General features: G+C 44.5%; 1 long non-coding RNA gene across 4 annotated transcripts; it reads left to right on the top strand.

The window, feature by feature from the left end:
- Positions 1-1416: 1416 nt before the first annotated feature.
- LOC131401723 (uncharacterized) lies at positions 1417-26152 on the top strand. Of its 4 annotated transcripts, XR_009217891.1 has the most exons (7): positions 3540-3624; positions 3916-3951; positions 5473-5762; positions 5921-6183; positions 6532-6599; positions 9829-10152; positions 26026-26152. It is a non-coding gene; the product is annotated as an uncharacterized LOC131401723 (long non-coding RNA). The 4 variants fall into 4 exon arrangements; XR_009217892.1 differs by lacking the exons at positions 3540-3624; positions 3916-3951 and adding an exon at positions 1417-1438; XR_009217890.1 differs by lacking the exons at positions 3540-3624; positions 3916-3951 and adding an exon at positions 4331-4539.
- The last annotated feature ends 45937 nt before the right edge of the window (positions 26153-72089 follow it).

The raw sequence follows: 72089 nt of genomic DNA on the forward strand, positions 1-72089 counted from the left end.
AATGAAGAACAGCTGTTCAACATCCAGCTACCTGTACAGTCTAGGGGTCCACGGAAAGCCTCGCCTCCAGCCAAGACCCTGGAGCTGATTTCCTCCCCCTGTAAAGTCTGCCTGAATTATTCCAGACACACCCCCGCCTCTTCCCGCCCCTGGAACTGGTCTCAGCCCACAACATTCTGGCCTGCCTCCGCCCACAGCCTGGTCCCGGCTCATTGCCCTGCCTGCACCCTTGTTCCCGCCCATAGAACTACCTCCCCGGCCTGCTGTCACTCACAGCCTTGGCCCCGCCCACAGCCTGCCCCTAGAACTCGTTCCCGCACACTGCCCCCCCCTAGATTTTGTCCCTGTCCCTGATGCTGACCCAGCCCGCTTTCTCATTCACTCTAGAAACTAGACACCTCCCCCGAGGCTGGGGTGCACGGCCTCGCCCCGCCCGCCACCTCAACCCGCAGCCCCCAAACTTTCGTCCTCCCCGAACGCCCGCCCGAGAATGGAACCAGAAGCGCGGGCGGCGCCGTGGATGGAGCGGGCGTTCTGTGCGGTGTGTTGCGTCTTCTCGGCGCGGACCGAATTCCCGTGGACGTTCGCCCTCAGAGGCTTGGCTAGGTGAGCGGCGAGCAGTCCTGGCTCCAGTTGCGGTCCAGGGAGGGGCCTGGACCGTGGGCATCCCCGTCAGGGCTCGGCGTCTCTCTGTCCCCCCGCAGCCCCGTTTCCCCCGGGCTGTTCACTCAGGGCCCCCGAAGCTGCTGTTCCTCCTGGCTCCGGGCGCCTCTGTCCCCTCTTCTGAGTCCCCGTCACCGTTCTCCGTGTGATTTTGTCCCCAGGGGGCTTTAGCCGCTTCTGGAGGTGATGTTTGGGTCGTTACAAATGGGGCGCTCCTGGCATCTAGGGGGGGAGGCAGGGATGCTGCTCAGCATCCTCCAGGGATCAGGACGGCCCAACAGAGAATTATCCAGCCCCAAATGTCAGTTGTGCCAAGGTTGGGAAACCTGCTCCAGGGCCTGAAAATCTCCCGAGCCCTGAATGAAGTGTGGAAATTGTTGACAAGTCAGCGAGTCACTTACAGGGTCCCTAAATGACAAACTTGTTTAAAGGGTCCAGAGTCACCAAAAAGTCTCTGTCCAGCCAAGTGAGTTGAGTCACTCAAGTGCACACAGCACGAAGCTGCTTTCTCCCATCTCAGGGTGCAGCAGGTGGCTGGATGGGAATCGGGAAAATCCAGCCACAGCCAATAGTTACAGTTAAATCAGTATATATAAAATAGAAAAGTGAAAGGGGTTGGCCTTTCCATCCAACACCCTATAAAAGGCCTCAAATGCTTGTTTGCGCTTTTTTTCCCACCTCAGACACAAAAAGCATCAGTGGAGCTCAAGTTTGAGGTGAAACCAGGCTCAGGGTCCACCTGTCCTCGCTGATCCATGGATTTCTGTGTGACCAGGTGAGTACCCTGTGGACATGGTACCAACAGGTTCCTGCAGCCTCCGCTGTGCAGAAGACCTGCCACTGGGCTTTCCTGGGCTCGGGTTGTCACCACCTGGAGTCACTGAGAGTGAAGGTATCTTGAGAAAAATTATTGATATTTGATGGATGGAAAGATGGTAAGCTGTGTGTGGTTCTGTGTGGTAAATATTTCAGTAAGTACAGTTATATGCAAATAAAAACACATGAAACAAACGTAAATAACTGCAAATGTGTATTATAGTAGAAAATATAGATTTACTTGCATTGCATAATACTCAAAAGTCAGGATTTATATATAATATAAATACAGAAATGTTTTGCGTGTGTATGTAGTATTAGAAGACATCCCATGAAATATTAGCAGGGATACTCAACAACATTCCTTAGACCCATTCAGTTTGATTTCTAAAGTCCTATAAATGCTCCACATAAATTTGAAATAAAGGAACATTCAGGGAAAAAGATGATTTGAACTTCTTTGTATTAATAACAAAACTAAAATTGAATTTGCCAGTAGCCAGATTTATTTTGAGCATTTTTTTCTTTATGACATTTCAAATCATTTGGAGGAGTACTAAGCAACACTGTAGATTGAAGGGAAGGGCGCTAGTCTCCAAAAAGACTGTCTTCTCCACCTTGCCTTCTAAAGGGAATTAACTTTGTTTCTTGAAACTTTTCTGAAATAACGGTCTGGTGATTCACGTTGCAGAATATCTTGTTAAGTAATTTTGTATTTAGTAGTTGGCCTCTACTAATTGTGTGTGTATGTGTGTGTGCCTTTTTCATTCTAGCTTTCCTGTGATGTTCTTGAGGGGAATGTGTGCTTGTCATGCAATAGATAGTCTCTGAGTGTATAATTAATGGTGACCAACCATCCTCGTTTATTCAAGACAGTGGGGTTTTCCAGGACACAGGACGTTTAGTGTTCAAACCAGGGCAATCCTAGACAAACCGGGATGGTTCCTCATCTCATGAGCCAGGCCCTGGGACACATGCATGGGGACCTGGAGAACCAGAGAGACCTTGTCCCACCTCTATGGAATTTACATTGTATTTGTGAATTTGGATTTTGAAAAGTTAATGATGAGAATGATGTGGGAGTTTGGCACAAGGGGAATCAACATGAGGTGGCAGAGAAGCCCTCTTGAGAAGGACTGATATTTAGCTTGAGAGCTAGAGTTGGGACTGGATTTAGCTAGTTAGAGGGTTAGACTGGAGTGAGGGTGTGGGAGCGTGTTCAAGAGAGCGTTTCAGGCAGAGAGACCCGCATGAGGACACCCCTGAAGCAGAGAGCCTGGTGTGTCCATGAACTGAGAAGAAGTATGGCTGAGCCGAATCAACACAGGGAGAGGGGTGTGAGCCACACTGGCGAGGGGGGACAGGCAGGCCCAGATCTGGGGTGACTTGGGACTCTGTTCTAAGACCAGTGGTGACACTCTGGAGAGATGCGAGTAGAAGGATGACGTGATTAGCGTTTGGTCTAAGCATGTGGGTTAAAATGGACTTCATGGTTAAGAATGAAGACTTAATAGGCAAGATAGGAGGTGCTGGGAATAAGATTAGGAATAAGATGATTGTTCCCTAGGCCTGAGTGATGGCTTTGGAGTAGGAAAGAAGTAGGAAGAAAAAGACCATGGAGTGTAGAACCGAGAAAACATAACGGTACTTTCTTGCCTGCATGTGTCAGATGGCACAGGGCACTGACTGTTCTCGCTGCTGTCTGTGCAGACCTGCAGGTTCCCCCTGACCCAGGTCTGTGTGTTCACCCCTCTTTGCCACTCACAGGCAACCCCCTCCATATCCTAAAAGAAGTCAGGCCTTACTTGTGAGGGGGTTGTCTCACACGGGAGACACCTAGGAGAGCCCCTGCAGGCATCAGAGCAGCCCCTTCAGCATCTCCATCACCTTCCTCCCTTCCCCTCTCTTGCTTTCCACAACCAGAATGAACCCTGCTCAGTATTCCACATCCCCATGATCTTCCTCCCCCAGGCTTTAGAAGGGTGGGGTAGCCACTGGCGTGGACATCATCTGCACCTTCCATTCTGACCCTCGCAGGTCCCGGGCTGGACAGAGAGTGACTCTATTGGGAGCTGAGCTGTGAGACTCAGTGCATCACCCACCTCTGCTCCTTCATCCTGGACTGGGACAGCCTCTACCTCAGTGGTGAGGGGCTGTGCTACAGCCATGCTGTCTGTTCTGTGTTCCCTCCATTGCTCTAAAGTGAGCTATGATCCATTTCTCTATCCTCCTGCTCTGGGTTCAGTCTTCTCATCACTGCATGATCACTGGGTCCAGCCACATTCCATCTTATTGCCTTCCCCCTGAACACCCCTCCACTCGTCCCCTCTGCTTTCCCCTCTGCTTTTCCCACAAAGATCCTTACATCTTTTCTCTCCCTTAATTCTTTATGTTCACCCCAACTCTTGCTCAGCTCCTCTCGCCTTCTCTCCACAGGTTACACCTATGGAGACGTGGTCCCGACTACCAGCAGTGAGTATTCCTGGCCCTGATCTCCTGTGTCCCGTCTGCATTTGGAGTTTGGGAGCACTTGTTCTCCTTCATCTGCTGTCCTTGGTGAGGGAAGGACCTGGAAGGGCCCTAATTCATCCCTTCTCTCCCTCCCGGGTTCTGGTGGAGAGTCCCAGCCCAGTGTGAGAAAGCCTTAGACACAAACATGTTCTCCACCACATTCTGACCCCACATGGTTTTCACTTTAATTCTCCTAGAGCCCCGCCCTTGGTCCTCCTTTTCCAGGTATCCCATCCATCTGCCCATTTTTCTGCCTATCTGTCTCTCCTCCGAGTTCAGTTACTCTTGTTCACCTATCTCTCTCTCTTGGGCTCCTCTCATCCACAGGCTTGTTCATCCCTCTACTCACACAGTCACCGGTCCCCTCACTCTCATTTATGCTTCACCTGTGAATGGTGGTCCTGAGACAGCCAGTGCTGGAGCCCGTGTGAGCCTCGGGTCTCCTCCCACTCTGTCCCTCCCTGATGACAGCCTTATGCACATCTCCCGAGCCGGCCACCACGTCCTTGCATACTTGATAATCACCTGTGCCACCAGAAGCCACCACAGGTATCTGGGGGCACCTTTTCCTTCCCAAGAGAAGCTCTCTGGCCCCACTCCCCATGAGCCAGGTGTGATCCAGGAGCTGGGAAGCCAGGGTATGAAATTCTGGTTTTAGGACAATCATGCTGATCACAAAGATTATACCAAAGATTCAGTCTAAGGCCAGCTCTCAGAGAGCCCCTAGACTTGTGAAATTAACACACAATTATAATACAATGTGGGATATTTCGGGGAGAGGCACCTGGCATAATTTGAAGGGAAGGAGCTTGCTAGAGAAAGTTACACCAAAATGAAGTCTTTAAGAATGTGTAGGAGGGACCCTGGCAAATAGAGGATGAAGGGTTTTCCTGGCAGAGAGGATTGCGTGAGCAAAGGCTCCGGCCAGAAACAACATGCCATATGGGGAGAATAGAAACGAATTTGGGTTGCATGAAGCATAATGTTTAACCAGCAATAGATGGATAAAATGAGACTGAAAGGTCAGCAGGAGCCAGATTGAGTAGAGCCTTGAGTGTCAGGTCAAGAAGGTTGAACTAAACACTGAAGGCCATAGGGAGCCATGGGTGGTACTAGAGCAGTGGTGGCCCTAGTGAGGTATTCATTTCAGAAAGATCCTTCTAGTAGTCCATGTAGAACATCCTTTAGACAAAGCATCCAGTGAGCCTGCTGGGGTGTTGGTCCGGGTGGAGGAAGTTAAGACCTGAGCTAAGACAGGGATGGAGAGAGGGAGTGTATGTGAGGACTAGTGTGCAAGGTGAATGGGTGTTACTGGGAGGGAGGAGGAGCTGAGTAGATATGCTGGTTCTGACTTGGGTGACCACACGGGTGGGTGGTGGTGCCACTGTGAGAGAAGACGACAGATTATAATGAGTGCAGAACTCTGGTCTGGTCTCAGGCCAGCTTTCAGAGATGGCCATCGCTCTCCCTCTCTTCTTGCAGCTTTGGGGCACAACCTGAAGACCCTCACAGTCAACGTCACCATCTCCACCCTCCGGTATTCATCAGACATGAACAATGGCTAGGCCACGTTCAACTTCACTGAGAGGGTCCTGCAGAGCCTGGTGAAACCCTGGTTCCAGCAGCTCCTGGTGGGTTAAATCCCACCAAGCCCCTCCTCCAACCCCTGTCCCTCCTGCTCCTCCTCCTCCTCCTTCCTCCCCAGCTGGATCATTGTTCAAGAAGAGCAGCCTGGGCCCCTTCTACTCAAGTTGCAGACTGGTCTCCCTCAGGTGAGACCCTCCCCTCAGCATTTGCCCCTAATGACCACTTTTGTGACCACCCCTCTCTGTCTCCCCACTGTCCTCCCATTTCCTCCTTCCTGTTCTGTGCCCCACCCCCAGAGGTTTCAGGACCTCTCTCTAGAGTCCCCACATCCCTCTCTCCCCAGGCCTGAGAAGGATGGGGCAGCCACCTGTATGGACGTTGTCTGCACCCACCAACCTATCCCCGTGGGCCTCTATGCCTCTGTGCTGGGAGCTGAGTGTCGCCACCTGTCTGCTCTTCCTCTCGGTGGCTCCTGGCTCTGCAGCCCAGAGTTTATCCATCAAGAGAGAGCACCAGCTACATTTCCGCATCATCAGCTGGAACCTCAGCATCTCGGAGCCCACATCCTAGGAGTACTCCGCCTTGCTGAGAGACACCCAGTACCAGGTGGCGTCTCCCACTCCCGTCTCTCCTTGCCCTGAGGGCACCGTCATTCCTCCATCTGACTTACATCTGTTACGTGATTGTTTCAACCCTTCACTTTCCCTGCATGTCTGGGTTCTCTCAGTGTCCAGGGGTGATGTCCTAGCTGCCTTGCCCATTTCTCACATGGGTAAACTGAAGCTCAGAAAGGGGAGTATTGTGCCTAAGGTCACACAGTGAGTTAGGGGCAGAGCCAGGATTAGAAGTCAGGTCTCCCTTGTCCCAAGGTCTGTGATCTTTCACTGGCTCCAGTGGCCCCCTGCATCCCCAGGAAACCTCCATCTCACCCACTCTCCCTTGCTTTTGTTCTAGGTCACCAAGCTCTACAGCGGCAGTCAGCTTTGAGACATATTCCACTCCTGCCTGGTCACCAACTTAATGTAGGTTGAGGAGATTGGAAGCATTGACTGAGCTGGTGGCAGATGACTCTGAGCTCCCATGACACATCATTGATCTGGAAGTCACTTACATCGTGCCCATTCTGCCCCACATCCCTGTCAGCTAATCCTAACATCTCCTTCCATAGGCTTTTGGGGGATGAGAAAAGCATTAACATTTGGTGCCACCAACCTCGAGCATCCTGCTCCTCCTCCTCTTCTGGAGACTTTCAACAAATATCAGCAGTCTAACTGTGCTCTCCAATAGTGGAGCTGCTAACCACATGGGGCAATTTAAATTTTTTATACACCTATTAGGATACGATTCACATATTGTGTGTGGAGAGGAGTGTATTTTTTAGGTTTTTCTATATACAATATCTTCTCATCTGCAAAACAAATAGTTTTACCTCTTCCCTTCCAATCTGGGTTTCTTTTATTCCTTTTTCTTGCCTAATTGCCCTCATTAGAACCTTTAGTACCTGTGATTAACATACGAGATACGGGAAGACATCATTGTCATGTCCCTCTTCTTAGGGGGGAATTTTCAGTCTTTCACCATTGAATATGGTGTTAGCCGTGGGTTTTTCATCGATGCTGTTTATAGGTTCAGAAAGCTTCTTTTATTCCTAAATTGTTGAGTGTTTTCTTTTTTAGACATGAAGGGCGTTGTATTTTGTGAAATTCTTTTCTGTATACGGAGTCGAGATTGCGTGGTATTGGCCCTTATTCTATTAATATTGTGTAATACATAGTCAAGTTTTCAGATATTAAGCCAACCCTTCAACTAGAGGTGAGAGGTTAAGATGTTCTCAAGTCTTTCCTGGGCGTGCCACAGCCCTGAGCACTTGTGGCCTTCTAGATGCCCGCAAATACACTGGAGCTTTTCAAAGCCCCCTGTGGACATCTCATTCCCCCAATTGTTCTTCTAAGTTTTTGGCTCACCTCTTACCTGCCTCAGCTGGTATCACTCCCTCAGGCAACTACAATAGAAAACAATTAGCCCTGAATATTTTTAGCAAGTGCCCTGGGGACAGACTTTCCTCCCTGGGCAAGCTCTGACTCAAGTAACGTCAAGCTCTGAACATCGGGCTTTTTCAGGGAGCTGCCAGGAAGGTCAGCTAGTGACAGTTCGATGGGGATGGGTCTTTTCAGAGCTCCAAACCCATTATGGCTGCTTGGCTACTGGTTGTCTCAGCTACCATGGTTCTGAGACTGATGGTTTTCAAAGTTATGGAGGATATTGTGAGAGCAGGATGGGAATAGTGCAAGTTATAATGCCACAAAGTTTGCTCCCGTTATCAAGATTCCACCATGTTTCTTCACTAAACCCTCCTCAGATTCTTACAAGCCGTTGATTAATTTCTAGACTTCTGAAAAGTTGATTTTGACCATTTTTACCAGTGTTCTCATTGTTTTTATGCATTTTCAGAAGACTTTTCTCAAATGTTTCAAAAATGTTCTCCCTGTGGTTATTTATTTATAAATTAATTACTTAAAATGAAATTACTTGAGAAATCCAGTTCCTCACTCACATACACTAGCCACGTTTTAAGTGCATGATAACAACATGGGGCTAATAATGAGTGTATTTGGTAGTACAGTCAAATGTTTACATTATTGCAGAAAGTTATCTTGGACAGGATACAGAAACAGGGAATCTAGAATCAGGGTAGAATTCTAGACACCCTTGTTCATCCCTTGTGCCCTTCCATGTCTGTCCCCCACAGTATCCACACTGGAGTGGACTCCCTGTGTACCTTGCCGCCTTGCCACTAATATTGGACAGAGTTGCCATCTATGAGGAATTCCTGCGGCTGACCCAGAATGGACCCAGCTGCAGAACTTGACCCTGGACAGGAAGAGTGTCCTTCGGGATGTTAAGGCTCCCTGGTCATTGGGAAATGAAGTGAGGCCTTTCTGTGGACTCTGGATGCCTGGGGCTGAGAGAGCATTGAACTTTCTCAGGCTGGCAGGAGGTGGCATAGTCCCCCAGCCTTTTCCCAACATGGAGAGAGAGACAAGGACACCAGTGTAATATTGGAGGCCGTCACCTTCTCCTAGACAGCTCTGTGACCTCAAGCTAGTCACCTCCCCTCTCTGGACTTTTGTTTCCTTATCTCTCCACTGAAAGCCACTGGGCCAGATGGTCAGTGAGGGCCTCCAGCTCTGTGTGAAGCAGTCTTACAGGTTTAGGGGTCATGTGGTTTCCGATCCACAGGCTATAGTTTGCCAAGTCCCACTCTAGATGAGCACCAATGCACTAGAACTTTCTGCAGTGGTGGAATGTTCTATATCTGTGCTCTGCAGTGCATAGTCGCATGTGGCTGTTGAGTACTCGAAGGATGGTATTGTGACTGGTCTTTATAGTTACTGATTTTTAATGTTACTGAGGTACTAGATTTTATATTTTATTTAACTAAAATTAATTTTAATACAAAAAGAGACTTGTTGCTGCTCCATATCAGACAGCACACCTCTAAGAGTTTGTCTGGATAGAGGTACAAGTAGGGGGGCCTGCACCCCTCCCCCCATGCCCACTGAGTGCTGTGTGTCCTCCCCTCCTGGAGTTTATGTTGTAGCTGGCAATAACAAGAATAGAGAATTGAAACTTATCAATTATTTGATGTGAACAAACTCATACTTGGAGGTGGTATTCAGAGAAGAGTTCCTGCAAGATATTACATTGTAGGTTAATCCTAGAAAATGAATATTAAGGAAATAGATAAAGTAGAAGGGGATGATGTGTTTCCAGGCATGGAAGAACGCTTTTGAGTGGGATTTTACAAATTTAGAGAGATCCCATAGGCTTGCCAACTGTGATGACCCATTCTCCCCCCGACCGTCCTAAGAAAGTCCAGCCCAAATTCAGTCCTCTGTGCCCAGAGGTATGAATTTGGTTTAATTTATTACACTTTTGTTCTGTGATAATGGTATTGGATTTTGTAGCAAAGTATGCTCACTTTTTAGAAATGGAAACTAAAATTGGGTGAAACATCATGATGTCTACTTGACTTTAATATTTAATTGAAAACATGGGATGAATCAAGGGTGGCAAGTGTTAATAATTTATACATTGATGAAATATTGTTTTAATTGGATGGAATATACAGTGTTAAATCTAGATGATGGATGTTTATGAGACTGTTCCCTTTATTTTTCTGTGTCTAAAAAGTTTTATTAACAAGAGTGAAACACACTCACATGCATTCTCCATTTCATTCACTTCCAGAATATTCTCCCAATAGAGATGATACCTTGACTGAGAAGCCTGGTAAACCTGCAGGAAGCCCCAGCCCATGGTAGGGGACGAGTATGTTGATGCTGTGTCTCATCGAAGAGAACCGTGCACACAGTGTCTTGGATGATGAAGAATGTTGGCCAACCCTTGTCAAGGAGGGTTGAGGCACAGTGGGGTCACCAGGAGCCCTTGGGCGATGACAGGACGTGGCTTACCTCACCACTTGTCTCCCCAGACCTCCCCTTCTGGGCCCTTATCCTCATCTGCATGGCGGGACTCCTGGTGCTCATCACAGGCCTGATCTGCTGTCTCCTGGTAAGCCATGAGATGTTGCTTGTCTTCTTCTTATTGCGTTGTAAGAGCTCTTTATATATTATAAATACACATCCTTTTCTAGGGATATGTTTTGCAGATGTTTTCTCCCAATCTGTGCGTGACTTGCCTTCTCCTTCACAACATGAGTCATTGGGGAAATGTAAGTGACAGTCATCATGAGATTCCACCACACTTGAGAATGGCTAAAATTAAAAAGACTGACTATAGCAAGTGTTGTTGAAGATGTCAAGTCACTGAAACTCTCATCGAGTGCTGGTGAAAAATAGCTTGGATGCGTCTTTAATAATTACATACGTCTACCCAGCCATTCCTCTCCTAGGAATCCATCCAAGGGAAATAAACACTTATGTCTATACACAGACTTGTACACACATGTTGATAACAACCTATTTATAGTAGACAAAAACGGAAAACAACCCAAATGTCCATCTACTGGTGAACGGATACACAAAGTGTGGTATATCCCCACAGTGGAATACTATTCAATCATAAAAAGGAATGAATTTTTTTTTTAATTATTCTATTGAAATTATAAAGGGTTTTAACATTGTGTAATTTCGGGTGTTCATTATTATTTGTGAATTTCTGTATAGACTGCATCGTGCTTACCAGCGGTAGTCTAACTTTTTTCCATCACCATCCATATGTGCCCCTTTAACTCTTTCACTCAACACTCAGCCCCCTTCCCCTCTGGTAAGCACTAATCTGTTCTCTTTATCCCTGTGTATGTTTATCTTCTACATATGAGTGAAATCATGCATATTTCTTTGTCTGGCTTATTTCATTTAACATCATACCCTCAAGGTCCATCCAAGTTGTTGCAAACAGGATGATCTTGTCTTTTTTTTCTGGCTGAGTAGTATTCCATTGTATATAATACATACCACATCTTCTTTATCAATTCATCTGTAGCAGGGCACTTGAGGTACTTCCATGTCTTGGCTATTGTGAATAATGCTGCAGTGAACACGAAGGTGAGTAAATCTCTTTGAATTGTTGATTTCAATTTCTTTGAATAAATACCCAGTAGTGGGATAGCTGGAAGGTATGGTATTTCTACTTTTAATTTTTTGAGAAATCTCCATACTGTTTTCCCTGGTGGCTGCACCAATTTGCATTCCCACCAGCAGTGTGTGAGGGTGCTCTTTTCTCCTTATCCTCTCCAACATTTGTTATTTTTTTTCTTGGGTGTTATAGCCATTCTGACAGGTGTAAGGTGATCGCTCATTGTAGTTTTGATTTGAATATCCCTAATAATTAGTGATGTTATACATCTTTTCATGTACCTGTTGGGCCTCTGTATATCTTCTTTGGAAAAATGTCTGTACATATCCTCTGCCCATTTTTAGGTTGCATTATCTTTCTTATTGTTGTTGGGTGTGTGAGTTTTTTATATATTTTGGAGATTAACCCCTTGTCAGATATATGATTTGCAAATATTTTCTCCCAGTTCCTGGGTTGTCTTTTCTTTTTTTTTTGAGGAAGATCAGACCTGAGCTAACATCCGTGATAATCCTCTTCTTTTTTTCTGAGGAAGACCGGCTCTGAGCTAACATCTATTGCTAATCCTCCTCCTTTTTTTTTTCCCCCAAAGTCCCAGTTGATAATTGTACGTCATACTTGCACATCCTTCTAGTTGCTGTATGTGGGATGCGGCCTCAGCTTGGCCGGACAAGCGGTGCGTCTGTGCGCATCTGGGATGCGAACCTGGGCCGCCAGTAGCAGAGCTCGCGAACTTAACCACTAAGCCACGGGGCTGGCCCTGTCTTTTCGTTTTGTTCATCGTTTGCTTTGCCTTGCAGAAGTCTTTTAGTCTCATGAAGTCCCATTTGTATATTTTTTCTTTTCTTTCCCTTGCCTGAGTAGACATGGTATTGGGAAGGGTGCAGCTAATACTGATGTCAATGACTGTACTGCGTATATTTTCTTCTAGGAGTTTTATGGTTTTAAGTGTTAGATTCAAGTCTTCTATCCATTTCGAGTTAATTTTCGTGTATGGTGGAAGATAATGATCTACTTTCATTCATTTGCATGTGGGTGTCCAGTTTTCCCAACAGCATTTATTGAAGAGACTTTCTTTTCTCCATTGTATAATCTTGGCTCCTTTGTCAGAGATTAACTGACCACAGATGTGTGTTTTTTTTCCTGGGCTTTCAGTTCTGCTGCATTGATCTATGAGTCTGTTTTTGTGCCAGTACCATGCCATTTTGATTACTATAGCTGTGTAATATATTTTCAAGTTAGGATTGTGATGCCTCCAGCTTTGTTCTTTCTTCTCAGGATTGATTCGGCTATGTGAGGTCTTTTGTTATTCCATATATATTTCAGGATTCTGTGTTCTGTTTCTATGAAGAATGTCATTGGGATTCTGATTGGGATTGCTTTGAATCTGTAGATTACTTTAGGTAATATGGACATTTTAACTATGTTTATTCTTCCAATCCATGTGCATGGAATATCTTCCCATTACTTCAGGTCATCATTGATTTCTTTCAATAAAGTCTTATAGTTTTCATTGTATAGTTCTTTAACCTCTTTGGTTAAATTTATCCCTAGACACTTTTTTTTTTATGTTGCAATTGTAAATGAGATTGTATTCTTGAGTTCTCTTTCTGTTAGTTCTTTATTAGAGTATAGAAATGCAACTACTTTTTGTAAGTTGATTTTGTACGCTGTAACTTTGCTGTAGTTGTTGATTATTTCTAATAGTTTTCTGATGGATTCTTTAGGGTTTTCTATATTTACAATCATGTCATCTGCAAACAGCAAGAGTTTCATTTCTTCCTTTCCAATTTGGATTCCTTTTATTTCTTTTTCCAGCCTAATTGCTCTGGCCAAAACCTTCAGTACTATGTTGAATGGGAGTGGCGAGTGTGGGCACCTTTGTCTTCTTCCTGTTCTCAGAGGAATGGCTTTAAGTTTTTCACCATTAAGTATGATGTTGGCTGTGGGTTTGTGATATATGGCCTTTATTGTGTTGGGGTACTTTCCTTCTATACCCATTTTATTGAGAGTTTTTATCCTAAATGGATGTTGGATCTTGTCAAATCCTTTCTCTGCATCTGTGGAGAGGATCATGTGATTTTTATTCCTCATTTTATTAATGTGGTGTATCACATTGATTGATTTGTGGATGTTGAACCATCCCTGCATCCCTGGTATAAATTCCACTTGATCATGGTATATGATCCTTTTAATATATTGCTGTGTTCCATTTGCTGATATTTAGTTGAGGATTTTTGCATCTGTGTTCATCAGTGATATTGGCCTGTAATAGTCCTTCTTTGTGCTATCCTTGCATGCTTTTGCTGTCATGGTGATGTTGGCCTCATAGAATGAATTAGGAAGTGTTCCATCTTCTTCAACTGTTTGGAGTAGCTTGAGAAGCATAGGTATTAATTCTTGTTTGAATATTTGTTAGAATTCTCCATAGAAGCCAACTGGTCCTGGACTTTTGTTATTTGGGAGGTTTTTGATGACCATTTCGTTCTCTTTACTTGTGATTGGTCTGTTCATTTTCTCTCTTTCTTCTTGATTCAGTTTTGGGAGGTTGTGTGAATCTAAGAATTTATCTATTTCTGTTAGGTTATCCAATTTGGTGGTATGTAAGTTGTTCAGTGTATTCTCTTATTGTCCTTTGGTTTCCTTGGTATCTGTTGCAATTTCTCCTCTTTCATTTCTAATTTTATGTCTTTGAGCCTTCTCTCTTTTTTTCTTAGTGAGTCTGGCTAAGGGTCTGTCAATTTTGTTTCAGTTTTCTCAAAGAACCAGCTCTTTGATTCATTGATCCTTTCCACAGTTTTTTAAGTCTCTATGTCATTTATTTCTGCTCTAATTTTTATTATTTCCTTCATTATGCTGACTTGGGGCTTCATTTATTCTTCATTTTCTGGTTCTATAAGGTGTAGTTTAAGGTTACTTATTTGGTATTTTTCTTGTTTGTTGAGCTGTGCTTGTATTGCTATGAATTTCCATTTTGAACTGCTTTTGCTACATCCCATAAGAGTTGTTTTGTTGTCTTTTCATTTTCATTTGTCTTCAGGTATTTTTTGATTTCTCCTTTGATTTGTTCATTGATCCAATGGTTCTTCAGTCATGTGTTCTTTAGTCTCCACATATTTGTGACTTCCCCATCTTTTTTCTTGTAGTTGATTTCTAGTGTCATAGCATTGTGGTCAGAAAAGAATCTTGATATGATTTCAATCTTAAATTTATTCAGGCTTGCCTTGTTTCACAACATATGGTCTATCTTTGAGAATGTTCCATGTACACTTAAGAAGAATGTGTATTCTGCTGTTTTGGGAGGGTATGCTCTATGTATATCGATTAAGTTCATCTGCTCATATGTTTCATTTAATTCCACTATTGACTTGTTGCCTTTCTCTGCATGATCTATCCATGGATGTATGTGGGGTGTTCACTTCCCCTGCTATTATTGTGTTGCTGTTAATTTCTCCCTGTGGGTCTATTAATAGTTGCTTTATATTCTTTTGTGCTGCTGTGTTAGGTGCATACATCTTTATAAGTGTTATGTCCTCTTGGTGGAAAGTCCCCTTTATCATTATATACCGACCCTCTTTGTCTCTCATAGTCTTTTTTATCTTGAAGTCTGCTTTGTCTGATATAAGTATGGCAACTCCTACTTTCTTTTATTTGCCATTTGCTTGGAGTATTGTCTCCCATCCCTTCATTCTGAGCCTGTTTGTTTTTAGAGCTGAGATGTGTTTCCTGGAGGCAGCATATTGTTGGGTCTTGTTTTCTAATCCACCTCACCACTCTGTGTCTGTTGATTGGAGAATTCAATCGATTTACATTTAGAGTGATTATTGATACTTGAGGGCTTAATCCCACTTAATCTATATTTCCATTGTTTCTCTTCCTTTGTGTTTCTGACTACCATTTCACTTTTCGGGTTTTCTGTGGAGGTTTTCTCTTTTTTCATGATCTATGGCTGTGTTCTGATTTTTTCTTTGCTGGTTACTGTGAGGTTTGTATGAAGATCTCATAGATGAGATAGTCCATCTTCTGATAGCCTCTTATCTCCATTAGTCTAAGCAGGTTCCATCACTTTCCTCTTCTCCTTCTGAGTTATTGTTGTCACAAGTTATTCATTTTTGTGTTGTGCGTTTGTGACTAAGTTGAAGTGTTTATAGTTACTTTTGATGCTTTCCTTCCCTTCTTCTTTTAAGTTATAATTAAGTATTTGCTACCCTGTTGTGAATCAAAGCTGTAGCCCTCTGATTTTGTCTGTCTATTTATCTCTTTGCTCAAAGCTTTATAGACATTTGCCATCTTTTTATTTCTGGTATGAGGACGTTCTTGATCATTGCTTGTATGGGAGATTTAGTGGCGATGAACTCCCTCAGCCTTTGTTTATCTGGGAAAACTTTTATTTCTCCATTGTATCATAAGCATCATTTCATTGGATAGCGTATTCTTGGCTGAAAGTTTTTACCTTTCTGTATTTGTAATATATCATTCCATTCTTTCCTTGCCTGTAAATTTTCTGCCAAGAAATATGCTGAAAGCCTGATAGAGATTCCTTTGTAGGTTATTTTCTTCTGTCTTGCTTCCCTTAATATTTTTTCTTTGTCATTGGCTTTTACCAATTTTACTATTATATGCCTTGGAGAAGCTCTTTTAGCATTGATGTTATTAGGCATTCTCTTGGCTTCATGTACTTATAAGTCCGGTTCTTCCCCAGGTTTGGGAAGTTCTCAGCTATTATTTCTTTGAACAAGCTCTCTGCTCCTTTCTCCCTCTTTTCTCCCTCTGAAATACGTATAATTCTTATGTTGCTTTTATAATTGAGTCGTATATTTCTACAAGAGTTCCTTCCTTTTTTAAAAATCAGAGTTGTCTCTCCTCGTCCACTTGAAGAATTTCTATTTTTCGATCCTCTAAATCACTAATTCTTTCATCCATAATATCAGCTCTATTTTTTAAGGATTCTAGATTCCTTTTTATCTTTTTAATTATGTTATTCATATCCAGAATTTCTGCTTGTTTTTTTTTAATAGTTTCAGTCTCTTTGATGAAGTATTCCTTTTCCTCATTAATTTTATTCTTGAGTTCATGGAACTGTCTGAACACTCTTGTAATTTGGTGAGTTTCTTTATGACAGTTATTTTCAACTCTGTCATTTAGATTGTAAATTTCTGTGACTTCAAGTTTCGTTTCTGGAGATTTGTCATTTCCTTCTGCTCTGAATTTTTACTGTAGTTTCTTATGCTGTTAGATGAAATAACTCTTGCCTGTGTATTTGTGGTAGTATCAGGTCACAGATTCCACCTGCTACCGCTGTGGGGAAAGCATGAGCTGTGTTTCTGATCCCACCCCATATGCTGGAAGTTGTGTGGGTACAGTGGGTGTTCCACTCGCTGGGAAAGCATTCCCACTGGGCTCAGAGATGCCACCACATGGAAGCACGTACACAGTTGTGAGACCGCAGCACTACTATGGGTATTTGTGCCACCTGTGAAAGCAGATATGTGCTCATATATCTGCTGCTGCCTTTTCTTATGCTCATTCCAGCCTCTGTACTTGGTGGTTGGGGCTTCTTCATGGGTTCTGAGCATTGGCCAATCCTTGGGACTGCAGTGGCATGGTGTGCTTTCCAACCATCCAAGAAAGTGTTCATGTGCAGGTCCAGGGCTGCCACCAACCCCTCCCAGAGTTGCACCAAGGCGCATTCCTAATTTTGGGCATGCACCTTTACTATTGGCTCTCACACCAACATGGGAAGTGCTCGGGCGTGTGCACAGTGCTGCCTGGGAAGGATTGGGGATAGGAATGAATTCATAGTACATACAATGACAAGCATAAATGTCAAAATAATTATGCTGAGTGAAAGAAGTCAGTGAAAAATGAGTACATAGTATATCATCTCCTTTATAAACATTTTTATAAAATACAGGAAAATCTATAGGGACATATACCAGATCACTCGTCTCTGGGAATGAGAATGTGTTTGCAAACGGCAGGGAAGGAGGAATTAAAATGAGCATGAGGAAATTTGGGGAAGATAGCATTCCTTTTCTTCATTGTGGTGATGGTTCAATAAGTTATAATCAAAATGTATCAAATTTTTCACTTTAAATATATGCAGTTTTCTGTATGTCGTGAATACCTCAATTAAGCTAGAACATGTAGGGGAAAGAGAGAGAGAGAGAGCCGAACGAGGGAAAAGGGAAGGAAAAGAAGGACTGAGGGTGAAAATTAAGTGGAAAAAAGGAAGAGGGAGACACAGGAGTCTTCCAGTCTCTGTGGCTTTGGCATCTCCTTCCCCTGGAGTCTCACATACTGGGCAGCTGACTGGACCATTCTGATGCGCTCTCCTCACCTCAGAAGTCACTGTCTGTTGGCGTAAGAAGGAGAGCAACTGTGAGGTCCAGTGACGACGCCTGGGCTATTACCTGCCTCATGGTGACCTACAGAAGCTGTGATGACTAGATCTGACTAGATCTGAGGTCCCTTTTGCCCAGCTGGGGTTCATAGGAGCTTGACTGGAATAGAATGAAACCACATTTGACAGACGCAGGTTCTGAGCCTTTCTAGACTTGGCCCCTGACTGGCTCACAGGGGACTAAGCTGAAAGGGTTCACCTTCCTTAAGTCCTGAAAGTGACTGCAACTTCTGTCCTGTGGTGTCACACCAGTTCATCCCTCAGGGACACCAGAATTGGTGAAACCATCACACATGTTGCCATCATGTAAAATCGAATCCCCACTTCAGAGCAAGGTTATCCTTCTTAGGAAAATTTGGAACATCCCTCCCCTTCACTCTGTGCAGCCATCACACCCCTCTCGGTTCCTCCATATTCCTCCCCCACTGAAGGCCTGGCAGTCTCAGATTCCCCTTTTCTGCTTCATTCTCTGAAGCTCAGATTCACCAGGACTTCCAGGTCAATATCCCTTGATGGCTCCTGTCCCCACTCATGGGTCCTCCGTGACGGGAAACAGTCCAAGATGGGAGGGTGGGTGACACATGATTCTGCAGTCCCCTTAGGCCTTGGGAGCTGAAATAACTAGGTGTCTGGGAAGCCTGAATCCCAGAGAAACACCCAGGCTCTGGGAAGAGAGTGTCTGCTTTGGATGTAAAAGTGAATAATACTCGGTGGGAGAAATCTGAGGGAAAAGAAAGAGTCTTTTTTCATCTTTCTCTGTACAGAGTCCAATTAGCCTCACAGCAGAGGCTCCCCAACAAACAGCCCAGAGCATCCTAGGCATGAGGCAGGCTGCACTGTTCTGCCGTGGGTCTGTTGGAACAGATTACATTATCTGTACACTCTGTGCAGAAGACCACAGCTGAAGATACCCAAGGGCTGAGAATTAAAGTCACAGTTATGGCACTCTCTCAGACTTTTTGTGTGTGAGCTTCACATTCTCAATCTGAAGCAGTGATTCTCCGAGAATGCACACTATGAAGATTCTAATGATTAATAATATTAATATATTATTATTATACACTGCATATATTATACATTATATAGTGTACATTATAATTATAAATGTATAATCATTATTATACATTAATATATTATTATATATTAATTTTTATAATATCATTATAAGTAGTGATAATAGTTATCATTATTGACAAATTTCTTCTAAACAACATGACTGGAAAGCTCTGCGTGTATTATCTCAGTTACCATCACAATTTTAGGAATTTATTCCCATTTTAAGCTAAAGATGTGGAGGCTCAGAAATATTAAATAACTTGACAAAGAAGGAAACAAATTACTACAAAGCTAAATTAAACACCTATTCAAACTATGTGTCAAAGAAAGAAAGACGTTATCTGACCTACAAACAGACTCAAATTTGACCTCACACAGGCCCACAGTGAAAGAAGCGGTAAAGAATGTACATCAAGAAGAAGAAATGTGAACCCAGGAAAACATAACAGGAGTCACAAGGAAAGGAAAAAACGTCTGTCTAATTTAGTATTAGTTTTAAAGCAAGACATTAAAAACACATTCGAACCAAAATTCCAGAGGATTACCACATGGAAGAATAGAGGAGAGAAGATTTAGCTAAAATATAACTCATTTCTTAGGGAAGATATAAATACTAAGATACTCTATTATTGTTTAACAAATTGCTCTCAGAAACTGATAAATCTGTGGGACAAAAGTAAGTAATGATAAAGAGGATTTGAAGAGTGCAACATACTCGATCAGGCAAATAGACAAATCCCAACACACTGGCTTATTGTGAGACTTGTGATACTGAAAACAGTCGTTCTCCTGACAACATGATACCACAATGGCATATCAATTTTCATGAATCAAATTTCCAACACATATAAATCTAAAAAAAGGGACAATCCAGTAGTTCATGATATGCAACTGTGATTCAACGTGCAACAAATACCAGAAAAATAGAGACCCAGAAGTAGGTGTCTTTTTTGAGAAGACAGATATAACAGCTCTTTAGTGATATATTATGTTGGTATCTATTGCAATATTACACAAAAAGGACAATCCATTTGGACTAGGTATGTTTTCTCTGTGACAATGAGGGCAAAACTCTAAAGAATCCCCTGACTGTGATAACTCTTGGTCTTAAAATACAAATAGATAACACTCAGTAAAGGAAAATGAGAGAACAAAATGAGAAAGAAATATCTTCTTTCTCTCCTCACCTGAAACCCAATCTCTCACGTCAGAAGGATCACTGTCTGTATATTCTCTGTCATGCAAAGGAGTCCAAGAAAAGAAAATTATTGGTATATATTAAAGTTTCAAGAGCTCAAAGAAAGAAATCGTCGGGACCCCTGCAGAGACATTAATGTAATGTGAGCTCCATGTCATCTGCGCCGTCTTCTGTTTTCTTCAACTTGTTTCTCGGGATGTCCTTCTTGGCCCCTCACTTTCCCTGTCTCGCTAGCAAGTCTGTCTGCATCAGTGATACCGCCAGTCTGTCTCTTGCCGTCTTCATTTTCCCTTCTTGTTTCCTGATATCTTCCTCAGTCACCAGAAGACGTTTGCAAAGGAGCTGTGGGATGTACAGACCAGCTCCTGGGATCATCTCTGCCGAATCTGAAGACCAGGCAGGTGTGGGCATGCGACTGGTGTTCAGAACACGTGCGAGCTGACCTGGCAGGGATACACCTGTGCAACTAGGTGCAGGATTCAGCAGGGCTTTTGCAAGGTCCAAAGCACTTAACAGTTCTCCTTCACTCTGCAGGCCTGGAGACCTTGCAGTCTCTTCTGCCAGCAGAGTTGTTGAGGCTGCTCCAAGGTTTCTTCACTTTGATGGCATCTGACCTCATTGCCAGGATAGGATGTGATTTTAGTAACTGGCCTCTTCAATATGTAACTGGAGATCCTCAAAGGGATAGAGATTCTCAAACCAGGCTTTGGTTTAGATTGCTTTCCACAATCATTTCACTTCCTCTGTGATGATTTGACCATCATACGTCTTCTCCTCTTACCCTATAAAAATAAATTTTGAAAGTGGACCAGAGTTATAAATGAAGCCTGCCTTCCCAGGACAATTATGTCTGATGCCTTGTACTTCTACCCTCCCTCTCTCCCTGTGGGGATTAATCTGACCTGTGTCCTGGGACATCATCAAAGAGATTTGGGTCAAGAAAAGAAACCACGAGGTCAAAACTCAGGACTACGGCAGGTCATTTCTTCTCCCCCATGTTGTTAGACACTTATGTGTATGACTTTATTCTTTTTTTGTCCTTCTCTCTCTCAACAACAAAATCCTTGGTGCTCCCTGTCAGGACACACAGTCCCCAGTCTTTTTCTAATTCCCAAATCATACCATTCTTCTATACTATGTGACTATTCATTTGATTAACCCATTGACAAGTTGGTGTTCATAGCTCCATTAGAGCTTAAATCAGTAGTGAAATTATCATCCACCCCACTCCTAGTGACTCTTATTTGACAATTGTGAACATTAAATCTCAGTGCAGAGAATGTATGTCTGAAAAAACTCGTCTTACAAATGCAAATTGTACTGTAAGTGGGAAGTAAACACTGGATTTATGAAACACAGAAAAAAATGTAAACTCTCTCATTATTAAGTTTTGTATAGACTGCACCCACATTGATAATAACTTGGTTATTGTGGGTTAAAATATACTATTAAAGTTACTTTCTCCTGTTTGTTTTCATTTTTTAAAATGTGGCTACTAAAAAATATTTAAATTCCATAATATAGATTGCTTAATGTTACTATTGGACAGTGCTGGCGAAGCCATCAGTGAAAAGAAAGTCCAGAGAAAGTGATTAGGGAAATTTTTTCCCTAGAAAATGAGTCTACACTGGCCCACACTGCCAGATGCAGCAAAAAGTCTCATACACCCCACACACACACATGCGCACACACACACACTGACAGAATGAAGCAAATCTCTTCATAGAGTCCCACCACTTTTCACATGGTATGAGGCTGCACTCTTACTTAATCCTAAATGGACTAATCTCAAGAAAGAAAGCAGAAGTGTAAGTAAATTACCAGTTAGGAAGATCTAAAACCAGAGGCTAAAGCTCAAGATATGTGGCGAATTTCCTGTCCTGGCTTCTGTTATTAATTCAATATGTTAGGGAGACTTTTCCAAGGAGGGTTGTTTTAAAACTCACATTTTCTTTACTATGTCAAAATAGACAGGCTATGTAAAGAATAATTACTCTAGCCAATCAATGAAAAGGAGATGATAGAACACGAATACCCTTATTATAAGTCACTACTGGATTACAGCGTCAGGGAACCGCTGACATTGGGTTAATTTGGCCTTAATTAGGCTGATTCTGATTTCATGATCCTCATATTGATTGTATTATGCTAGAACCTACTAAACTTCCCAGCCCCCTTACTATTTAACCACCAAGCCTCACCAACCAGACCAGTCCTTGCTGACACATCCCCTGCATCCATCCCTTCTGACAACACCTGGAGGATTTTCCCCGAATCCCACTCTGTTCCTGTGCTCTTCTACCTGCCCAGGGCCAAGGAATCATTTTCTCCAAGGCTCAGGCTCTGTGTGTGCCCAGCTCTGTGGATGGCACTTCTCCCTCTAGTGAAGACAAAGATCACAGCGCAGACCGTGTGAGCCACAACAATTGGACAAAGACTGGGGTTTGCTGACAGAAAAGAACCTTTAGTGGGCACGGTTACCAGGGTTCAAGAAGCCCCAGTGATTCCTCCAGGGAATATGATGCAGGACAGAGCAGGAATGTCTGTGTGTAGTTCGGCTTGGGAATGACTGTAGGGTGATATAGGTGACATTGGTAATGCGTTCGCCAATGTTGTTCACTCATTTATTCATTGTATGTCATGGAGTGCTTTCTACATACGTCCAGGCAACAGTCTCACCCTCTGGGGCTCACAAGCAGTGTCAGAAGAATTTCTAAATTTTATTTATAATATATAGGTATAGCACTGGTAATACACTAGGTGTTCCAAGTATTTTTCAAACATTAACTCCTTTAATACTCTTCATAAACCTACAAAATATGTATGCTGATCATTATTGCCAACTGAGAGATGAAGAAACTGAGGCACCAATCAGGTAAATAACTCAGTCAATACACATATCTAATAAGGGATTGAGCTGCAATTTGGACGTGAGGAGTTAGCTCCATACTCTGTGTTCTTAACCATGACATTTACTCTCTAAAGACTTCACATCATGCAAAAATTGGTCAGTTATCCATTTTCTTGGTGCATTGAGTAGCCACACTATTTTATATGTTTGAAAAATAGAATACATGCATAGAAACTACTGCACATACATGCTCAAATTACATCTAACTATGTCCCCAGGCCCTGAAAATTAATACAGAGAACATTTCAGAATGTTTCTTGCGCAGGTTGGGAGGACTCTGAGGAAATCTCAGTGTTGCTATAAGAAGCTGAGGACAGGCTGGGAGTGGGTCTCAGGGGAAAGTTGTCCTCAGGAGTCACCATTGAATGACAACATTGATGGTTGTGTATCAGCAGTGACTGAATTCAGGATCTGGTGGTGTTTTAACCTGGTGCTTATCTTCTGGCTGTGGATTTATGGTGATGCAGCACAGGGAGAGTGGATGGTTCACTGTGTTCTTGGGGAAACCAGACCCATGAAAGAGAGGGAATGAAGGTTTCCTTAAACAATGGACTAGTGGTGGGAAAAATTTGGCCTGGAAGAGACAGTCGTGTCCCTGGTATAACCAGAAGGATTTGCCTCTGCTTCAGCAAAAGCAGACAGCCCTTCCTCATGCACTCGTTTTATCTCAATGGGAGGAAGGAGGAGGAAATCATGTAATGCTCTTCTGGATGTGAGATCTGTGATGGTAGAGACTGTGCTAGGAGCTTCTGAAAGGCTGCCCTGAGGCATTTCAGACCTTTGCTGTGACCAGAATGACAAGTGTAAGCACCCCTGCGTATGTCTGGGAACAGTTATTGTGTCAAGGAGAAGGCTCCCTGGTGCAGAGACTCACAGGAAGAAGCGAGTTTGACCAGGGAAGGTCAGATATGTGGCCAGTGTGGCTGGAGGGAGCCTGAGAAGAGAGAGGAGTGGAGTGAGGAGGGTGATCAGGCTGGATCCTGGGACATGGTAGACTGTTACATTCTGTTCCTCTGTGACAACTTTACTCCAAAACCTGCCACAAATAAAGTACAAATATTTAACATCTCACAATTTCTGTTAGCCAAGCATCAGGCATGGCTTAGCTGGGTGCCTCTGCCTCAAAGTCTCTGTGAAGAAGGGGCTGTGGTCTCAACAGGGCTCACATAGGTGAGGATTCCCACCCAAGATCACTCCCATGGGTTTTGTAAGGATCCATTTGGACTGAGAGTCTGAGATCCTGTCTGTCTGTTGGCTAGACACTCCCTCAGTTCTCTCCTATGGAGCCTCTACATAGTGCAACTGAAAACAACAGCACTTGCTCTCCCAGTTCTGGTGGTTTGATAGAGAGCAAGAGCGAGAGTAAGAGCGAGCGAGAGAGAGAGAGAGAGAGAGAGAGAGAGTAATGGAAACAGAAGGAGAGAGTTAAGTAGGGAACCTAAGTAAACCAGTAATTGGGAAGTGACAGACGTTTTATAATTAAAACTTGGAAATGACGTCCCATCACCTTGGCTGTGTTCTGTTGTTCAGAAGCCAGATACTGACCACTTAGTGCTGACATAAGGATGTGCACTCAAGGAGGCAGGGAGCAATGGGAACATTGTGGTGGATCCCACCACATAGGCTAAGATGAGCCTCTTGGGACTGATTCTGAGTAAAACAGGGGGCCGTGGAAGGCTTAATGCCAGTGGATCACAATGTCTGAATTTCCTCTAATTTCAACCCCTTCAGGATGCAGACCTGAAAATGATGCTCAGAGGGGCAGTGACTTACCAACACACATCTGGGACCTAGAGAAGTTCTGACTGGTATTCTATGTGATGTCCTACTCTTTGTACTTCCTCCATCTCTAAGTGTGTTCATTAGACACATGTGACACCAGCTCACAGGTGTTGTACGTATTATTACATATACACCTGAAGAGGTCTCTAGGAAGCTGCTTTTAGCCCAACCTTCATTGTGCAGCTTGGGAGACTGGGGTGATCTTGAGAGGCACAACAGCTTTTCTAAGACACAGAACTGGTAGGAAAAAAGAGGTCTGACCTCAGCTCTGTCTCCTCAAAGCTGGGGCCTGGATCCACTCCCAAGGAGCTGTGGGGAGGGTGGTGATGGGTATTTGTGTACAGTGATGGAGATGACACGGGTAAGGAGGGAGAGCAGCCAACAGCCTAGCGGGGGTTTTGGGTGGATCTCATTGAAGGAAAGGGCTAAGTAATAGAACCTTGAAGAAGTGACCTCACTTCCTTGGTCACAGCGCCCAACAGAAATTAGAACTCTGGTTACCAGGCACCCACATTGTAATCACAGACTCTTGTCCAGTTCATTTGAGTGGAGACACTCGACACAGCAGGATGTTCTCATGTTGTCCCGTGACTTTCCGAGGCTCTGACCCCCGGAAAGCCCAGAATGAGAGCGTGTTAAGTCGCTTTAGACTTAGGCTCAGCCCTCACCTCGAATGTGTGTGGCCTTTTGGCAGGAGGAACCATGAGGTAACAGTGTAGGCCAGGGCAGGCCACTCTAGGTCAGGCCAGAACTGTGATCCCAAAAGGACAGCCCCACACCCCTTGACCCTCATGTGTGTGTGTGTGGGAGGTGGAGTTAGGCAAGCTGGGGATGAGGAGGATCCAGCCTGAGCAGGAGCAGGAAGCCAGATGGTGGGAGTCGGGCAGTGTGTCATGTTCATGCTCAAGATCTTGGCTGCAGGAGAGGAAGGTGAGTGCTGGATACCAAGCTCCTCTATCCGCATGTGAATGCTGGGCCCTCAAGTTGTCCTCGCATTCCTTCCCTGGTGGAGTGTATGCAGATTCACCTCTGTGCCTGATCTGTGGTGGGGTTTCCCACTGTAGCAAAGTCCAGGCAGACCCCTGATCCCTCCTGGTCTGACTGCTGGGCACTGTCACTGCAGAGCTGCACCCAGGAGATGGTCGAGGAGCTGGTGGATGGTTTCCAGTTTGCCATCTCCCTGGAGTGGACACAGGTGCACCAGTCCATCAATGACCAGGGCTGCTCTGAGGTGAGTGTGGGTGCAGACGGGTCTTCACACCCAGGACCCTGAGATGATCAAGGCAGTACTAGAATCCAGACTAAAATATGAGATTCCCTTGGGACCCTCTGTCCCAGAATTTTCTCAGTACAGTGCCCCGAAGTCCCACTCCCAAAGGAATCTGGACCTCCACTCCTCCCCACAAGCTACACAGGAGGGTAGAAAGTCACCTCAGTCCTCCTGGTGGCTCACCATGATGTCACTGACTGTATGTTCCTCCTCCTCTCCCCCCATGTCAGGATGAGTCCACTGTGAATTTAAATGAAGACTGCAGGATGAGTGGCGTCCAGGCAGGCATGATGGAGAAGCTGACAGAGTCCATTGTACCAGCTTTCCTGAGTAGGAACATCTAGAATTTCACCACCTTCATGATCAACTACTCTGCCTCAGACACATCCCACCAGGTCCTGGACCAGCTGTTTACTAGATGACTCTGTCCTCTGCCAGCTGTGTACCTTGGGCAAATCGCTGCATCTCTCTGAGCCTCAGTTTGCTCTTCTGAAAAGTGTGGGGCTGTAAATTTCATGGTGATCTTGTAGGGAATAATGGGATGAGCCACGGCAGGTGCTCACCTGGTGCCTGGATCTGCAGAGAGGGCTGTGGACATGCTGTGGTTGGTCCCCAGCAGCCCCGAGCTTGGTTGGTCCCTCAGACCTGGCCAGGGGCAGCTCATCCCCTGGCACCCTCTCCCGGAGCATCCAAGGGCAGGATCAGCGCCAGCCCCACTCCACTATCCACTGCTATGACCATCATCCTCCCTCGGGAGGCCTGGGCAGGACAGGGACCCGGGTGTGGGAGGCCGCCATATCTCAGGTCTGACACACCGTTTGCCAGGCTGCTTCCTCCTCTGACGGGGGCCCAGCACACACCCCAGGAGACTTGGCAGCCATCCCCAGGGCTATGTCCTCCAGAGGTCGTCCCCTTGGAAGGGGCCTGGCCCAGGGGCCAGGTTCGGCTGATTGGCCAGCCTCCTTTGGAGAAAGCAGGCAAGCCAAGCCAGGCTTGCAGTGGCCAAGGGCGTGACACCAGCGACCTCAGGCAGAGGGCCTCACGTGTGCCCTCCTTGGCGGATTTCTCCCTGGAGCCGTGGTCTGGGCACCAGGAAAGCCAGGCCTTCCCGATTCCAGGGAGGGTGCTGGGACCTGTCGCCTGAAGGGATTGCCCAGTTTTGCCCTGGCTACATAGCCTTGTGGTGCCATCTGCCTGTCTCGGCCCTTCTGACTCCACAGAGCCTTTCCTACAGCTGGTCTGGCTGCAGTCGCAAAGTGCAGGCGTGGAGTGAGGCCATGGCTTTGTCTTTCCATGAAGAAATCAGCCCCTGGACAAAGCAGCTGGTCCAAGCAGAGCCTTGAGGTTGAAGCCCAGTACGCCTGTGGCCATCAGGGCCAGAGCAATGCTTCCAAGGAAGGGAAGTGGCCTTCAAGCTGAGTGGGAGTGGGGGAGGGGAGGGAGCCAGTAAGAGTTTGGCGGGAGGGCGGGGTCTTCATTGAGGACCCACGAGGCCAGCCCTAGGCCCAGGAGTCGCCCATGCAAATTTGGCCTGTGCGGGGGTGTGGGGAGTTGAACCCAAGCCCACAGGGCTACCGGAGTGGCCAGAGAAAGAAGGCTCTATGGGTGAGGTAGGGCGAGGTGGTCATGGCGCGCCACCTTCCTCCTCTCAGGTCCCAGAGGGAGAGAGAGAGAGAGAGGGAGAGAGAGAGAGATCCATGACCTCTGAGTTGCTGCCTCCATTGCTGGCTGGTGCCAACTCACATGCCATCCCACTTGCACCCACCACCCCCACGCCCGCCCCAGGTCCAGCCCCACAACAGAGAGTTCGGTTCCTGGTCACCTCCATGACTTTTCTTCTGGGCCTGACCCCAGTACATGGGAAACGGGCCAGACAAGCCTTTACATGTCTCTCTGTATGACAATCGTCTTGATCTTCTCTCCCATCCCACAGGCCCACCCACGACATCCACCTTTGTCATTAGCTCAGGAGAGGATGCAAGATGAGAATATCTGCCATTGTGGCGAGAGACTCAGTTTCCCAGTTTTCTCCCATGGACACATGTTCTTCACCTGGGTCTGATTTTCTCCAGCCAAGATGTCTTGTTAAGGATTTCACCAGCCCTAAGAACCTGGAGGGAAAGGGTGTAGGGGGATTCTCTCTCTGCCCCCGGCAGCCCCGGGCTGGGTCGGTCCCTCAGACCTGGCCAGGGGCAGCCCATCCCCCAGCGCCCTCTCCTGGAGCATCCAAGGGCATGCTCGGCACCAGCCCCACCCCTCTCGCCACTGCCACGACCATCATCCTCCCTCGGGAGGCCTAGGCAGGACAGGGTCCCAGGTGTGGGAGGCTGACAGATCTCAGGTCAGGCACACCGTTTGCCAGGCTGCTTCTTCCTCTGTCTGGGGCCCAGCACACGCCCCAGGAGTCTTGGCAGCTGTAGCCAGGGATATGTCCTCCAGAACTCATCACCTTGGAAGGGGTCTGGCCCAGCTGCCAGGTTCGGCTGGTTGGCCAGCCTCCTTGGGAGAAAACAGGCAAGCCGAGCCAGGCTTGGAGTGGCCTTGGACGTGACACCTGCGACTTCAGGCAGAGGACCTCACGTGTGCCCACAATTGCAGATTTCTCCCCGGAGCTGTGGCCTGGACACCAGGAAGGCCAAGCCATCCCGACTCCAGGGAGGAGGCTGGGACTTGTCGCCAGAAGGGCTCGCCCAGTTTGGCCCTGGGTCCCTAGCCCTGCAGTGCCATCTGCCTGTCTCAGCCCTTCTGACTCCACAGAGCCTTTCCTACACCTGACCTGGCTGCAGTCGCAAAATGCAGGCGTGGGATGAGGCCATGGCTTTGTCTTTCCAGGAAGCAATGAGCCCCTGGACGAAGCAGCTGGCCCAGGCAGAGCCTTGAGCTTAAAGCCCAGTATGCCTGTGGCCATCAGGCCCAGAGCAATGCTTCCAAGGAAGGGAAGCGGTCTTCCAGGTGAGTGGGAGTGGGGGAGGGGAGGGAGACAACAGCTGAAGCCAAGTACAGAAGAGCGGCGATGGAACAGCTGCAGCGGGGTGGCACCAGAGGTCCGCCCCCGCCGGTCAGAGCCTGGCAGCAGGGCGGTGCCTTCACTGAGGACCCACGAGGCAAGCCCTAGGCCCCAGCAGTCGCGCATGCGCCCTTGGCCTGTGCGAGGGTGTGGGGGCCTGAACCCAAGCTCTCAGGGGTCCCGGAGCTGCCAGAGAAAGAAGGGCCCATGGGGGAGGTAGGTGAGGTGGGCAGAGCACGCGACCTTCCTTTCCTCAGGTCCCCGAAGGGAAGAGAGAGAGGGAGAGAGTGAGAGATCCATGACATCTGAGTCACTGCCTCCACCACTGGCTGGTGCGTACTCACAAGCCATCCCATTGCACTCACCACCCCCACTCCTGCCCAGGGGGCATCCCCACCACAGAGAGGCCGGTTGCTGGACACCTCCATGCCTTCCCTTCCGTTCCTGACCTCAGTGCAGGGGAAACTGTTCAGACAAGCCTTTACATGTCCCTCTCCATGACAATCGTCTCCCTCCTCTCTCCCATCCCACAGGCCCACCCACGACATCCACCTTTGTCATTAGCTCAGGAGAGGATGTAAGATGAGAATCTCTGCCATTTTGTGGAGAGACTCAGTTTCTTGTGTTTCTCCCATGGACACATGTTCTTCAGCTAGGTCTGATTTGCGCCAGCGAACCTGTCTTGTTAATGATTTGGCCAGCCATGAGAACCTGAAGGGAAATGGCGTAGGGGGATTCTCTCTCTGCCCCCAACAGCCCCTATCTGGGTCAGTCCCTCAGACCTGGCCAGGGGCAGCCCATCCCCCGGCGCCCTGTCCCGGGGCATCCAAGTGCAGGCTCAGCGCCCGCCCCTCCCTTCTCGCCACTGCCAAGACCATCGTCCTCTCTTTGGATTCCTGGGCAGGACAGGGACCTGGTTGTGGGAGGCCACCTGATTGCTGGTCTGGCACACTGCTTCCCAGGCTGCTTCCTCCTCTGACGGGGCCCAGCACATGCCCCAGGAAACTTGGCAGACGTCCCCAGGGCTATATCCTCCAGAACTTCTCCCCTCGGAAGGGGCCTGACCCAGGTGCCAGGTTCGGCTGTTTGGCCAGACTGCTTTGGAGAAAGCAGGCAAGCCGAGCCAGGCATGCAGTGGCCCTGGGCATGACACCTGAGACCTCAGGCAGAGGGCCTCATGGGTGTCCTCCATCTCGGATTTCTCCCCGGAACCATGGCCTGGGCACTAGGAAGGCCAGGCCTTCCCAACGCCAGAGATGAGGCTGGGAACTATCCCCGGAAGAGCTTGCCCAGTGTGGCATAGGCTCCCAAAGGCCTATGGGCTGCTGGCGCCGCACTTCCTGCTTTGCCATATGCCTGTCTCATCTCTTTTGTCTCCACAGAGCCTTTCCTCAACCTGGCTGCAGTCGCCAAGTCTAGGCGTGGGGTAAGGCCATGGCTTTGTCTTTCCAGAACAAAGTGAGCCCCGGGACAAAGCAACTGGCCTAGGAAGAGCCTTGAGCTCGTAGCCCAGTCTGACTGTGGCCACCCTGGGCAGAACCTTCCTTCCAAGGAAGTGATGCGGCATGCGATCTCTCAGGAATTGGGGGAGGTGAGGGAGACAGCAGCTGCAGCCAAGTCAAGAAGGGCAGGGTTCCTTCAGCTGCAACTGGTAGTCACCGAGGGACGCCCCAGCCGGTCAGATCCTGGCTGGAGGATGGGGCCTTCACTGAGGACCCCCGAGGGCAGCCCTAGTCCCGGGTGGCCAAACATGCACCCTTGGCCTGAGGGTCTTGAATCCAAGCCCGCATGGTTCCGAGAGCTGCCAGAGAAAGAACGGACCATGGGATATGTAGGCGAGGTGGGTAGGGCGCCCCACCTTACTCTCCTCTGGTCTCCGAGGGAGAGAAGAGAGAGAGAGACACAGAGAGATTGAGAGAGAGAGAAAGAGAGATCCCTGACCTCTGAATCACTGCCTCCACCGCTGGTACCAACTCACACGCCATCCCACTTCCACCTACCACCCCCACGCCCACCCTGGGGCCAGTGCCACCACAGAGAGGAGGGTTGCTGGTCACCTCTGTGCTGTCCCCTCTGGACCTGACCCCGGTGCAGGGGAAACGGTTCCAACAAGACATTACATGTCCCTCTGCATGACAATTGTCTTCTTCCAGTCTTGACTTCCACATGCCCACCCCCAACATCCTCCTTTCTCATAAGCTCAGGAGAGGATGCAAGATGAGAATCTCTGCCTTTGTGAGGAGAGACTCATTTTCCCGGGTTTCTGCCATGCACTCGTATTCTTCAGTTCGGTATGATTTTCTCTTGCGAACCTGTCTTGTTAACGGTTTGGCAAGGCATAAGAAACTTAAGGGAAAGGGCGGAGTGGGATTCTCTCTCTGGCCCCGACTGCCTCGAGCTGGGTGGGTCCCTCAGACCTCTCCAGGGGCAGCCCATCCCCAGGCGCCCTCTCCTGGGACATCCTGGGGCAGGCTAGCCAGCAACCCCACCCCACTCACCCCTGCCATGACCCTCGTCCTACCTCGTGAGGCCTGGGCAGGACAGGGACCCGGGTGTGAGAGGCCTTCTGATCTCACCTCTGGCACACCCATGGCCAGGCTGCTTTCTCTTCTGACGGGGCCCAGCACACGTCCCAGGAGACTTGGCGGCCATCCCCAGGGTTATGTCCTCTTGACCTTGTCCCCTCTGGAAGTGGCCCAGGTAGGATGTTTGGCTAGTTGTCCCGCCTCCTCTGGAGAAAGCAGCTGAGCCGATCCAGGCATCCTTTCGCCCTCTGCCTGGCACGTCTGCACTCAAAGAGAAGGCGTCACACGTGTCCTTCATCATGCTTTTCTCCCCAGAGCCATTTCCTGGGGTACTCTTAGTGTTGCATTACTGTTATGTTTGGTTTCCGGTTACTGTCAGTTTTAGGGTTTGGTTTAGTTTTCGCGTTAGTGTTAGGTTTATATTTAGGTATATGTTTCTGGTTAGGGTTAGGTTTATGGTTCTGGTTAGGGATAGGGTCATGATTCGCGTTAATGGTATGTTTGAGTTTAGGTTAGTGTTAGGGTTAGGGTTGAGGTTAGTGTTATGTTTGATTGCTAGGTTTGGGTTAGATTTCAGGTTAGGGTTAGGGTTCAGTTAGCATAGGGTTATCATCTGGTTAGTGTAAGTGTTAGGGTTTCTGTTACTATTGGGGTTAGGGTTATGGTTAGCATTAGGGTTATGGTTCTGGTTAGTGTTAGGGTTTGGGTTTGGTACAGATTTGTTTGTGTAGGGTTAGTTTTAGAGTTTAGGGTTAGGCTTATGGTTAGGGTCAGTGGTCAGGTTCAGTTTAGTGTTGGGGTTAGTGTTAGGGTTCGAGTTAGATTTAGGGCTCGAGTTAAGTGTAGTGTTAGTGTTAGTTTTCGGGTTAATGTCAGGGTCAGGGCTTGGTTTTGATATCAGTTTAGGCTTAGGGTTGTAGTTGGGTTAGGGTTCGGGTCCGGGTTCGGGTTCTTGTTAGGGTTAGGATTCAGGTTAGCGTTCTGGTTAGTGTTAGGATTTGGGTTAGACTGAGGTTAGGGTTAATAGTTGGATTAGGGTTATTATTAGGTCTCAGGTTCGAAAAATGCTGAGCTTTAGCTTTAAGTTTCTTGTTAGGGTTAGGGTTAGGGTTAGGGCTAGGGTTAGGGTTAGGGTTGGGTTTGGGTTAGGGTTAGGGTTAGGTTTACATTTTGGTTTCCGATTAGGGTTATGGTTAGCGTTAGAGTTCGATTTAAGTCTAGGGTTAGGGTTAGTGTTGGATTTGGATTAGGGTTAGGGTTAGAATTAGGGTTAGAAATATGTTTAGTGTTCAGGTTATGGTTAGGCTTAGCAATAGGGTTCGGGTTAGGGTAATGTTTAGTTTTAGTGTTAGGGCTAGTGTTCAAGTCAAGGTTAGGCTTAGGGTTCAGGTTCGTGTTCTGGTTAGGGTTAGGGTTATAGTCGGGCTAAGATTAGGTTTAGGGTTATAGGGTTACAGTTCAGGTTAGGATTGCTGATATGGTTACGGTTAATTTTCATGTTAAGTTCAGTGTTAGGTTTAAGATCAGGGTTGTTTTTGGGTTAGAGTTATGGCTAGGGTTCGAGTTCATTTTCTGGTTAGAGTTAGGGTTATGTTTTGCTTTGTTGGGACGGTTAGGATTAGGGTTACTGTTAAGGTTATGTTAAGGTTTAGGGTGAGGTTAGTGTTTGGATTAGGATTAGAGTTAAGGTTTGGGTTCTTGATGGTGTTAGTGTTAGGGTCGGTTTCGGCTTTGTGTTTGTGTTAGTTTTAGGGTTAGGATTAAGGTTTGGGTTAGAGTCTGGGTTAAGTTTGGGGTTCAGGTTATTGTTAGAGTTCGGGTTAGCTTTAGGCTTAGGGTTAGGGCTGGGGTTGGGGTTAGTTTTGGGTAAGGGATAGGGCTGTGTTCAGGTTGGGTTTGGGTTCGAGTTAGGGTTAGGTTTAGGATTCAGATTCGGGTTACGGTTAGGGATATTTTTCATGTTAGACTTAGCGTTATGGTTACGGTTAGTGTTTGGGTTAGTGTTATTGTTAGGGTTAGGGTTAGGTTATGGCTTAGAGTTCAAGTTAGAGTTATGTTTTGGTTCGGGTTAGGGTTAGGGTTATCGTTAGATTTAGTTTAGGGTTAGTGTTTGCTTTAGGGTTATAGTTAGTGTTTGGTGTCAGTATCACGTTAGGTTTATTGTTAGGGTTCGGGTTAGCATTTGAGTTAGTGTTAGTGTTTGGATTCGGGTTCGGGTTATGGTTAGTGTTCACCTTAGGGTTAGGGTTAGTTTTATGGGTAGGGTTGGGTTTGGTTCGGTTTAGGTCTAGGGTTCTCTTTAGGGTTAGGGTTCCGTTTCGTGTTCATGTTAGGGTTAAGATTAAGGTTATTGTGAGGTTTAGGCTTAGCTTTATTTTGAGGTTTGCCTTCTGATTAGCGTAAGGTTTAGGTTTCGGGTCAGGATAAGATTAAGTTTATGTTTAGCGTCGGATTAGGCTTCTGGTTAGGGTTAAATTTGGGGCCCGGTTTAGGGTTTTGGTTAGTGTTTGGCTTATGCTTAGGGTAGCTTTAAGTTTAGCATTTGGTTGGGTTATGTTTACTGTTAGTGTTCATGTTAAGGTTAGGGTTATGTTTAGTCTTAGAGTTCGTGTTCAGATTAGGGTTAGGGTTAGAGGTAGGGGTAGGGTTAGGGTTAGGGTTAGGTCTAGTGCTGGGTTATGTTTAGGGCTGGGGCTAGGATTAATGTTATGGTTATTCTTAGAGTTAGATGAGGTGGTTTGTGTTCAGTTAAGGTTAGGTTTAGCGATAAGGATATGATTAGGAATAGGGCTAGTGTTTGTGTTAGGACTGGTTTAGGGCTACAGCAAGGGCTACGGATAGTGTTAGTGTTGGATTACATGTAGGGTTATGGTGAGAGTTAGGAGTAAGTGTAGTGATAGTGTTAGTGTTATGGCAAGAATTATCGTTAGGGCTGGGCTTAGGGCTAAGTTTAGCTATTACATTTAGAGTTAGGATTCTCTTTAGGTTTATAACTAGATTCATTTTTATGGTTTGGGACGGGGCAGGTTTTGATGTTAGGGCTAGGGGTATGATTAGGGTTAGGTCTGACGTTAGTGTCATGTGTGCCTTAGGGTGGGGACAATGGAAAGTGTAGGAACAGGCATAGGGTTTTGGTTTTCTGTTAACACTAGGTTTAGAGTTAAGGTTATGCTACTGTTAGGGTTACTGTTAGGGCTAGGGCTAGGACTAGGTTTTAAGTTAGTGTTAGAGTTGGCTTAGGGTTACAGTTACAGTGGGTGTGCATATGATTAGGGTTAGGGCTAGGGGGAGTTTTAGGGCTTGGGGTAGGTTTAGGGTTAGAACTAAAGTTGGGTTAGGGTTCATGATACAAACCCCAACCCTAGCCCTAAAACTAATGTTAGCATTAATCCGAACGTGGAGCCTAATTCTCACCATAGCCCTAACCCTAACCCTAACCATAACCATAGCCTTAGACATAACCTTATCCCTAACCCTAACCTTAAATCTAAACCTACAATTACCCCTACACTAAACTTACGGTTACCACTAACTCTATACCTGAACCTTACTGCAACACAACTCCAACCCAAACACTAACATTAACAATGACAATAATTCAAGAATTAGCACTAAACCTAAGCCTAGCCTTATCCCTAACACTAACCCTAGTCCTAGACTTAACCCTAACCCTAGCACTAGCCCTAGCCCTAAACCTAACCCTAACTGTAACCCTAAACCTAACACTTGCCCTAGATCTAGCCCTAACCCAACCACAGCTGAAACAAATCCTAGCCCTAGCCCTAAAACCCAGACCTTACACTACTCATAACCCTAACTCTATGTGTAAACCTAGCCCTTGCCCAAATCTTAACCCTAAACCTAACACTATGCTAACTCTAGTACACTAACTGTAAACATTAAGGCTAACACTAAACTTAAATTTAATCCTAACAGTAATCCTAACACTGATACCACCCTAGCCCTAACCCTAACCCTAACCCTCACCGTAACTCTAACCCAAAACTTATCCTTATCCCTAATCATAAATCCAAGCTTAACGCAACACTAACCCCAACCCTACCCCTCCTTCTCTCTATAAAACTAACTCTAACCGTAACCAAAACCTAACCATAACCCTATCATTAAACCTGGGAACAGGTCTGTATAGGACAGGGAATCCAGATTAGAGCTGAGCCAAATCATGTCTAGCACCCATTCCTGGAAATAAATTCATACCCCATCTCCCTTCTTTCCAGCTAGTAAGGATCACATAATACCTAAAAAACATTTGGCACAGATTGCTGTTTGGAATCCTAAACCAAAACAGTACACAAACCCTAATATGAACCTTAAGCCTAACCTTAAACCTAACCCTAACCAGAACTTGAACCCTAATCTTAACCCTAAACTGAACGCAGGCTTAACCCCAATCATACCCCTCCTTCTCTCCATAAACTAACTCTAACCCTACCCAAACCCTAACCCTAACCCTAATCTAATCCGAAACCTGAGCCTAACCCTACCCCTAACACTAATCATATGCAGAACCCTAACGCTAACACAAACACTAATATTAACCATAACACTAAGACTAGACATCACCCACCCCTAACATTACCCCTAACTTTAACCCTAAACCTAACCCTAACTGTGACCTTATCCCTACCCCTACTTTTAACCCAAACACTTAGCCTACCCCTACCCATAGCCCTAACCCTAATCCTACTCTAATGTTACCCATAGCCTTAAAATAACACTTAACCTAGACCTAATGCTAGCCCTAACCCTAAACGTGGCTCTAGCCCAAGCCCTATCCCTAATCTTAACCCTAAACCTAACACAAACCCTAGCCTTACCCTAACTCAAACCCTAACCCTATCCCTAAGCCAACACTTACCACTACCCCAGACCCTAGTCATAGACCTAAACCTAACCCTAACACTAACACATAGTCTAACCCAACCGTAACTCTAACCGTAATCCTGGACAAACTCCTAACACAAACTCTTGCCCTAACCCTAAGCCTATTCCTAACCCTAAGCCAAACCTAAACACTAAACATAATGGTAACCTGAACACTAAACCTAATCTTAAACCTAACCCTAACCGTAATATCAGCCCTAAGCCTTACCCAATTGCTAAGTCTAGCACTAGGTTTAACCAAAATGCTAGCACTACACATAACACTAACCCTAAAGCTAGCACTAACCATAAACCTAACCCTAGCACTAGACTTAACCCTACACCTAACCGTAGCACTCCACACAATCCCTGACCCTAACACAAATCCAAGCCCCAGACCTGACCATATCCCTAACCCTAACCCTAGCTCTAGGCCAAATTCTAAACCTAACCATAACTATAGACCTAGGCTTAACCCTAATGATAAGCCTAGCCCTTTCCATAGCCCTGGCCCTAACGATAACTCTAACACTGGCACTAACCCTGAACTTAGTACTAACACTAAGGCTAACCTTAACCATAGCCCTAAACCCAACACTAGCCCTAGTCCTAACCCTAACACTAAGCCTAGACATAAGACTAGACTTAACCCTAACCCTAACCCTAGCCCTAAACTAAACACTAAGCTTAACTATAACTCTAACGCAGCACTAACCTTAACCGTAGATCTAAAACTACCCCTAACCCAAACCCTTATACTAACCCACCCTAACCCTAGTCCTAAACCTATCCATAAATCTAGGCCTATTATCAGCCCTAACCCTAACCCTTGCCCTAACCTGAACTCTAGCCCTAATGTTAACTCTAACACTAAACCTACCCTTAACTCTCACCATAACCCTAACCCTAACCCTGACCCTAACCTTAAGCCAAACACTAACCCAACACCTACACCTACTACTACCCCACCCCTAAACCTAACCCAACACTAACCCTAACCCTACCCCTAACTCTAACCAAACCTAACTCTAACTTTAACCCTAACCCTAACCTGAACCTTAATTCTCACCCTAGCTCTAGGCTTAACCTTATCTTTAACCCTAACCCTAATACAACACTAACCCTAACACTACCCCTACCCCAACCCCTCCCCTAAACCTAAACCTAACCAAACACCTACCCCTACCCAAACAATATCCGTAACACCAAGCATAACCCAAACCTAATGCTAACTCTAACATTAATCTTAGCCCAAGTTCTAATCTTAACCAGGTCCCTAGTTCTAACACTAAACATAACACTAGTCATAACTCTAAACCTAACCCTGTCACTAGCCCTAACCCTAACAATTACATGAACCCTAACCCTAAACCAAAACCTAACCATAACCATAACCCTAATCCAACCCCACCCCTATCCTTACGCCTACCTCTAATCTTAAAACTTATGCTAACTGTAACTGTACCCTTTTATGTGACCCTAAACCTAACCCTAAACCTACCGCCGTGACAAACCCTAAACAAATGCGTAGCTCTAAACCTAACCATAGCCATAAACCTAAAACTAACACTAAACCTAGCCCTAACCCTCGCCATAGCCATAAACCTAACCCTAGCACTAACCCTAACCCTAACCCTTACCCTAAACCTAAATCTACTTCTAACCATAACGCTAACTCTAACCTTGACCCAAGTCTTGAACTAACACTAGCATTAAACCCAGCCCCAACCCTAACCCTAATCCTTGTCCTCAACTGACCCCTAACACTGTCCCTAGCCTTAACACTAACCCTAGTGTTATCCATAATCCTAAAACGAGCCCCAGCCCTAGACCTAACTTTAACTGTAACCCTAACCCTAAAACTGGGCCTAAAACTTAGCCCAACCCCGAACACTAACACTAATGCAGCCCTATGCCTAGTCCTAAATCTGACACTAAACTTAACAGTAAAACTGAACCTAACCCTAGTCTAAGCCCTAGACCAAGCCTTAGCCATAAACTTAACTCCAGCCCTAACTCTAACCCTAGCCCTAATGTTAATCTTAATGCAATTCCCACAGCTAACCGTATCACTACCCCTAACCTTAACTGTAACCTTACCCCTATCCCTAAAACACTCTTTACCCACACCCTAAGACTTAAGGTAACACGAACCCTAACACTAACCCAACCCTAAACCCAAACCTAACTGTAACCCTGACCCTAACTTAAGCCTAACAATAACCTAATCCCTAGTGATAACACTAACACTAATCTTAAGCATAATCATAACCCTAAACCTACCCCTACACCTAACCCTAACCCTATGCCTAACTGTAACCATAACCCTAAATCTTAGCTAACTCCTACCCCTAAGTCTAACCCTCACCCTAACCCTAACACTAACCCTATGCCTACACCTGATACTACCCTGAACCTTAACATTAACTCTTTAATCCAACCACAAACCTAACCCCAACACTAATCCTAGCATTAACCCTAACCCAAACCCTTGCACTAAACCTAGCACTAACCCTAACCCTAACCCTAAAGCCAGCCATAGACCCAGCCTTAACCCTAACCCTAAACCTAAGACAAACCCAAACCCTAACCCTAATTGTACCCCAGACCTACCCCTAACCATAAACCTACCCTTAACCCTAACCGTGGCTCTAGACCCTAATGCCAACTCTAACACTAGCCGTAAACCTAAATCTAACCATAACCCTAAAACTAACCATAACCCAATCCCTACAACTACCACTGACCTTAACCCGAACACTAACCCTAAACCTATCCTTACACCTACTCCTCCCCTAACCATAACCCTAATCGAAACCCTAGCCCCTCCATAACCATAGGCCAAACTCGAATGCAACCCTAACCCCAACCCTACCACTAACCCTAAAACTAACCCTAACCCTAAACCAAACTTAACCCCAACACCATCCCTAATAATAACAGTATTCCTAACAATAGCCATAATCCTATCCTTGGCCCCAGCCCTAACCCTAAACCTAGCCCTAGCCCTAAACTTACCCCTAACCCTAACACTAACATTAACCCTACCACTATCCCTACACGTACTGCTCTGCTAAACCTAACCTTAAGTCAAGACTAACACTAACCTTAATCCCAGTCCTAGCACTAACACAAACCCTAACCCTAAGCCTAACTCTATCCATACACCTACACCTCCCCTAATCCTAATCCAAACCCTACCACAACCCTAAGCTTAAACCTAACCCTAACGTAAGCTTAACCTCAAACATGACCCTAACGTTATCCATAAAACTAACATTAACTCTGTACCAAACCTAACCTTAAACCTAAACCTTACCCAAACACTAATCCAAGTCCTTCACCTACACCTAATATTAACTCTAAACCTAACCCTAATCCAAACAGACCCCTAACCCCCCCACCCCTACCCTTACCCCTAAACCTAACGTGAACTCTAACCCAGCTCTTCCCCTAACGCTACCCCTAACGTTAACCCTAACCCATTCGTACCCCTTCCTTAATCCTAGCCATAGCCCTAAACATAAAACCAACAGCCCTAGCCCTAAACGTGACCTAGCACTAACCCTAGCCCTAAACCTAACACTAAACCTAGCACTAACCATAGTCTTACCCTAACACTCCATCGCCACCCTGAGCCCTAACTCTCACCTTAACCCAACCCCAACCCAACCTCAACCCTAAACCTAACCGTAACACTAGCACTATCGCTCACAGTAACCATAACCCTAGCCGTAACCCTAACCCAAGCACTAACCCCATCTGTAACGTTAACGTTAACCATTGCCCTAGACATAACATTAAACCAGCCCTAAACATGAAATTAACCATAGTCCTAGTCCTAAACCTAAACTCAGGCCTAGCCTTAACCCTAAATCTAGACCTATCCTTAACCCTAGCCATGGCCCTAACCTTAACCCTAACATTAACACTATCCACAACCCTAGCACAAACACTAATGCTAACCCAGAACCTAACAAAACAGTAAAAAGCCATCTCCATTCCCCACTATAAACCCATCACCATACCCCTAACACTAACCCTACCCTTAACCCTAAACTTAGCCCTAACTGTGACCCTGCATTACACCTAACCATAAACCAAATCCTTACCCTACCATAACTCCTAATCTTACCTTAATTCTAGCCCTAGCCCTACTCTCACGCTAGTGCTAGTCCTAACACTAACCCTAACACTAACCTTAACTCTATCCCTAGCCTTATCCTTATCTTTAAGACTAACACTAGTCCTAACCCTAACACAAACCCTAACACTAACTTATGACAAACTCTACCCTTACACCTGACTCTAACTCTAACGATATCCCTAACACTAACCCTCAACGCTACTCCTAACCCAACACTAATCCTAGCCATAGATGTGACCCTAAACTTAGCCCTAACCCTAGCCATAACTCGAACCCTAAGACTAACCCTATCTCTAACCCTAACACTAACCCTAATCATATATCGAGACCTAGTCCTAGTACTAACGCTAACCCTAACCCTGTCCATAGCCCTGGCTCTAACCGTAACCCTAACACTAGCCCTATCAATAACCCTAACCCTAAAACTACCCCTAAACCTAATCCTAAACCATCTCTAACCCCAACTATACCCATTCCCCTAAGCCTAACATTAACCCTAACTCTAACTCAGCCCTAGGCTAACCTTGACCCTAACACTTACCCTAGTCTAAGCCACAGCCCTAACCTTAGTTGGATCACTAACACTACCCGTGACTCTGTCCCTAACAAAAACCGAGCCCCAGCAATTGCCCTAGCCCTGCCCCTAAACTAAACTTACCTCTAACAATAACTCTACCATTAAAAGTAAAACTAACCCTAGCTCTAGGACTAACCCTAAACCTAAACTTATCCTAACTCTAACTCTAGCTCTAGGCCTAACCCCAACCCTAGCCTAGAGGTGACCCTAATGCTATCACTAACCATCACCCAACACTAATCATAACCCAACACTAACCCTACCCCTAATGTTAACTCTGCCATAATCCTAGCCTTAACCCTAATGTCAACACTAGCCCATGTCCAATCCCTAACCCTAACCCTAGTCCTAATCCTACTCCTAACCATGATAGTAGCCCTAAACCTGACACTAACCCTAAGTCTATACGTAACCCAAACTCTAACACTAAATATAACCCTAACCTAACACTAACCCTAGCTGTAGCCCTAAAATTGCCCCTACCCATAATGCTAACCATAACCCTAATCCTAGCCCTACTCTTAACCCTACCCCTAATGCTAGGCCCAACCCTAGACCTCAGCATAATCTTAACCTTAAGCCTAACTCTAGTCCTAATGCTAACTCTCATGCTACAACCAGCCCTAACACTCATCGTAATGTTAACCCGAACCCAACCCTCACCCTATCCTTAAGCCTACCACTCCTCTAACTCTAACCCTAACCCAACTCTTACCACTATACTAACCCTAATCCTAACCTAACCCTTACCCTACCCCTACCACTACCCTTAACTGAAAACTTAAACAATCCCTAACAATAACCATAACATTAATAACCCTAGCCTTTATCCTAAGCATAGCCCTAGCCCTAACACTATCCCTAACTTAGTCGTAACCCTAATGATAGCCCTAGCTCTAGCTCTAGTCCTAACCCTAGCCCAAAACTAACCCTAACCCTACAGTAATCCGAACCCTAATCCTAACCCTAACCGTAAACCGAGGACCAGCCCTAGCCCTAATCCTAACTGTAGCACTAACTCTAGACCTAACACTAACTGTAGCTATAAACCTAACCCAAACCCTAAGCTTAAACCTAAGGCTAATCCAAGTCCTAAACCTAGCCCTAACCCTAACCTTTGTCCTAACAGTAACCTTAACGCTAAACCTCCTCGTAAATCTAGCACTAAATCTAAACCTAACACAACCATAACCTTAACCATAACCATAGATCGAACCCTAACCCTAGCCCTAACTCTAACCCTACCCTAAACCTAGCTGTATTCTAACCCTTCCCCTAAACATAAACCTAAAAGTAGCTCTAGTACTAACCCTAAACCTAACGCTGACCCTAAACCTAGCCATAGACCTAAGGCTAACCCAAACCCTAGACAGAGACCTGAGCCTAACCCGAGACCTACCTCTAACCATAACCGTAACTGTAACCATAAAACTAACCATAACCCTAGTCATAGGCTTAACTTCTACCCTAGCCGTAGACCTGACCCTAACCACAACCCTAACCCTAACTCTAACCCAACAGTAGCCCTAACCCTAATGCTAACCATGACCTAATCATAGCCCTAGCCCTAACCCCAACACAAGCCCTAGTCCTAACCCTAACCCTAACCACGGATATAAATCTAGCTCTAAATCTAAGCCTAACCCTAAACATAGTCTTAACTCTAACCCTCACCCTAACACTAAGCCTAACCCTAACCCATACTGTAACCCTAACAGTAACCCTAGACCTAGCCCTAGAAATAACACTAATACTAGCCTTATCCCTAGACCTAGTGCTAACCTTAACCCTACCCCTAACCCTATGCCTAACACTAACCTTAACACTAATGCTAACCCTAACCCTAAGCCTAAATCTAGCCATAACCCTAGCCCTAGCCTTAATGCTAACACTAACAGTAGCCCTAACCCAAACCCTAACCCTACCCCAACCATAACCCTAACTCTAACCCAACTCTAACCTTACCCCTAACTCTACCACTACTCCTACCTGTCACCTTAACACTTACCTTATTTTTTCCCCCAAAGCCACAGTAGATAGTTGTATGTTATAGCTGCACATCCTTCTGGTTGCTGTATATGGGACGCGGCCTCAGCATGGCCGGAAATGCAGTGTGTCGGTGTGCACCTGGGATACAAAGCTGGGTCGCCAACAGCAGATCCCGCGCACTTAACCGGTAAGCCATCGGGCCGGACCCACGCTTACCCTAAATATAAACCTAGCCTTACACATAAGCCTAAAGTTAACCCCAACCTTACCCATAACCCAAACTCTTACGCACGCAACTTTAAACCTAACACTAACCCTAATCCTAGCCATAGCCATAAGCCTAAAGCCAGCCCCAGCCCTAGCCCTAACCAGCATCCTAGCACTAAACCTAGCCCTAACACTAACCATAGCCATAAACCTAACTGAACTCTAACCCTAAACCTAACCTTAGCTCTAACCCTAGACCTAACCTAAGCCTTTCCCAAAACCTAATCCTAATGCTAACCATACACCTGAGCCTCACCAAACACTAAACCTATCCCTAACCCTAACCCTAGCCGTAGCCCTAAGCCTAGCCCTAAGACTAACCAGAACTCTGTTCCTAACCCAACCCCAAGCCCTAACAGTAACCTTATCACCAACCCAAACCAAAACCGCTACCCGTATCCCAAACCTAAGCCTAAAACAACCCTAAGCCTAAACCAAGCCCTATGCCAAATCCTAACCTTAAGTGTAACGTTAATCTTAACATTTGTCCTAGACCTAATTCTAACCCAGCCCTAAACCGGACCCTTACACTAGCCCTAATATTAACCCTAACCACAGACTATCACTAGCCCTAAGTCTAACCCCAGTCCTAACCCGAGCCCTGGCCCTACCCCTAACCTTATCCCTAACCGTAGCCACAACATTAATGCTAATCCTAACCCTAACCATGACCCTAAACCGATCTCTCCCATTCCCAACCAATAGCCCAACCGTTAAGCCTAAACCTAACAGTACCCCTGCCACTAAGTCTAACACAAACCCTGACCCTAAACCGAACCATGATCCTAGCCATAGCCCTAGCCATAACGCTAGACCTAGACCTAACTCTAACCCTAACCTGAACCATGGCACTAACCCTAATGCTCAATCTAGCCCTAGCCATAACACTAACACTAAACTGAACTGTAGCCCAAAACCAACACCTACCACTATGTGTAACCCTAACCCTAAACAGAGTATTAATCCTAACGCTAACCCAAATCCTATCCATAAACCTAACCCTAACCCTAGACTTAGCACAATCACTAACATAACCTTAAAGCTAACACTAATCCTAACCCTAATCTGTAACCTAACCCTAAGCATAGCACAGACTTAATCCTAATCCTGATTTTAACCCTCACTCTAACCCTAAAACTGACCCTAACCCATAAGCCTAACCCTAAACCTCACCGAACCAGAACTCAAACACGAACCCAAACACTTACCCGGACACAAACCTGAATCTGAACACTAACAAGAACCCTAACCTTGACCCCAACACTAGGACTAACCCTAAACATAAACTTAACCTTAACCATAGCCCTCAACCTAACTCTAACCCTAGCCCTAATGCCAGCCCTAGACCAAGCCCTAACCATAACTGTAAACCTAAGGCTAACCCTAGCCGGAACACTAGGCCTAGCCTTAGCTCTAGACCTAACTAGCCCAAGACTAACCCTAACTCTAAGTCTAGGGCTAACAGTAGCCCTAGCCATAAACCTAGCACTAAACCTAATCCTAATCCTAGCCCTGGACATAACCCCAGCCATAACCCTTACCCTAACCTTAACACTAACCCTAACCATAACACTAAACTTAGCCATAAGCCTAGCCCTAGCAGTAACCCTAACTCTAACCCTCACCCTCACCCTAACCCTAACCCTAACCCTAACACTAACCCTAGCCCTAAACCTAACACTAATAATAGCCCTAATCCACACCCTAGACCTATCCGTAACCCTGGCAATAACCCTAAACCTAGCCCTCACCCTAGCCTTAGCCCTAAACCTAACCCTACCTGCAAGCCTAACCCTAGCCATAACCCTAACCCTATCCCTAGGGTTAATAAGCCTAGTGCTAAACCTAACCCTAGCCCTAACCCTAACCCTAGCCCTATCCCTAACTTTAACCCTAACCAAAACTCTAAACCTAATGTTAACACTAACCCTAACCCACACATAATTGGTTTGATTTCAACATATGTGAAAGTTGTCACACACAATAGATGTGATGTCATACATAAAAATGTGAATTATGTCACAAAAAAGGTGAATGGTGTCATACATATCAATGGGTGTGTTTTCACACACAAATGTGAGTCTTGTCACACATACACCATTGGTGTGATGTCACACACACATTGAGTGATGTCAGACACACACCACCTGGTGAAGTCACAGACAATGGGGGTGGTGTCTCTCAGGACAATGAGTGTGAATTCACATATAATGAGAGTTACACAATACACACATGTGGGATTTAAGTCAGAGTAAAATGTGAGAGATTTCACAGACACCTAGGTGTTATTTCGTACATAAGAGTGGATATCACATCACACTGAACAATATGACTGCCGTCACATGCAATGGGAGTGATATCACACAATTTGTGAGATGTGACTGGCTATCCTAGTGTTACCACAATTAAGGTTTGTGATGTCCAAAAAAGGGAGTGATGTCACACATAACAATTGCAGTGATGTCGCACACAAAATGTGAATGATGTCTCAAGCACAACATTGGAGTGATGTCAAACACACTATCAGAGTGATGCCACACTCAATTGGTGTGATGTCATACATAATACTGGAAGTGACAACAACATAATGACAGTTGGGCTATCATATCCTAATTAAGGTTGGTGTCACACACAATTGATGTGATGTGACACAAGATGAGGATGTTGTCACACACACGAGTGGTGTGGTGTCACACATAACCGTGTGTCATGTCACGCATAACAATGGGAGTGATATCCCATGCACACAGTGGGATTGATGTCACACCATAAAAGGTGAGTTGTGTCAAAAGGGACACGACGATGTCACACATATCAGTGAGAGTGTTGTCACACAATTCATATGATGTCACACAGAAACAGGTGAGTAATACAGCAGAGGACTCATGATTGACGTCACACATGTGTGTCGATGATGTGACACTATTGGTGTGATGTCATAAAACCAACAGGAATGTTGTCTCAAATAACAGAGAGATGTCACTCCAAATATATGAGTGAAGTCACAGAAACACCATGAGAGTGATGGCACAACAGTAGTAGAGTGATGTCCTCAAGAATTATTATGACATCACACGGAATATTAGGAGTAACATCACATGTAACAATAGCGATTTCATATGCAAAGTTGCATTCATGTCACACGAATTGGTGTGATGTCAACATCTGTGAATGTTGTCACGCTCATAATAGGCGTGATGTCATACATAAAAAGTGTCTTATGTCACAAAAGTGAATAGTGTCAAACATATCATTGGGTATTCAATCACATTGGGTTTTCAATCACAAATGGGAGCCCTGTCACAAGTACACCATTGGTGTGATGTCAGACACACAATGTGTGTGAAGGCTCACACCGACCTGGTGATGTCACAGACAACGGGAGTGGTGTCTCTAAGGAAAATGAGTGAATATTCACACATAACAATGAGAGTTACACAAAACACACCAATGCGATATGTCAGAGTAAAATGTGAGAGATTTCACAGAAACCTGGAAGTGACCTCATACATAACAGTGGGTGTCACATCACAGTTAGGAATATGACTGTCATCACACACAATGGGAGTGATATTACACAATTTGAGAGATGTGACCGTCTATCGTTAACACACTCATGTTGTGTGATGTCCCAAAATGGGTGTGATGTCCCATATAACGATTGGAATGATGTCAGACACAAAACGTAAACCACGTCACACTCAATTGGAATGATGTCAACACTATCAGAGTGATGCCACACTCAATTGGTATGATGTCATTCATAATACTGGGAGTGACACCACACATAATAATGGTTGATATATGGGAATTAAGGTTAATGTCACAAAAGTTGTGGTGTGACACACAATGAGGATTTGGCACACTCAAACAATTGATGTGATGTCACCAGGAAGCATGTGGTCACGCCACGCAAAATGGAGTGATATCACATGTACACAATGGGAGTGATGTCACCCTTTAAAATGTGAATTATGTCACTAGGGACATGTGACTGATGTCACACATAGCGGGTGTAATGTCACACTATTGATGTGATGTCACACATAATGAGACTGAGGTCACACATAAACATGTGAGTAATATCACAAAGGACATGTGACTGACGTCACACATATGTGGGAGTGATGTCACACTGTTGGTCTGATGTCATATATCACAAAAGGCATGATATCACACATAACAGAAAGACGTCACCCAAAATATATGAGTGAAGTCACAGAAACACTATGGGAGTGATGTCACAACACTAGTAGAGTGATGTCCTCTAGAATTACTGTGACATCACACAGAATATTGGGAGTGACATGACACTTAACAATAGCCATTTCTTATAGTAAATTCGAGTGATATCACATACTATCAGTGTGATGTCGACATGTGAATGTTGTCACACACACAATAGGTGTGATGTCATACATAAAAATGTGAATTATGTCACAAAAATGTGAATGGTGTCAGACATATCAATGTGTGTGTTTTCACACAGAAATGTGAGCACTATCACACATACACCATTGGTGTGATGTGATGTCATACAGACATTGAGTGAGGTCAGACACACAAAGTGTGTGAAAGCACACACTAACCTGGTGCTGTCATGGACATTTGAAATGGTATATCTAAGGAAAATGAGTGTGAATTCATACATAACAATGGGAGTCACATAAAACACCCAATAGGGATATGTCAGAGTAAAATGTGCGAGACTTCACAGAAATCTGGGAGTGATTTCATACAAAACTATGGATGTCATATCAAAGTTAACAATATGACTGCCCTCACACAACGGGAGTGATATCACACAATTTGAGAGATGTCACAGGCTAACCTAGTTTTATCCTGCTCAAAGTGTGTGATGTCCCAAAATGGGTGTGACGTCACACATAATGATTGGAGTGATGTCAGACACAAAATGTTAGCCATGTAACACACCGTTGGAGTGATGTCAAACACTATCAGAGTGATGCCACACTCAATTGGTGTGATGTCATACATAATACTGGGAGTGACACCACACGTACTAATGGTTTGATATCATATGACAAGGTTGATGTCACTTACCATTGATGAGATGTGACACGCAAGGAGGATGTTATCACACATACAAGGGGTATGATTTCACCCATAAACAAGTGTGTCACATGACGCAAAACATCGGGTGTGATATCACATGAACACAATGGGTGTGATGTTACAAGTTACATGTCACTGATGTCACAGATAGCAGTGGGAGTGGTGTCACACATAAATATATGAGTAATCTCACTAAGGACACATGACTGATATCACAAATATGCTGGTAATAGAAACATTGGTTTCTATCCAATGTATTGAAAGAGCACTTCTGCTGAACTCAGCTTGCCAATAGCTGTAGGGAATATACTCTAATGAGACATTTTATACTTTTCACTACAACTGGTACAGCTTATCTGTAACATACATTCAATGAAAGTACAGTGTGAAGGAAAACTCCTTTTTTTATCAGTTTATGATCGTCTTGAAAAGTTCCCTTTCAAAGGTTGCAGTTTGCGTCTTTCATTCAGGCTTTCTCTTACATGGAACGAAAGAATGTGCTTGTTGAGCTTGGTTTGCCAGTAGCTGTTAGGGAGCATCTTCCTACGAGAGGTCTTAAACTTTTCACTACACAAGGAAGAGAATATCTCTAATATCCATTTATGAAAAGCACAGTGTGGAGAAAAACTCTTGCTTGTACCTGTTTAGCATCTGCACTGAAAAGTACTTTTTCAAACATTGCAGCTCACGGCATTAACTCAGGCTCTCTCTCACATTATAGGAGAGAATATTCTTACAACTGAGCAAAGGTTGCCATTAGCTGTAAGTAAGATCTGCCCATGAGAGCGTTGATCCATTTCACTACTGCTGGGAGAAAGTACCTATAACATCCATTGTAATAACATACACGGTGGAAAAAAACTCATTTAGTTGTGGAGGATCATCTTGATGAGTGAACTTTTCAATCATTGATCTTCATGGCCTGCAATCAGGCTTTCCCTTAAATATAATGAAAGAACAGCCGTTCTGAACCCAAGAGCCCTGTAGCTGTAAGTCAGCTCTTCCTTGGAGGGCTTTTAAACTTGTCACTACACCTGGGAGAAAGTATCTGTAACATCCATAAAATGAAAGTCAAGTGTGCAGAAAACCTCTGGCTGGTATGTCTATAGGATCCTCCTGCAAATTGCCTTTTCCATCATTGTAGTTAACGACCGTCACTGAGGCTCTCTCTCCTATGTAAGGCAAGAAACTACTTGCTGAACTCAGCTGGCAAGGAGCTTTAAGCAGGATCCTCCTCTGAGAGCTTGTAAACTTGCACTGCAGCTGCAAGAGAATATCTGTAACATCCATTCCATGTAAGTTCTCTGTGGAGGAAAACACTTCCTTTTAGCTTTTTAGGATCATATTGTAAAGTGCCTTTCATCTTTGCAGTTGATTGCATGCACTCAGGCTTCCTTCCTGATATAAAAGAAAACACCCCTGTTAAACCTACTTTGCCAGTGGCTGTTGGGAACACCTTCCTAGGAGAGTTTCCACTTTTCACCACAGCTCGGAAAGAAGCTGTATCACATTCATTCAATGAAAGTATACCATGAAGAAAACCTCTTTCTGTAAGTGTTTATGCTCATGTTCTTAAGTAGATTTAACTACACTGCAGTTCAATCTGTATTCATGGTCTCACTAGCATATCATGATGACCATTATTGCTTATCACAGCTTGCCAGTATCTGATAGTAACATCTTCATATGAGAGGATTTAAAATTTCAGTAACACTGGGAAACTGTATCTATAACATCCATAAAACGAAAGTCCAGTATCTATAAAATCCATTGCTTCTATCTGTGTATGACTATCCTGATAATTGCCTTTATCACACATTGCAGTTAACCACCTTCAATCAGGAATTCCTCCCCATGCAAAGCAAGAAAGTTCTTGCTGACCTCTTCTTCCAAGTACTTTACAGGAGAATCTGTCTCTGAGAGCCTTTAAACTTTCCACTGCAGTGGGGCGAGTATTACTCTAACATACATTCCATGAACCTACTCTGTGGTGAGAAACTCTTAAAGTTAGCATTTTAGGATATGTTAAAGTGCCTTTTCCTCTTTGTCGCTCATTGCCTGCACTTAGGCTCCCTTCCCAACTGAAAGACAACTCACCACTGCTCAAACAAGTTTGAAAGTAGCTGTTAGGAACAACGTCCTATGATAGCTTTCCAACTATCACTACAGGTGGTGCAGATGATCATTACCATCCATTCAATAAAAGTTGACTGTTCAAAGCAACTCCTGTTTTTAGGTGTTTAGGATCATCTTGAGAAAAGTTTTAATTACTGCAGTTCAATCTGCATTCGGGGTCTGAGTAGCATATTATGATGAACACTGTTGATTAACACAGGTGGCCAATACCATAGGTTACATCTTCATATGTGAGGTTTTTCAGTTTCAATGCAGCTAGAGGAGAGTATCTATAACATCCGTAAAATGAAAGTCAAGTGTGGAGAAAATCTCATCCTTGCATCTATATAGAATATTCTTGCAAATTGCCTTTTCCCTCTTTGCAGTTAACGACATTCACTCAGGCTCTCTCTCCCAAGACATGCAAGAAAATGTTTGCTGAACCCAGCATGCAAGTATCTCTGAGGAGGATTTTCCTCTGAGATCTATTAAACATTTCACTGCATCTGGGAGAGACTATCTCCAACATCCATTCCGTGAACATACTTTGTGCAGAAAAAGTCCGCCTTTTAGGTATTAGGATCATATGGTAAATTGCCTTTTCCTCTTTGCTGTTCATTGCCTGTAATGATGTTTCCTTCACTATATAGAGACAAAACACCACTGCTCAACCAATTTTGCCAGTAGCTGTAAGGGACATCTTCGTATGAGAGATTTCAAAGTATTTCTACAGGTTTTGCTGATTATATTTAACATCCAGTCCATTCAAGTTGAATCTTCAGAGAAAATCCTGATAGTAGCTGTTTAGGATCATCTTCAGAGGAGATATTTAATACACTACAGTTCAATCCACGTTCAGGCACTCATGAACATATCATGACAAACTTTATGGCTTAACACATGTGGACTGTATCTGTAAGTAACATCTTCATCTGAGATGCTTTAAAATTTCGGTACAGCTGGGAAAGGGTATCTATAACATCCGTAAAATGAAAGTGAAATATGCAGAAAATCTGTGGCTTGTCTTTTTATGGGATCAGCCTGCATATTGCCTTTAGATCACTGCAGTTAACGACCTTCGCTCAAGTTCTCTATCCCATGTAATGCAAGAAAGTGTTTCTTAACTCGTCTTGCAGGAATCTTTAAGGACGATCTTCCTCTGAGAGCTTGTAAACTTTTCACTGCAGCTAGGAGAACCTATTCATTACATCCATTCCATGTAAGTACTCTGTGGAGGAAAACACTTGCTTTTAACTTCTTTGGATCATATTGTCAATTGCATTCTCATCTTTGAATTTCATTGCCTGCCCTCAGGCTTCCTCCCCATGTAAAGAAAAAACACCACTCCTAAACCTACTCTGCCAGTAGCTATTAGGAACACCTTCCCATGAGAGTTTACACTTTTCACCACAGTTCAGAAAAAAGCTCTATCACATCAATTTAATGAAAGTACACCGTGAAGATAACTTCTGCTTATAACTGTTTAGGGTCATCTTCATAAGTGACTTCAAATACACTGCAGTTCAATCTGCGTTCAGGGTCTCACTAGCATGTCATGACGAACACTACTGCTTAACACAGGTGACGAATATCTGTTAGTAACATCCTCATTGGAGAGGTTTTAAAATTTCAGTACAACTGGGAGACAATATATGTAACATGCATAAAATGAAATTCCACTTTGGAGACAATCTCTTGTTTATATCTGTGTAGGATTACCCTAAAAATTGCCTTTTACATCATTGCTGTTAACAACCTACACATAGGAATTCTCTCCTTGTAATGCCAGAAAGTCCTTGCTGAACTTGCTTGCAAGTATCTTTAAAGAGCACCTTCCTCTGAGAGCTTTTAAACTTTCTATTGTAGCTGGGAGAGAATATCTTTGACATCCATTCCATGAACATACTGTGTGGTGAAAAAGTCTTCCTTTTAGTTTTTTGGATCACATAGTAAAGTGCCTTTTCCTCTTTGTAGTTCATGTCCTGCACTGAGGCTTCCTTCCCACACGAAAGACAAAATACCACTGCTCAAGGAAGTTTACCAGTAACTCTTTGAAACACTTCTAGGAGAGCTTTCAAACTATCACTACATGTGGTGCAGATTATCATTACCCTACGTTCAACGAAAGCGGACTCTTCAGAGAAACTCTGCTTACAGCTGTTTGGGATCATCTTGAGAAGAGACTTGGACTACACTGCAGTTCAGTCTGCCTTCAGGTTCTCAGTAACGTATCATGATGAACACTATTGCTTATCACAGTTGGTCAATATCTGTAAGTAACATCTTCATATCAATGGTTTTCAAATGTCAGTACAGCTGGCAAAGTGTATCTATAACATTCATCAATTGAAATTCAGGTGTGGAGAAAATCTTTGGCGTGTATCTGTATAGGACTATTCTGAAAATTGCCTTTTCCAACATTGCAGTAAATAACCTCCATCCGTGCTCTTTCTCCCAAGTCAGGTAAAAAAGGTTTCCTGAACTCAGCTTGGAAGTATCTTTAAGGAGGCTCTCCCTCTGAGAGCTTTTAAACTTTTCACTGCAGTGGGGAGAGAATATCAATAACATCCATTTCAGGAATGTACCCTGTGGAGAAAAGTGCTTCCTTTTAGCTTTCTAGGATCATATTGTAAAGTGCTTTTTCCTCTTTGTCGTTCATTGCCTGCACTGAGCCTCCCTTCCCGATGGAAATACAAAACACTCCTGCTCAAAGACCTTTGCCAGTAGCCATCAGAGCATCTTCTTGGAGAGCGTTTGAACGATCACTACAGGTGGTGCATATTATTGTTATGATCAACTGAAAGAAAGTTGACGCTTCAGAGAAACTCCAGCTTGTGGCTGTTAAGGGTCATCTTGAGAAGAGACTTTTAATAGACTGCAGTTCAAACTCTAGTCAGGGTCCCACTAGCATATCATGATGAACTATAGTGTTTAAGACAGGTGGCCAATATCTGAAAGCAACATCTTTATCTTAAAGGTTTTAAAACTTCAGTACTGCTGGGATAGAGTATCTATAACATCCATAATATGAAAGACAATTTTGGTAAAAATCTCATTCGTGTATGTGTAGGTTCATCATGCAAATTGCCTTTTCCCTCATTGCATTTAATGGCCTTCACTCAGTTCTCTTTCCAAAGTAAAGCAAGAAAACGTTTGTTGAACTCAGCTTGCAAGGTCCCTTAAGAATGATCTTCCTCTGAGAGCTTTTAAAATTTCCACTGCAGCTGGGAATACTTATCTATAATATCCATTCCATGTAAGTACCATGTGGAGGAAAAGACTCGCTTTTAGCTTCATCAGATCATATTGTCAATTGCATTTTCATCTTTGCATTTCATTGCCTGCACTCACGTTTCCTCCCTGATTTAAAGAGAAAACACTACTGCTAAAGCTACTCTGCCAGTAGCTGTTAGGAACTCCTTCCTATGAGAGTTTCAACTTATCAACACACCTCGGAAAGAAGATCTATGAAATCCATTCAATGAAAGTATACCGTGAAGATAACCTGTTTTCCTACCTGCTTAGGATTATTTTCATGAATCACTTTAAACGCACTGCAGTTCAGCCTGCATTTAGGGTATCATTAGCATATCATAATGAACAATATTTCTTAACACAGGTTGCCAATATCTGTTAGTAACATCTTCATATGAGAGCTTTTAAATTTTCAGTACATCTGGAGAGAGTATGTATAACATCCATAAAATGAGAGTTCAGTGTGGAGAAAATCTCTTGGTTGTATCTGTATAGTATTATCCTGAAAATTGCCTTTTCCACCATTGCAGTTAACGACCTGCACTTAGGAATTCGCTCCCAGGTAAGGCAAGAAAGATCTTGATGAACTCAGATGGCAAGTGGCTTTCAGCAGATCTGCCTCTGTGAGATTTTAAACATTCCACTGCAGCTGGGACAGAATATCTATACCATACATTCCATGTAAGTACTCTGTGGAGGAACATACAACATTTTAGCTTTTTAAGATCATCTTGCAAAGTACCTTTTCATCTCTGCAGTTCACTGCCTGCACTCAGGCCTCCTCCCCAACGTAAAGACAAAACACCACTGTAAACCTACTTTGCCAGTTGCTGCTAGGAGCACATTCCTATGAGATGTTAAAATTGTCACCACAACCGGGGAAGAAACTCTATCACATCCTTTCAACGAAAGTACCGGGTGAAGAATATCTTTACATGTCTCTGTTTAGAATCATACTCATGAGTGACATTAAAAACATTGTAGTTCAGTCTACCTTCAGGGTCTCACTATCATATCATTATCAACACTATTGTTTAACACAGGTTTCAAATATCTGTTAGGAATACCTTCATATGAGAGGTTATAAAGTTTCAGTACAGATGGGAGTATCTATAACATACATAAAATGACAGTTCATTGTAGAGAAAATTTCTTGCTAATATCTGTATAGGACTATCCTGAAAATTTCCTTTGCATCCTTGCAGTTAACAACATTCACTTAGTAATTCTCTCCCCATTTAATGAAAGAAAGACCTTGATGAACTCAGATTGCAAGTAGCTTTCCACAGGATCTGCCTCTGAGAACTTTTAAACTTCCCACCGCAGCTGGGACACAATATCCATAACATCCAGTACATGAAGGTACGCTGTGCAAAAAAACTCTTCCATGTAGATTTTTGGACGATGTGGTTCAGTACCTTATCCTCTTTGCCGTTCATTGCCTGCACTGAGGCTGTCTTCCCAATGGAATGACAAAACACCACTAAGCAACCAAGTTTGCCAGTAGTTTTCAAGATCATCTTACCAGGAGAGCTATCACTTCAGGTGGTGCAGATTATCCTTACCATCCATTTAATGACAGTTGACTCTTCAGAGAAACTCCTCCTTGTAGCTGTTTAGGATCATCTTGAGAATTTGAATACACTGCAGTTCAAACTACATTCAGGGTCTCACTGGCGTATCATGACGAACACATTTGTTTAACACAAGTACCAAATAAGTGTAAGTAACGTCTTCATATGAGAGGATTTAAAATTTCAGTACACCTGGGAGATAGTATCTATAGCATCAGTAAAATGAAAGGCCATCTGGAGCAAAATTCTTGCTTGCATCTGTAGAGGACTATCCTGAAAATTGCCTCTCCCAACATTGCTGTTAATGACTTTTACTTAAGAATTTTCTCCCTGGGGCCTGCCCGGTGGTGCAAACAGTTTCGTGTGCACGATCCACATTGGTGGCCTGGGGTTTTCAGTTTCCCAACCCTGGGCACGCACCAACGCACTGCTTGCCAGGACATGCTGTGGTGGCGTCCCATAAAAATTAGAGGAACATGGGCACAGATGTTAGCTCAGGGCCAAACTTCCTCAGCAAAAAAGAGGAGGATCAGCATCGGATGTTACCTCAGTGCTTATCTTCCTCACACAAATAAAAGAATACTCTCCCATGTAATGCCAGCAAGTTCTTGCTTAATTCTGCTTGCAAGTACATTTAAGGAACATCTAACCCTGAGAGCTTTTAAACTTTAAACTGCAGCTGGGAGAGAATATCTATAGTATCCATCTAATGAACATACTCTGTGGAGAAAAACATTTCCATTTAGTTTTTGATGGTCATACTGGAAAGTTACTTTTCTTCCTTTTGGTTCGTTGCCTGCACTGAGGCTGCCTTCTCAATGGAAAGACAAAATACCACTGCTCAGGCACTTTTGCCAGTAACAACTAAGGAAATAACTTCGTGCCCTGTCTCTCTTCCTTCCAGCAAATGAGGTCCACCTTTCTTAACCAGGTTGGGGACATATTGCCATTTCAGGCTTTGAGAAGGAATATCACATTCCTTGGATATTTCTGATCCCAGGTTCTAAGTAGAGCTCTAGGAACAAGTTAGTAATTGAATTTTAATGATTACTGGAACTTAGCTGAACTATGTATAACACCCATCGTTGGAAATAACTTCATGCCCACTCTCTCGTCCTTCCATCTCGTAAAGATCAGAAACCTAAAATAGGTATATAACAGAATGCAGTTTCAGGCCTTGAGATTGAATCTCATATTCCTTTGAGAGGGCACTTTCTGACCCAGGCTTGTATGCAAATGTCTAGAAACGACTTTGTATATGAGCGGCAATCATTAATACAGCTGAGCTTATCTATGGCTAACACCCATTTCTGGAACTATCTTCATGCCCAATCTCTCTTCCTTCCAGCTCTGATGGTTTACATTCCTAAAACAGGTTTTGAATATATTGTGGTTTCGAGCCTTAGGAGGAAATATCTCATTCCTTTGAGAAGGCAATTTCTCGTCCCAGCATGTAAGTAGACGTCCAGGAACAAGTTAGTATTTGAGTGGCAATCATCACTATAGCTGAGGTCATATGTATAAAATACCCATCCCTGGAAGTATCTTTGTGATCACTCGCTCTTCCTTTCAGCTCGTGAGAATCACCTTCCTAAACCAGGTTTAGAACATAATGCTATTTTGGTCACTGAGAGCAAATCTCACATTCCTTTGTGAAGACACTTATTGATAACTTCTTGTAAGTAGATGTCTAGGAACAAGTTTATATTGGAGCATTAATCAGTACTACAGCTGAATAAAATGATTTATAATACACATTCCTCAAAATAACTTCATGTAAAAACTCTCTTCCTTCTAGCACTAAGCATCACTAAACTAAACCAGTTTTGGACCATATTGCCTTGTTGGGTCCTGAGAAGCATTCTCGCATTCCTTTGAGAAGGCACTTTCTGATCCCAGAGTGGATGTAGATGTCTAAGAACAATTTGTATATGAGTGGCAAGCGTTACGACAGCTGAGCTAAGCTGTGTATAATACTCATTCCTGAAAATAACTTTGTGCCTCATCTCTCTTCCTTCCAACTCATAAGGATCACAAAGCTAAACCAGGTTTGGAACATATTGCCATGTCACTCCTTGAGATGGAATCTCATATTCCTTTGAGAAGGCACATTCTGATCCTATCCAGAATGTTGATGTCTAGGAATAAGTATGTATATGAGTGTTAATCATTACTAGATCTGAGCTTAACTGTCTATAACAACCATTCCTGGTAATAGTTTTTGCCTCATCTCTCCTCCTTCAATCTCATAAGGATCACAAATATAAACCAAGTTTCATGCATCATGCCATTTCAGGCCTTGAGAATGAATCTCACACTACTTTGAAGGCACTTTCTAATCCCTTCTTCTAAGTAGATGTCCAGGACAAGATTCTATATAAGTGGCAATCATTACTACAATTGAACTATTCTTTGAATAACACCCAATCCTGCAAATAAGTTCATGCCCAATCTATCTTCCTTCCAGCTCGTAATGAAGACCTTCCTCAACCAAGTTGGGAACATATTGCCATTTCAGACCTCGAGAAGAAATCTCACATTCCTTTGAGACAGCAGTTTCTGATCACAGCCTGCACGTAGACCTCTAGGATCAAGTTTGTATGTAAGTGGCAATCACTAATAGAGCTGTGCTTCTCTCTTCCTTCCATCTCGTAAGGATCACAAACCTAAATCAGGTTTGGAACATAATGCCATTTCAGGTCCTTGAGAACAAATCTCACACTTCTTTGAGAAAGCAATTTCTGATCCCGGCTTGTTAGTAAAAGTCTAGTAACGAGTTTCTAAATGCGTGGCAATCATTACTACAGCTGAGCTAAACTATGTGTAAGAACCATTCCTTAAAATAACTTCCTACCCCATCTCTCTTCCTTCCAGCTCTAAAGGATTACATTCCTAAGCAAGGTTTTGAATGTAATACCATGTCGGGCCTTGAGAAGGAATCCCACGTTACCTTGAGAATGAACTTTCTGATCCCAACTTCTAAGTAGATCCCTAGAAACAAGTTAGTATATGAGTGGAATCACTACTACAACTGAGCTGAACTATGAATAACACCTATTCCTGAAAATAACTTCGTGCCGGTCTCTCTTCCTTCCGGATCATAAGGCCCACTTTCCTCAACCACGTTTGGAACATATTGCCATTTCCGGCCTTGAGAAGGAATCTCATTTTCCTTTAGGAAGGCACTTTCTGATCACTGCTTCTAAGTATATGTCCAGGAACAAGCTTCTATATAAGTGGTAATCGTTAGTTCAACTGAGCCATTCTATGAATAACATCAATTCCTGTAAAAAAACTTCATGCTCAATCTCTCTTACTTCCAGCTTGTAAGTACCACCTTCCTCGCCAAGTTTGGAACATATTTCTTCAGGCCTTCAGAAGGAATATCACATTCCTTTGAGAAGTCACTTTCTGATCCTGGGGTGATGTAGATGTCTAGGAACAAGTTTGTATTTGAGTGGCAATCATTACTACACCTGAGTTAATCTATGTAGAAAACTCATTCATGGAAATGTCATTGTGCCCAATCTCTCTTCCTTCTTTCCAGTAAGGATCACAAACCTAAGCCAGGTTGGGGAGATATTGCGGTTTGGGGCCCTGAGAAGTAATGTCACATTCCTTTGCGAAGGACCTTTGTGTTCCCGACCTGTATGTAGATTTCTATGAACAAGTTTGCATATGAGTGGCAATCATGATGACAGGAGCTAAAGTATGTATAACAGTCATTCCTGGAAATAACTTCATGCCTAAACTCTCTTCATTACGGCTCATAAGGACCAGGTTTGGAACATAGTGTCCTCTCAGGTCTTTAGAAGGAATCTCACATTCTTTTGAGAACACACTCTCTGATACCAGCTTCTAAGTAGACATCTAGGAACCTTCGTCAACCAGGTTTGGAACATAGTGTCCTCTCAGGCCTTTAGAAGGAATCTCACATTCTTTTGAGAACACACTCTCTGATACCAGCTTCTAAGTAGACATCTAGGAACAAGTCTGTATAGGCGTGTCTGTCATTACTACAGCTGACAAACTTGGTATAACACCCATTCCTGGAAATCACTTTGTGCCTAATTTCTCTTCCTCCATCTATCCAGATGGACCATAATGCCATGTCAGTCCTTAAGAAGGAGTCTCACATTGCTTTCAGAAGGAATGTTCTGATCCTGGCTTTTACGTAGATGTCTAGGAACAAGTTTGTATATGATTGGCAATCATTACTACAGTTGAGGTGAACTTCACATAACACCCATTCCTGGAAGTAACTTTGTGCCTAATCTCTCTTCCTTCCATCTCATAAAGATCAGAAACCTAAACCAAATTTCGAAGATACTGTCATTTTGCACCTGGACAACAAAACTCACATTCCCTTGAGAAGGCTCTTTCCAATCCTGGCTTCTAAGTAGATGTCTAGGAAAATGTTGCTATATGAGTTTCAATCATTAGTAGAGGTGAGTTATATTTTGTATAACACCCATTCATGGAAATAACTTTGTGCCTTATCTCGCTTCCTTCAATCACGTAAGGATCACAACCCAAAACGAGGTTTGGTAAATAATGCCAATTCGGCCATTGAGAACGAATCTTACATTTCTTTGAGAAGGCAATTTCTGATCCTGGCTTGTAAGTAAATGTCTAGGAGCAAGTTTGAATGTGAGTGGCAATCATTACTACAGCAGAGATGAAATATATATCACCTATTCTTGAAAATAACTTGGTGCCCAATCTCTCTTCCTTCCAGCTCGTAAGCATCACCAACCTAAATGTTTTGGAACATATTGGCATTCGGACCCTGAGAAGGTATCTCACTTTCCTATGAGAAGGCACTTTCTAATCCCAGCCTATATGTAGATATGCAGGAACAAGTTTGTAAATGAGTGACAATCATTATTAAAGCGGAGTTAAAAGGTGTATAACACCTAATCCCTGAAACAATTTTGTGCATAATCTCTCTTCCTCCCATGTTGTAAGCATCACTTTGCTCACCCAGGAACATAATTTGGAAAATAATGCCATTTCTGGACCTGAGAATTAATCTCACATTCCTTTGAGAAGGAAATTTCTAATGCAGACTTCTAAGTAGAAGTCCATGAACAAGTTTGTATATGAGTGGCAATCATTCCTATAGCTTAGCAAAAGTATGTGTAACGCCCATTCCTGGAAATGAATTTGTGCCTAACCTCTCTTCTTTCCATCTTGTAATGGTGAAAAACCTGAACCCGGTTTGGAGCATAATGCCATTTTGTGCCCTGAGAACGAATCTCATACTCCTTTGATAAGGCACTTTCTGAACCACCTTGTAAGTAACAGTCTAGGAACGAGTAGCTATATGAGTGGTAATCGTTAGTACAACTGAAATAACCTATGTATAGCACCTGCTTCTGGACATGACTTCATGCCCAATCTCCCTTCCTTCCAGCTGCTACAGATCTCCTTCCAAAAGCAGGCTTGTAAACAGGGCCATGTAGGGCCTTGAGGCAGGATCACTCTCAAATGCCTTGGAGAACACAATTTCTTTTCCAGGTTTGAATGTAGACGGTATGAAACACCTTGGTATCTGAGAGGCATTCATTACTACAGCTGAATTGAACTATGTATTACAACCATTCTTGATAGTAACTTCATGCCCAATCTGTCTTCCTTCCAGCTCCCAAGGATCGCCTTCCTAAAGCAGGTTTTGCACAGGGCCATGTAGGGCCTTGAGAGAGAACATCACGCACATGCCTTAGAGAAGGAACTTTCTTATCCCGGTTTGTAAGTAGATGGTAAGAAACATCTTTCCATCCGAGTGGCATCACTACTACAGCTGAGTTAAACTATGGATAACACCAGTTCCTGGAACGAAGTTCAGGCCCAATATCCCTTCCTTCGGGTACATGAGGATCGCCTTCCCAAGGAAGGTATGGAACGAGGACCATGTAGTGCTTTGAGACACTCTGACTCACAAGCCATAGAGAGTACACTTAATGATAGCGGATTCTAAGTAGATGATTAGGAACATGTTTGTATCTGAGTGGCAAGAATTGCTAAAGCTGAGCTAAACTAAGTATAACACCCATTCATGGAAATGACTTAGTACCCAATCTCCCTTCCTTCCAGCTCCTAAGGATCGCCTTATCAAAGCAGGTTTGGAAACAGGACTGTGTATTGTCTTGTGACAGCATCTCACTCACAAGCCATTGAGAGCGTGTTTTCTCATACTACATTCTAAGTAGATGGTTAGAAGCATGTTTGTATCTGAGTGGCAGGCATTACTAGAGCTGAGCTAAACTAAGTGTAACTCCCATTCCTGGAAATTACTATGTGCCCGATCTCCCTCCTTCCAGCTCCAAAGGATCACTTTCCCAAAGCAGGTATGGAAACAGGGCCGTGTAGGGCCTTGACACATGATCACTCTCAAATGCCTTAGAGAATGGAATTTCTTATCCTGGGTTGGAAGTAGATGGTTAGAAACATCTTTGTTTGTGAGTGGCAATCATTACTACAGCTGAGTTAAACTATGTATAAGACCCATTCCTGGAAACAACTTGGTGCACAATCTCCCTTTCTTCTAGCTCCTAAAGATCACCATCCAAAACCAGGTTGTACACAGGGCCATGGAGGGCCTTGAGAGAGGATTTCACACACATGTCTTAGGGAGGCACTTTCTTGTCTCGGCTTGTAAGTAGATGGAAAGAAACATCTTTCTATCTGAGTGGCAATCACTACTGAAGCTGAGTTAAACTATATATAACACCCATTCCTGGAAAAAACATCTTGCCAGATATCCTTTCCTTCCAGTGCAAAAGGATCGCCTTGCAAAAGCAGGTTTACACAGGCCCATGAAGGGCCTTGAGAGACAATCTCACTCACATGATTTAGAGATTTATGTTTAGGGTTAGGGTTAGGGCTAGGGTTAGGGTCAGGCTTAGGTTTAGGGTTAGCTTTCGGGTTTGGGTTAGGGTTAGGGTTACTGTTAGGGTTAGTGTTAGGGTTATGGTTTGGTTCCGCTTACGGTTAGGGTCAGGGTGCGGGTTAGAGTTCAGGCTGGTTCATGGTTAGGGCTACATTTAAGATTGGCATTAAGGTTAAGCTTGGGATTCTGGTTAGTGTTCGGGTCGGGTTAGGCTTTGGGTGAGGGTTAGAGTTAGGGTTCAGGATTGAGTTATGGTTAGACTTATGGTAAGTGTTACTGGTTGCTAAGAATTAAGGTTATCGTTGCCTTCCCATTAGGGTTAACATTCGGGTTATTGTTAGGGTTCAGGTTAGGGTTAGTGTTATGGTTCAGGTTAGGGTTTAGTTTAGGGTTAGTGTTTGGGTTGGGGTTAGGATTAGGGTTAGGGTTCTGGTTAGGTTGGAGTTAGGGTTCGTGTACTGTTCTGGTTTAGGTTTAGGGTTAGAGTTAGCCTTCAGGTCAGTGGTCGGGTTAGTTTTAGTTTAAGCTTCGTGTTATGGTTCAGATTAGGGTTAGGTTTAGTGGTCTGGTTAGTGTTAGAGTTACAGTTAGTGTTAGTGTTAGGGTTAGTGTCGAGTCGGTCTTCAGGTTAGGGTTAGGCTTAGGGATCGGTTTACTTTACGAGTTAGGGTTAGGGTTCGGGTTAGGTTTAGGGGTATGGTTGGGTTCGTGCTTGGGTTAGTGATAGGGTTCGGGATATGGTTAGGGGTCTGGTTCGTGTTCGGATTAGCATTAGCGTTAGTGTTCACATTAGGGTTAGGGTTCGGGATCGGGTTAGTGTTAGAGTTAGTGTTCAGGTTAGTGTTAGGGTTAGGGTTCAGCTTCAAGTTCATCTTAGGGTTGGGTTAGTTTCGGGAGAGGAGTCGAGTTAGTGTTAGGGTTACGGTTCAGGTTAGGGTTTCTGATAGTGTTAGAGTTAATATTCGTGCTAGGATAATGGTTAGCTCTAGGGTTAAGGTTGGGTTCTGGTTAGGGTTACATCTGGGGTTCAGGTTAGGTTTAGGGTTCAAGTTCTTGTTCGGGTTAGGGTTAGTGCTACGTTTTGGGTTATGTTTAGTGTTAGGATTAGGGTTACAGTTATTGTTAGTGTTACATTTAGTGAGAGGTTAGTGTTCGGATTAGGGTTAGGGTTAGGGTTCGGGTTCTGGATTGTGTTAGGGTTTCAGTTATTGTCGGGTTCGGCTTCGTATCAGGGTTAGGTTTTGGGTTCTGTTTAGTTAAAGGTTAGGGTGAGGGTTAGGGTTAGAGTTTGGTTTCAGGTTACTATTAGGGATGGGGTTAGGATTAGGCTTTGGTTTAGTGCTAGGGTTAGGGTTTGGGGTAGGACTGGGTTAGGGTTAGGGTTCAGGTTTGGGTTAGGGTTAGGGTTAGTGTTAGGGTTTGAGTTAGGGTTAGGCTTCGGGTTAGCGCTAGGGTTAGGGTTAGGGTTAGCGTTGGGTTGGGTTACGGATAGCATTAGGGTTCAAGTTTAGGTTAGGGTTAGGGTTCATGTTAGGGTTATGATTTGGGTTAGTGTTTGGGTTGCTGTTAGAGTTCGAGTTAGGGTTAGGCTTAGGGTTAGGGCTGGGTTTACTCTTAGGGTTTGGTTGGGTTAGGGTTATGGATAGGGTTTGGGTTAGTGTTTGTGTCATGGTTAGGTTTCAGTTTTTGGTTAGGGTTAGGGATAGCGACAGTATTCAGGTTAGTGTTAGGGCTAGAGTTCGGTTTAGGTTTGGTTTTGGGTTAGGGTTAGAGTTCGGATTAGGTTTATGTTTACCTCTAAGTTTAGGTTTCAGGTGAGGATTATGGTTAGGGTTAAGGTTACAGTTAGGGTTTGTGTTAGGTTTAGGGTACAGGTTAGGTTTAGAGTTAGAGTAAGTGTTAGAGTAAGAGTCAGGGTTAGTTTTATGATTCAACATCAGGTTAGGCTTTGGATTATGTTTTGTGTTAGGGTAAGCGTTACAGTTTGGGTTAGGTTTAGGTATAAGGTTAAGTTTAGTTTTAGGGTTAGTGTTTGGACTAGCGTGAGGGTTAGGTTTCAGGTTAGGGATTGGTTATGTTTAGGGTTAGGATCGGGTTACGCTTCAGGTTAGGATTAGGGTTAGGGTACGGGTTAAGTTTAGGGTTAGGGTTAGTGTTCTGGTACGAGTTAGTGTTAGGGTTAGGCTTAGGGTTAGTGTTAGAGTTGGGTGCGGGTTCGGGTTAGGGTTAGGGATATGGTTACTGTTAGGGTTAGGTTTATGTTTATGGTTGGGTTCCGGTTAGGTTTAGGGTTAGGGTTCAGGTTAGGGTTAGGTTTAGGGTTAGGATTAGTGTTAGGTTTCAGGACAGGGTTATGGTTAGGGTTAGGGTTACTGTTAGGGTTACGCCTAGGCTCTGTTTGGGTTACAGTTAGTTTTAAGGTTAGGGTTCGTGTTAGTGTTAGTATTAGGGTTCAGGTTAGGGTCTGGATTAGGGTTCAGGTTAGGGTTTAGTGTTGGGGTTGTGGTTAAAGCTAGGGTTAGGACTTTGGTCAGTGTTAGGGTTAGGGCCAGCACCAGTTTTCTTTAGGCTTAAGGTTAGTCTTAGGGTTTAGGGTTAGGTTTATGATTAGTGTTCGGGTTAGTGCTTGGGCTAGGGTTGGGGTTAAGCTTCGTTTTGGGGATCTAGGAAGTTTTAGGGTTAGGGTTGGGGTTCGAATTAGTGATAGGGTTACTGCTATGGTTTGGGTTATGGTTAGGCTAAGGTTTATGGCTAGGTTTAGGGTTGGGTTATATTAGGGTTAGGGTTAGTGTTAGTTTTCAGGCTAGGGTTAGAGTTAGGGTTAGTTTTAGGGTTACTCTTAAGGTTAGGGTTAGTGCAAGTGTTATGTTTCGGTTTTGGCTTAGGGTTATGGTTAGGTGTAGGGTTAGAGTTAGTGGTCTGATTGCAGTTCTGGTTCCAGTTCGGGCTCGTGATTCAGGTTAGGGTTAGAGTTAGGGTAGGATTAGGCCTCGGGTTAAGGTTAGGGTTCACGTTAGGATTAGGATTAGTGTTAGGGTTATAGCTCGGGTTTGGGTTTGGGTTACATTTAACAGTAGAATGGGGTCATGTTTTGGGTTAAGGTTATCATCTGGTTCAGGTTAGGGTTTGGGTTAGCATTATGCGTAGGGTTAGTGTGCTGGTTAGATTAGGGTTAGTGTTCAGGTAGAGTTTAGTTGGGTTAGAGCTAGTGTTTGCTTTATGTTTATGGTTAGGTTTAGGGTTAAGCCAGGGTTCAGGTTAGAGGTATCTTAGGGTTAGGGTTCGGGTTCTGGTTAGTAATTGTGCTCGAATGCAGTTTAGGGTTAGGGTGCGGGTTAGATTTAGGTTACCGGTTATGGTTAGGTTTATGTTGCAGGTTAGTGTTAGGGTTAGGGTTCCGTTTAGGGTTTGGGTTAGGGTTATCTTTATTGTTAGTGTTCAGGTGGGTGAGAGTTAGCATTCCTGTTGTTGTTTAGGTTAGGTTTAAGGATAAGGTTAGGGTTAAGGTTAGGGTTCGGTCTCAAGTTACGTTTAGTGTTAGACTCTGGGTTTGGGTTCAGGGTTAGAGCTAGGGGTGGGTTTGAGTTAGGGTTCTGGTTAAGCTTATGGTTTGGGTTAGGTATAGGTTTAGTGTTATAGTTAGTTTTCAGATGAGGGTTAGGGTTAGGGTTAGGCTTAGGGTTCGGTTTCGGGATCTGGTTAGGTTTAGGGTTAGTGTTAGGCTTCTTGTTAGGGTTAGCACTAGGATTCAGGTTAGGTTTAGCATTATGGTCAGGTTTAGGGTTAGACTTATGGTTAGGTTTACAGCTCAGGTTATGGATAGGTTAATGATTCGCGTTAATGTTATGGTTAGGGTTAGGGTTAGTGTTAGGGTTAGGATTAGAATTAAGGTTAGGTTTATTGTTGGTGTCAGTGTTCTGGTTAGGGTTAGGGTTAGGATTCAGGTACATTTTAAGTTAGTGTTCAGATTCAGTTTAAGTTTAGTGATATGATCAGGTTAGTGTTACTTTTGGGGTTAGAGTTAACATTAGGGTTCTGTTTAGGGCAAGGCATAGTATTCGTGTTAGTGTTAGTGTTAGGGTTAGGATTCAGTTTAAGTTTACAGTTAGGATTGCATTCGGGTTAGGTATTAGGGACAGGCTTATTGTTCAGATTAGCTTTATGGTTTGGGTTAGGGTTCTGTTTCAGTTTAGAGTTAGCATTCAGGCTCTAGTTATGGTTAGGGTTAGGTTTTCAGTACCGTTTAGAATTAGCATGCAGGCATGGGTTAGTGTTACTGTTCTGTTTATGCTAATGGTGGGGGTTCTGGTAAGGGTTAGGTTTATCGTTAGAGTTCGGTTCAGTTTGGAGTTATGGGTAGTTCGGGTCAGTGTTAGGTTTAGGTTATGGTTTGGGCTTTCTTTAGTGCTAGGGTTAGGTTTCAGGTTCAGTTTAGATTTAGGGTTTTGTTTCAGATAGGATTGTAGTTAGGGTTAGGGTTCATTTTAGGTTTAGTATTAGCATCCGGGTTAGTGTTAGTGTTAGTTTTAGAGTTAGGGTTAAGGTTTGAGTTATGGATAGGATTTGGGTTCGGGGTTCGGTTAGGGTTAAGGTTAGGGTTAACCGTACCTTGGGCACTTGGAGGACCAGGGCTTCACTACTCCAGAGAAGAGGCTGGGATCTGTCGCCTGAAGGGCACTCCAAGGGTGGCCCCAGATCCTTAGACCTCTGTCCTGCTGTGGCCAATCTCACTGCCTTGCCATATGTCTGTCTCCACACTTGTGACTCTACATTGGCTTTCCTCTACTTGGCTGGAGTTGAAAAGTACAGGGGTGGGGTGAGGCCATTAGTTTGGTCATTCCAGGAAGAAATGAGGCCCAGGACGAAGAAGCTGGCTGAGGCAAAGCCTTAACCTCGCACCCCAGTCCGCCTTGGCAGCCAGGGCCAGACTACCACTGCCAAAGAAGGGAAGCGGCTGGTGACCTGAGTGGGTGTGGGGTGATAGGAGGGAGACAACAGCTGAAGCCAAGTCAAGAAAGACAGCTTTCCTTCTTCACCTGTATGTGGCAGGTGCGAGAGAGCACTCCAGTTGGTCAGAGAACAGCAGGCTGGTGAAGCATTCAATGAAGACCCCCATGGCCTGGTGGCCGTGCCTGCGCCATTGACCTGACACATTGAACCCAAGCCCGCAGTGGTCCCTGAGCGACCAGAGAAAGATGGGCCCATGAGAGAGGTAGGCAAGGTGGGCAGGTTGAGTCCACATCTCTCCTCAGATCCCTGAGGGAGAAAGAGAGATACACAGAGAAACAGAGAGAGAGATCTCTGAAGTATGAGTCACTGCCTCCACCACTGGTGCCAACTCACACACCATCCCACTTCCCCCCGCCACCCCCATGTCCGCCCCTGGGCCAGCCCCACCACAGAGAAGTTGGTTCCTTGTCACTTCCATGCTGTCCCTTCGGGACTTGATGCCAGAGCAGGGGAAATCTTTCAAAGCTTTCCATGTCCCTATCCATAAGAATGGTCTTCTTCCCCTCTCAAATCTGAAAACCTCACCCCCAACATCCTCCTTTGTCTTGAACTGAAGATAGTATTGAAGAGGAGAACTCTGCCATTGTGTTGAGAGACTCAGTTTCCCTTGTTTCTCCCATCTACACATGTTATTAAGCTTGAGATTATTTTCTCCAGCTATCCTGTCCTGTTAATGATTTGGCCAACCATAAGAAATATAACGGAAAGGGCAGAAAGGAGTTCTCTCTCTGCCACTGAGAGCCTTGAGCTAGGTCCCTCCCTCAGACCTGGCCAGGGACAGCCCTTACCCAGAGGCCATCTCCCAGGGCATCCCAGGAAATGCTTACTGCCAGCCCCCACCCTCTCGCCACTGCCAAGTCCATCATCCTCCCTTGGGAGGCCCACGCAGTTCAGGGACCGGGGTGTGGGAGGCAGCCAATTCCCAGGTCTGGCACACCAGTAGTAAGGCCGCTTCCATCTCTGACAGTGTCTAACACACAACCCAGAAAACTTGGCAGCAGGCCCCAGGGCTCTTTCCTCCAGAACTTGTCCCCTTGGAAGGGGCCTGGCCGATGAGTATGGGCTAGCCAACCAGCCGGTCAACTTGGGACAAAGCAGGCGAGCCGAGCCATCCTTCCAAGCCCTGGGCTTGGCATTGGCCACCTCAAGGAGAGGGCCTCACTGGTGCCCTTCATGGTGGATTTCTCCCCAGAGCCATGGCCTGAGCACTAGGAAGGCCAGGCCCTCCTGACTCCAGAGAAGAGCCTGGGACCTGTTACTAGAAGGGCTTTCCCAGTGTGGCCCCAGCTCCCTGGGCCTGCAGCCTGCTGGGGCCACACTCACTGCTTTGCCATATTCCTGTTTCGCTCCTTCTGACTCCACAGAGCCTCTCCTCCACCTGGCTGGAGTCGACAAGTGCAGGTGTGGAGTGAGGCCATGGTTTTGTCTTTCCAGGGAGAAATAAGGCCCGGCATGAAGCAGCTGGGCCAAGCAGAGCCTTGACCTCACACCCAGTCTGCCTTTGGCTACCAGGGCCAGACCACCACTTCCAAAGAAGGGAAGCATTCGGCGAGCTGAGTGAAAGTGGTCGGATGGGAGGGAGACAACAGCTGAAGTCAAGTCAAGAAGGGTGGTGTTCCTTCTTCACCTTCAACTGGTCGGCACAAGAGAGCGCCCCACCTGGTCTGAGCCTCACTGGTGGACAGGGCCTTCACAGTGGACGCCTGAGGCCCAACTGCTGTGCATGTGCCCTTGGCCTGAGTGGTTGAACTCAAGCCGCAGGGCTCCGGGAGAGGCCAAAGAGTGGCCCACGGGAGAAGTAGGCGAGGTGGGCAGGGTGCGCCTCCCCTCCTCGCCTGAGGGCCCCGAGAGAGGGAGACACAGTGACAGCCAGAGAGATGGAGAGAGAGAGAGATCCCTGACCTCTCTAGATTTCAGGTTAGAGTTATGGTTCCGTTTAGCTTTGGGGTATGATCAGGTTATTGTTAGGGTTACTATTACCGTTGGGGTTAGGGTTACCGTTAGCGTTAGTGTTAGGGTTCTGGGTAGGGTTAGGGTTTGGGCTTGGTATGGGTTTGTTTTACATGTAGGGTTTGGTTTAGAATTTAGGGTTACTGTTAGGGTTATGATTAGGGTCAGTGGTTGGGTTCAGTTTAGTGTTAGAGTTAGTATTAGATTTCGAGTTAGAGTTAGGATTAGTGTTAGTGTTAGTTTTTGAGTTAGGGTCAGGGTTATTGTTTGGTTTCGGTATTGGTTTAGGTTCAGGGTTATGGTCGGGTTAGGCTTCAGGTTAGTGTTAGGGTTCTTGTTATGGTTAGGATTCAGGTTAGGGTTCGGGTTAGGTTTAAGTTTAGGGTTAGTATTAGGATTAGGGTTATGATTAGGTTTCGGGTTCGGGAAATTCTTAGCTTTAGCATTAGGTTTCTTGTTAGGGTTACGTTTAGAGTTAGGGCTAGGTTTAGGTTTAGGGTTAAGGTTGAGTTCAGATTATGGTTAGGGTTAGTGTTAGGTTTTAGTTTTGGATTAGGGTTAGGGTTAACATTAGGGTTCAATTTAGGGTTAGGGTTATGGTTGGGTTTGGATTAGTGTTTCGGTTAGGGTTAGAATTATGGTTAGAGTTCGTGTTGGGGTTAGGGTTAGCAATAGGGTTCAGATTAGGTTAATGTTATTTTTAGTGTTAGGGCTAGTGATCGAGTTACGGTTAGGATTAGGGTTCAGTTTCAGGATCAGGTGAGAGCTAAGGTTAGAGTTGGGCTAGGATTAGGGTTATATTTAGGGTTACGGTTCAGGTTAGGGCTGCTGGTAGGGTTAGGGTTAATTTTCCTGCTATGTTTAGAGTTAGGTAAAATTAGGGTTGTTTTTGGGTTAGAGTTAGGGCTAGGTTTCGGGTTCATGTTCCAAATAGGGTTAGGGTTATATTTTGTTATTTTGTCATGGTTAGGATTAGGGTTACTGTTAGGGTTATGTTAACGTTTAGGGTGAGATTAGTGTTTGGTTTAGGGTTAGGGTTAGGGTTTGGGTTCTCGGTGGAGTTAGGGTTACAGTCGCATTAGACTTTGGGTTTGTGTTAGTTTTAGAAAAAGGGTTAAGGGTGGGATTAGAGTCAAGGTTAGGGTTATGGTTAGGCTTAGGGTTAGGCTTAGGGTTAGGGTTAGTGTTCACCTTAGTGTTAGGGTTAGTTTTAGTGGTAGGGTTGGGTTCTGGTTCGGGTTAGGGCTAGGGTTCGGTTAGGGTTAGCTTTCGGGTTCATGTTCATGTTAGAATTACGGTTAGGATTAAGGTTACTCTGAGGTTTAGGCTTAGGTTTATTGTGAGGTTTGCCTTCGGATTAGGGTTAGGTTTTGGTTTTGGGTCGGGATAAGATTAGGTTTAAACTTAGTGTCGGATTAGGCTTTGGGTTAGAGTTACTTTTGTGGTTCAGTTTAGGGTTTGGGTTAGAGTTAGGCTTATGCTTAGGGCTAGATTTAGGGTTAGGGTTGGGTTGGGTTAGGGTTACTGTTAGGGTTCATGTTAGCCTTAGGGTTATGTTTAGTCTTAGAGTTAGTGTTCAGATTAGGGTTAGGGTTAGCTTTCAGGTTCGGGTTAGGGTTAGGATTAGCCTTAGGGTTTGGGTTAGGGTTAGGACCTGGGTTCGGGTTAGTGTCGGTTTTAGGTTATGTTTAGTGTTAGGGATAGTGTTAAGGTTGAGGTTATGGTTAGTATTAGGGTTTGGATATGGTTTCGGGTTCTAACATGAATTAAAGTTAAGGTTAGGGTCGGGTTAATTTTAGGGTTAGGGTTTCGGTTAAGCTTAGGTTTAGGGGTAGTGTTAGTTTTAGGGTTCAGTTTTGGGTTAGGGTTATGGTTATCGTTAAGGTTTGGCTTAGGGTTAGGATTAGGTTGGCTTATGGTTAGGGTTATGGTTCATGTTAGCGTTAGTGTTAGGGTTAGGTTTAGGTTTAGAATTATTGTTCATATTAGGGTCAGGGTTAGTTTTCGGGTTCGGGTTAGGGTTAGGATTAGCGGTAGGGTTCGTGTTAGGGTAGTGACTACGTTTCAAGTTAGGGTTGCGTTTGGGTTAGGGTTAGGATTCGTTTGAGTGTTAGAGTTAGTGTTAGAGTTAGAGTTAAGGTTGGGTTTATGTTTAGGATTAGGGTTAGGATTCGGGTTAGGGTTAGGCTTAGGGTTAGGTTTAGGTTTAGGGTTCAGCTTAGGGTTAAATTTAGAGTGCAGCTTAGTGTTAAGGCTAGTGTTCTAGTTAAGTTTAGGTTTAGTATCATGGTTAGGGTTCAGGTACGGGTTACAGTTAACATTAGGTTTCATTTTAGTGCACAGTTTAGTGTTAGAATTAGGGTTAGGGCTAAGGTTAGTGTTAGGATTGGGTTGGATTAGTGTTAGCATTAGGGTTAGGGTTAGGTTTAGGGTTCGGTTTAGGTTTAGATTTAGGGTCGGGTTCGGGTTAGGGTTACTGCTAGGGTTTGGGTTATGGTTAATCTTAGAGTTACGGCTAGGTTTAGGGTTACGATTTGGTTAGGTTAGGGTAAGGGTTAGGGTTATGGTTAGGCTTAGTGTTAGGGTTAGGGTTATTGTTAGGCTTGGGATTATGCTTAAGATTATATTCTGGATTTGGGTTAGGGTTTGGCTTAGGGTTAGAGCTAGGTTTAGGGTTCCGCTCAAGGTTAAGTTTAGAGTGCAACTTAGTGTTACACCTAGTGTTCTAGTTAGTTTAATGTTAGTATCATGGTTAAGGTTCAGGTTACAGGTTACGGTTAACGATAGGTTTCATGTTAGTGTACAGTTTAGGGTTAGAATTAGGGTTAGGGCTAAGGTTAGCATTAGGATTGGGTTGGATTAGTGTTAGCATAAGGGTTAGGGTTTGGTTTCGGGTTAGGTTTAGAGTTAGTTAGGGTTTGGGTTAGGGTTAGGGTTAGGATTACTGCTAGAGTTTGGTTTATGATTAGGCTTAGAGTTAAGGCTAGATTTAGGGTTACGGGCGGGTTGGGTTAGGGTAAGGGTTA

The sequence above is a fragment of the Diceros bicornis genome (genome assembly GCF_020826845.1).
Source record: "Diceros bicornis minor isolate mBicDic1 chromosome 13 unlocalized genomic scaffold, mDicBic1.mat.cur SUPER_13_unloc_1, whole genome shotgun sequence".
Classification (NCBI taxonomy): domain Eukaryota; kingdom Metazoa; phylum Chordata; class Mammalia; order Perissodactyla; family Rhinocerotidae; genus Diceros; species Diceros bicornis.